Consider the following 72,089-nt stretch of genomic DNA (forward strand, 5'->3'; position numbering starts at 1 on the left):
ATTAAGGCTTTTAATAGCTCCATGCTCCTCTGGAAGGCAGCACCAGGCTTGGATCCACTTAGTAGAGGCAGAGAGAAATGCAAGAGACTTTCCTTTGCATCTGAACTCAAGAACATCTCAGATCCTCTAAAGGATCTATCTTAGACCTACAAGTAGCTAACTCTGTTGCTGCCTAGAGACGAGATGTTTTCCCCTTTGCTCCGTGGAGCCTGTTTCAATATGCTGTTCAGTGGAAAGTTCTGGAAACATCAGGAGCCCAGTCCCCATATCTTTCCAAAATATACATCATGTGCTGCCAGGAGCATCAGTCAGATGTCTGTTTGTGTCTTTATGGCCATCACCCTCATCTAATCCAGCTCCCTCCATAAAGATCATGTAGAGTGACCATGGAACTTCCTTGTCAAACCCCATTGCTTGCTCCCCATGCATGCTGGCTAGGTTCTATTTCTTTCAAGTTGACACAAAAACAGGAGTCTTCTGGGAAGATGACTCCAGAGAGATTGTCTCCACCAGATTCCCTGAAAGCAAGTTTGTGAGGTATTTTCTTGATTAGTGATTGATGTAGAAGGCCCAGCCCAGGTAGTGGTACCGCTGAGATGATGGTCTTGATTTATACAAGAAAGTAGACTGAGTTAGCCATGGGGAGCATGCCAGTAAGCAGCACTCCACCATAGCCTCTGCTTTCAGGTTCATACCTTGAGTTTCTTCCCTAGGTTTCTTTCACAAGAGACTGTAAAGCTGTAAAGTGAAATAAATCCTTCCTTTCATAAGTTGCTTTGGCTATCATATTCAACTCAGCAACAGAATGCAAAATAGAACACCATTGCTCTTTGGGCTGCCTTATAAGACCAGCACCATTAGGTCCTTGTCTGTCATTAGGTACAAGGTAATCTTTTGCCTGATATCGTGTGCTCACTCATCATTCCAAGATCATTTTTCCATTTACCAAACAAGATGGGTGTGACATTCTCTTAGCATGGACAGCTCTTGTCCAAGCCCATTTAGAGGCTGGTGACTTTCCATTGTTTATGTCTTGACTGAGTCTGTCTAAGTATGGTGTCCTTTTGATGTTCTCATAGTTCACCACAGTTTTCTGTATCTAGCCAGTAGAGCATCAGTGATTGTGGTAAAGTTGAGATGTTACAGATCTCCTTTGATGGATCTTTATAGATCAGTGGACAGAGCTTCAACTTGGTTGTATAGAGGACTTTGTATGAATCATTCTGGGTTTTCTCTTCCTTTTCTTTTCTCTCAGCTCCTGGGTCCTATCTCTATTGGGCATGATATGCAAGAACACACACTTGCACAAGATCCCTGTTCCTCCCTTTATCTACCCTACTGATATCTGGCTCATTTTACATGACATCTCCCTGGAGACCCTTCTCTGTCCTGTATTTCATCTCTGCCCAGGGGCTCCACTGCTATGCTTTTTATGCCCTTTCTCTAAAACCAAGTTTCCCAAGGGGAAATTCATGGCTTCCTCTTGGAAGTTGGGGCAATATTAGCATATTGATTTTCTTAATGTTTAGCTTTTATGCTTTATAAGATATGTGGAACATTAGCATATTATGGTACATTTATCACTTTTATTAGAGGAATTATAAATGTAGCTAAGGATTATGGACTGAAAATTACTAACAATACATATTTAGGGGCCATAATAACCTAAAAGACTCCTGGTTCTTCACTGCATGTGACTGGGTTTTGCCTGCCTTTTTGAAGACTTGCCTAAAAGGGAATCACAAGGGAAGAAGTTCCACACACACTGAGTCAGCCAAAGGTGGAGGGTGAGGGTGGCATTGGAGACTGCACCAAAGGAAGGGCCCTGGTTCCTGTGGCGAGTCTACTATCTCTCCAGTTCTCTTTCATTATTATTTCTGTAGAATGACTTCTCATCAAGCATCAATATTTCCAAAACTGGTGGGCAGTAATTACTTGTTTCCTCTTTAACCACAAGCCCCAGGAAGAGGCCTCTTAGTGAGCTCTAATCCAACAAACAGTTTTTGTATTTATGGCCCATTCCCAAATTTGTGCCAAGGAATAGAAATTTCTCTCTTTCTAATAATGTCTTAAAATTTTGTGAAAATGTAAATAACATTTTAAAAATTTAGGTAGACTCCAATGCATATGAAGCTTTAGTAAGGGGAATCTTGTGTACATATCGAAAGGCTAGAATGGCATGCTTAGTTAGGTCTTTAAAATATGGAAACCTATAGGATCGGGTGGCCAAATGATTAAGGCAATAGAGTGCTAAGCCATGAAGACCTACTTGGGTGTGGCCATGGATGACTGACATCTCAGGAGAGTCAATAGTTCAACGACAGCCTCAGCTACACATCCAATTAAAGGCCAGTTGGAACTAGAGGAGAAGATGTCTCAAAACATACAATAGTAAAATAAAATAAGAAGGTCTTGCTGAGTTTGTTTGTTTGTTTGTTTGTTTCAGTGATATATATCTTCAAATCTGACTGTAGTGGAGCAAACAGACCAAATTTTGCAGGTTTTGTTGAAGATGGGTATTAATGGGTGGATGTGAATGGAGTCAACATGCCAGGGAGCCTGAGTATCTCTGGATATCCCATTCTTCTTAGCTGGAATGAACCGACTGTGGAGGAGCTCATTCTCTCGTGCACAAGGGTCCCATTTCACACCCCGCTGACATTTACCCAGGAGACCTAGGGGAGTTAACAAGCCCAACTAGTCTCTTAACGCCGCCACGTGATTAGTGTGAGACAGAGTGGAATGTGGGTGAGACCTAGACTAATTTGGTGGCTCTGCAGGAGTCTGCTGAAAGTTTATTGCATAATGTGCATAGTGGCTCAATGTATTATCTGTATCCCAAGAAAATGAGTGCCCCCACCCTATGAAATATTCAAATAGCAAGGGGAGGAACACCTGACTCAGGTCCTGCTTTCCTAGTCTTCTATAAAACAACATGTTTCTCACCCCAACATTCTGAAATGACATTCTGAAAACAGACATTCTGGAAGTTTCTCGAACCTCTTCCTGAGAGGGTGTTCCTGGAATCTGTGCAGAGAACACACAGAAATGGGTCGACGGGCAGTTTCTTCCCCATCTCTTTCCTGAGGGCCACACACACACAGTTGTTCTACTATGACTGTAGAACAAAGGTCTTGCTCTCCTAGGAGATCAACCCATGCAACACAACTTTTCAAATTAAACCGATTCTCTTGTTGACACTTTTTCTCATACTTAGTCTATCCTGAGCCTTCTCCAATGAGAGCTGGATCCTGCAATGGTAAAGATGGGAAAGCTCCCCTGCTTTCCAACAGCTAGTATTACTTCTGCTGCTAAAAGTGAGTTCTAAGGACACTTGGGATTCTAAAGAAATAGGGCTTGGAACACAGCAGGGTGCCTGCTTTGGAAGCATGGGGACCTGAGTAAGAACACCAGAACCCAAGAAAAACAGGTTGATCTCATAAGCTCAGGGATGGGAGGTGGAGATTGGAGGATCACTGCAGTCACTGACTAGCAAGGCTTGCCTCTTCAGCAAGCTCAAGGTCAGTTGTCTCAGGAACAACATCTGATCATGTATTCTGGCCTTCACATGCATGTATATACGTATATAACTTCACCAGCACTTGTACATTTACCCCTATACACAAGCACATACATATGCACACACACACACACACACACACACACACACACACACACACACACATGGGAAGAGCTTCCTCTTGAGGGAGTGGTGCTTATATACATATAGAGGATTGTTGGTGACTCTAAATACTCTAAATAGATGACCTTAGACACACCACACACACACACTCCAATTCAAGGAATAGAGGTCTTACTTCTGATGAACACACTTAATCTGAGCTTTAGTCAGGGCTGAATTTTTTTGCAGTGAGGTCTCCATAAATTCTCCTGGAGCTTCAACAATGAACCCGGGCCTTTCTATTTTGCTTTCATTTCATTTCAACTGGAAGAGAATGGAAGAGAAAATGGCATTGGGTCAGGTGTGTGTTAAAAAAAAAAAGGAGCACTCCCAGGTATTTGTGTCTGCCCCATGGTTGTACAAACAAGATCGTGCATCTGAAGGGGAGGTGGAGGTCATTTTACACTGCATTCAGACACTGAGCTGTTCTGTGATGTCCTGCTTTGGGTTGAAGCTCTTCCTATCCAACCTTTGCCCAGACCATCCCTCATGCATGACTGACCTGCCTTGTGCACAAGACCATGTCTTTGTTCTCCTTTAATTAGCAGATCAAGGTCCAACCACTTCAAACTTTTCCTAATGATCCTTTGGAAGAAAACAAGTCTAGCCTTTCTGACCCCTCTCTCTTCCCAGGGACAGGGGAGACTGGGTAAGAATTTTCTAGATGGTGGGACAGGCCCTCAAGAAGAGGTGACACCCAGTGAGGTTATAGATCTGGGAAAGAGAAAACATATGTGGCTCTCCAGGAGTTTCTTCCCAGGTTTTACTTACAGAGAGGAGGCTTCTGTGAGGTGGCAGTGTGAGAGGAGATGAGTCTTATACCGAGGAAGGGTTGGTGCATACAGAGGGAAAGATGTTGAGAAACCATTATAGGCTAAGGTGACAGCAGAAAGAACACACTTACATTAGAAGGTTTCAATCAGTGGAAAGTTGGTTTTGATAGAAAGGAGGAATGCTAGGAATGCTAAGATGCTTGTAACAGATATTAGTCTTAGCACCAGTTTCTGCTTACCACCTGCTCAAGGATGCCTCTGTCAGATGTGTAGCCAGTTTCATGAACCCAGAAAGCAAAACGGATTTTCTGCCACCATCAACAATGTCTGCTTAATTCCATTCACCCAATAAAGAGCCATGCCTTTAAGACTATTGCAGCTCAGACACTTGTAAACTCCATGTGCCAAATCTAGACTTAATACATGCTATGAGTGACTCCTGACACACAAACCGACACGCTGACTCTAAAAGCCCTATAGAAATACAAGAACTCTAAATAGATAAAATCACGGCAAATAATACCAAAGTTGGAGGATGGAGACTGTGTCTGACACTATGTGGTGCTGATATAAAGATAAATAAGTGGCACATGCCTTTAACCCCAGCACTTGGGAGGCAGAGGCAGGAGGATTTCTGAGTTCGAGGCCAGCCTGCTCTACAGAGGGAGTTTCAGAACATCCAGGGCTAAACAGAGAAACTCTGTCTCGAAAAACCAAACCAACCAACCAAACAAACAAAAACAAAAAAACAAAAACAAAACAAGATAGATAGATAGGTCAATGGAATAGAATTGATAGTTCAGGAATGAAATAGTGCGTCCATGATAAAACAGTTTTCAACAATGCTAATCAGATTAATAAATGGGGAACAGAATTTCAAAAAATGGATACTGAGACAACCAGATATTTAAATAAATAATGGTGGCTGGAAAGGTCACTCAGGAGGTAACTGTCCTTATCACCAAACTAGATATCTGAGTTTAATCCTAGGGAGCCCACGGGGTAGAGGGAAAGATCAGACTCATATAAGTTGTCTTTTGACCTCTACATGCATGTCATAGCACACATATGGACATATACACAATTTTAAAAACGAGATACAACTTTTACTTTTATGTTTTAATGACTATAGAAATCTCATGATATAGGACTTTATTTTTAAAAGATAGCTCTGCAGACACACACACAAATCTATATGATCTTGAGGTAAGAATTGGCATTGTCTGATTATACTATAAAGCTTGAAAATAATGATATTTGAGAACTATATCCCTAGAATCCCCAAGACATATGTCCACTTGCTTGGGACCACATGGAGTGTTCAAAATAGATAAATATATTGACTCTTGTATCAAGCCTTGGAGATGTTTCCTTCAGGGGTGGGTGAGCTTCCATCCTGAGAAGAGACTAGTTTTCCCAAGCTGGGTTGGTGAGTTCCATGGTGTACCAGGAAGAGCCTACTACATCCTGTCCAGATCACTGTTCCACACATCTCAAGGTTCAGGCTTCATTTCTGATATTTTACTGTTAGCCAGATTAATTATGTGTTTACACATCAGGAGAATTCACATAAAGACCAGTAGAAGTATAGAACTTCCTGATCTTATATTGGTGTGCCTCTGTCAAAATGGGAATATGTAGGGTTGTGACCATATTGCACGCCACTTCTCAGATAAATTCCCATTCTTGGAAGCCTAAAGACTGCGAAGAACTCAGGCCAGAACTCAGACTTCCAACATTTAAATGTAGGTCTATTTGAAATTTGGAAAAATTAATAGATCACAAAGGGCCTTTAGACTGAGGCCCTCTTTTACTTGTATGCCTAGTAGGGTAGAGGAACTGATGTTACACACACCATAAACAAGTTTATTATTTTAAGTACTTACACTTGCATTGTCTAAACCTATACACTTCACAAGAGGAGGTGACTGACTTTCCTCCTTCAAAATGACTATGTCTTTGATTCACCAAATGATGTCTGGGATAAACTCAGAACCAACTAAAGCTTTTGAATGTATGACGTCATTGTTTGAACACCTTTAACAAGAAAAGATGATTCAATGGGTCCGATTACCTGAGTTTCATAAGGTGGTCATCTTTGTCTGATTCCTTTTAGCTCACAAGGCAACAGGGTTGTCTTGGTTTGTGTTTTATTTTCCCTTAACTCCCTTAGTCCTAGATATTCCAGCTTAGAGTTACAAACCCTCCTGTTACAGGTTAATAAAACCACGGAAATTGCCTCCCAACAGCCAGAAATACATTGTTGTAAAATGAGACACTTAAGAAATAAGGATTTGAGTTTTCAATCCTTGTGTTCGCTTTCACTCCTAATAAATATTTAAGTTAAATTGAATTTAACTTAACTTGATGACTATTTAACTTTAATAGTCGTCTGTTTATAGCAGTACTTTCAGCAAGTTTTTAGTTAAGAATCTTTGGCTCATAACCAGAAGACATTAGAAGGAAACCACCTTTCTCCTCCTGCTAAAGTGTCCACATTCTCTCTTGGAATTGCTGTACGGGGAGACTTCAGTTGTTTTTGTCTTGTGAGAAAAAAATAATAAGGCAGAGGAGGCGTTCATATTTGCAACTTACTTTGTCTGACTGGTTTCACAGGGTAAAGTAGAAAGTATCTTTCATAGAATAATATTCACCCAAAGTTGCCTGTGCTCTAAGCCCTAAGACCCCGTGATTACATTGCTTCACATGGCAAAGATGTATTAAACTTTCAGGTATAATTAAAGTTGTTAATCAGCTGGGTTTAATACGGAGAGATTATCCTCAATTATCCAGTGAGTTCAACAGAATCACAGAGGTCCTTGATGGTGCGGGGTGGGGCTGGCAGGGTAGCAGATGTCACCAGGATGACCTGAAGGATGAAGCTTATTTCTCTTAGATGTGGAGACAGAGGAGAGGAGCAGTAACCCAGGGATCCAAGTGGCCTCTACAATTTGAAGAGAGAATTTTTCCTCTAGAGCCTTCCATGAGGCTTTGGCCTTAGCCCAATGAGACGTGTGACAAACTTCTGGTCTCCAGGACTCTACTACAAAGCAATTTTGTGGACTTAAGGCTCAAAAGGTCATTTGTGGCAGTATCAGGAGACAGCATTCTCTCTGTAGAAGGTTAGCTATTTTTTCTTTTGTCTCTTCTGCTTCTTCATTATATATAAAATTTCAGCTGTAGTAACCTGTGTAGGGAGCTCTTGGTTCCGTCTTCTAACTTTTCATGACAGCGTTGTTTAATATATATCTAAGAGAGTCCAAGTTCTCCCATTGGGATGAGAAGTGCTCATAAATTAGAGTCAATCTAATCTTTCCATCTCCAGCTCCTTTGCAAGAACCAAGGGAGTGAAAACCCGAAGCGCCTAAGTAATACGTTACATATTGAAAGGACATGGAGTTTGGATCTTGCCTTTTGCATCCAGCAGAGCCATTGAATGTCTCTACTAAAGCCTAAAAAAAAAATCTACACTTAGAATTGGCATGAATTGTGATAAAACCATGGATCCCTCGAGTAGTATACTCTTTTTAAATTGCTTATTTTTTTTCCTGCTTCTTTCTTTCTTGTTTCCATGTATGAACAGAAGTTGTGTTCCTTGACAAGTCCTAGCTAGCAGAGACGCTCAGAGAGAGCCAAATGACTCAGGCCCTGGACCACTACCAATGTTTTCAGGATTGAATCCTGCTCTTATTTTCTAAGGAACAATATTTAACTGGGCTCTGTGGCATTGTGTCAACTGACATCACCCTTTAATTGAAGATATGTCATGTTAGACTATCCCTGATATGAAGGGAAGGCTCCCAAGGTGCGTTAAACAATGTGACAGAGGCTGTTGGAGCATTTTTCCATATCCTCGGCTAAAGAATGGAAGGTCCATATCATGACACTATACAAGCTGTGAGCCCTTTCTTAGACCTCAGGAATGCTACAGAAGGTTAAGTCACATCTATTAACCAGCAGCAGTACAGCAAGCCAGTATGAAGAGTTCTCTAGAGGGTGCATGATTCTGCTTTCATCTCATGTAAGCAACTGTCATGAGTCAGAGCCCAGAGCACACCAAACCTAGTTCCTAGCAAAAGTGTTTTGTTATCTTTCTCTGAGATTACAAATGTATGTGTAATATGTGCAATGCACTATGAGACGATAAACAGGTGCCCCCGAGATGTTTCTTGGGGATTTTGAAAATTAATATCTCCATGGAATATGATGACATCATCAGCCCAGTGGCCTCTGAGTTATCCAGATCCTGTATAACAGTTCCTGCCCAAACTTGTTTTTAGTTTAGCAGGAGACCCAGCTATGGATACAAAGAGGACTGACCTTTGCATTTGTCCCTTATAGAACTTTCCATTCAGGTAGGATCTTCTGAAACAGCATTGATTGGTTCCAAAAAAGACATTCAACTTTTGTCTTCTGTGAAGAACAACACATGCCTTTACCAACTTAAATAAATGAACTCCTTACATGGCTCTCAACTGACTTGCAGGGACCTTGAAAGAAATGAGGAGAGGAACTCTTGGGGAAATGGCCACGTGATTAGAAGTGTCAGATTTCCCTGAGAAGAAGTTAGCTTTCTGACTGTACAGATTTTCTCATTTGATGGGCAAATATTCAGAAGAGCCAAGGATAGTTAAATGTCAGTTCTAAATAGGTAATCAAGAGTAGAAAAGCAATGATTGGCAACTGGAATATACTGTTGCTAGACCCCTTGCCTAGGATGGAGAAGGTCTTGGGTTGGCATCTAGAGCCACGTAACTGGACACAGTAGTGCAGGTCTGGGAACCCAGGACACGGGAGTTAGAGGCAGAGGGTGGGGTCATCAGTTCTAAGTCATCCTCAGCTACATAGTAAGTTTGGGCCTTGTCTAGTACATGACATGAGGTATTACTTAGAAGTGGTGTGGGGATACTGAACCAAGACACCAAGGGAATAGTTTATAAGCAAGTCATGGATTCCGAATCTGCTCTGGGTCCAGCAGCAACAAGACAGAGCAGGAGTTGTCAACCTCCAGAGGCCCTTCAGGCCACGCACAATGTGTGTAGGTCAAATTTCATGCCTGCTCTTGCGGTTTCTTTTTTCGGTCATGGTCAGCTGCTCATGTGATTGCTCCAAGATTTATGGGTCCAGTCTCTATTCCTGGGATCAGACCAGTGAGCTCTGGCTGCTCTCAAGGTCTTTTCCAGCTGGGCGCGGTTCTCAAAGGAAAGAGAAGCATGCCAGCACTCCAGCAAGCAGGAAGAGGAAGGTGGTAATCGTGTCAGTGATTCTCAGAGAAGGAATGGAGGTGGAGTGTGGGCTCTGGGCTCCGCTTGTGACAGTGGCTTTATGAGCAGCCAAGGTTAGTTTTATCAGTGTCATCTTGTTTACTGGCCTTTGCCTCCTGCCTCATCCCTTGGACTAGGTGCTCTCTTCATAGGTAAGCCATCTCTGAAGTATACAGGAGATCACATGGTGGGCTCTTGTTTGTGTCTCCCAGTGATAAGTCCTTATCCTCTTTGGCTCCAAGCAAATTCCTAAGAATTCTCTAGCAATGTATCATTAACAACATCTTCCAAAGAGGCCTTGCTACTCTCTAGTCACTTGGCCAATGTTCTCCTGCATGAGGTACCAGGTAACATAGTGTTAAAAAACAAACAAACAAACAAACAAAAACCCCAAAGGTTGGCTTTAAAAAAGGACCGTGGTCCATGGTGTCCAATCCTTGTGCTCCTTCAAATGACATCAGTTTCATTGGCCAGAATGAACTACCAAAACACTGATAGAATAATCCTGATGAAGTTTAAAGAAAATGACCAAAGAAAAGCCAAATAGCGATACCCGCTATCTGATTTGTCTATGCTCAGTAGTACACGACGCTGTCATTTCCTCCCAGTTTAGGTATGTTCTGGAAGTGTTTTTAAAGGGAGAGTGTAATGTGGCCCAGTCGATCAAGGACATGGTTACAAAGTGCAGCCCTATTGATCATCTTAGGTCAGGGCTTTTGGATGAAAAACGCCACAAAGATCAGCTTTCCACCAACACTCCCAGGAACATCTGCACATAGGACAGTTCAAAACGGTGTTCCGGAAGATAACCACAAAGTCCTGTAAGCATTTCTCCCGTTCTTCTCTCTCTTTCCTTCTTCTCGCTCCTGCCATGTGCTTTCCCTTTATGCTTTTGTTTATTCCTTTCTCCCATTTTTTTTCTAATCAAAGACTATCATGCCCACCAAGGTAAGTACAATTAAATCAAAAGTAATTAGGTTTAATTCCATGACACATAAGAGAATCCACCAGACTGTCTCTCAGGAATGCCCTCATAGAATTCTCAGATGCAGACTGCGGTCCCAAAGGGCATGACAGGAACATTACATCTTGTAGGAAGCAGAATGAGGAATGTGTTTATTGTCCCAGAGGGAAAGGGGAGGGGGATAAGGAGGATGGAGGAAGGGTGGGAGCAAGGAATGGCATAAGCAAGATGGAGCAGAGCTTACAGATCAATGTAGTCATTCCCAGGACACACCCAGAATAAAAGTATACCAAAATGATTATAAGGTTCTGTGTGATGGAGACTTCCTGTTAACCAGTAAAATGCTCTATTCTGTATCTTGGCTGATAGCAGACAAAAAAAAAAAAAAACAAAAAAAAAACAAAAAAAAACATGGAATCCAGAAAGCTGCAGAGAAGCATAAGAAGAACCCAAGAGCATGTGGATTTTTGAGAAATCCAGGAAGGGGGAATTAAAATTGCCTGTCACAAGCCATTAAGTTGTTGCTTAAGCCCAGCTGAAAGGTTTCTTAAGAACACAGATATTGTATGACTTATTAGAAAACCAGGAGATTTTCTAGATTTTAAGGGGGCATTTGATATGATTAGGCAAGGATAGCAATCATCCAATAAAGTGAACAGTCATTCTCCTAAAAAGGCCTTTGCTCTTAGGGGTTCTCAGGAAAGACAGGCAGTATGATGGAGATGGTCCAGAGTCTCCCCACAGGAGGCTCTAGCCACTAGGGATGGAAAGGAAGGTAGGATTCTGACAGCAGATGAAGATAGTGCTTAGAAAGAACCTCTGGAGCCTTATTCTGGGTGAGGATCAATATTTGTGAGCCCAGGTGAGCAAAGATGGTGCATTCAATTTACTACAGAGATTCCCAGATGAATTCAAGACACGGACAAGGGGTGGGGAGAGAGAGAGAGAAGAAAGAAAGGAGGTAGGGAAGGAAGGAAGAAAGGAAAAGAGGAAGAGAGGAGAGAAAGAAGGAAGAAAAGAGGAGTAGAAAGAAAGGAAAGAAGGGATGGAGGGAGGAAGTGAGGAAAAAGTAAAAGGAAAGAGAGAACAAAAGAGGAAGGAGGAAGAGGAAAATGAGGGAGACAGTAAAAAAGGAGGAAAAGGAGGGGATAAGGAGATAAAGTAGAGAAGGGAGGGAAATAAGGAAGGGAGAAACGGAGGCTAGAAATGGAGGAAAGAGAAAGAAAGAAAGAGAGAGAGAGAGAAAGAAAGAAAGAAAGAAAGAGAGAGAGAGAGAGAGAAAGGGAGAAAGAAAGAAGGGGAGAGCCTGGCAGTGGTGGCACATGCCTTTAATCCCAGCACTCGGGAGGCTGAGGCAGGTGGATTTCTGAGTTCGAGGCCAGCCTGGTCTACAGAGTGAGTTCCAGGACCATCAGGGCTACACAGAGAAACTGTGACTTGAAAAACCAAAACCAAAACAACAACAAAAAGAAAAAAGAAAAGGAAAGGAAAGGAAAAGAAAAAGAAAAAAAAAGAAAAAGAAAAAGGAAAAGGAAAAGAAAAAGAAAAAGAAAAAGAAAAAGAAAGGGGTGGGGGGAGAAAGAAAGGAAGAAAGGGAAGGAGGCTCATTTGAGGCTATTTTGGCTGCCTGTCTAGACACAATGATGTGAGCATTCAGAGCTGCCTGGAGCCATACATGACAGAACCAGGGGCTAGATGTCTGGCATCTGCTCAGCTGAGGAGTAAGTAGAACAATGCCACAGAAAGAACTGAGGCCTAAAGACCTTCCCAGCAACCCCAGGGAAGGAAAGAAGTCATACAATAGCGCGTACAGCCTGGAAGAGCTACTCAGAGGGTCAACGTTTCTGTCAGCGGTCTCTCTCCACTTGTGGTCAACCAGAAATCTATTTTTCAAAATTCCTATCTATCTCTCTTCTATTACATGGTGTAAAGAACACCAAACATCACCACAAAGTGTGGTTATTTTTTTTTTTAATCTTTAATGCTAAGCTTCACAATGCACATGACATTAACTGTTGGGGGCAGCAGCAGTTTCCAAGAAGTTGATGGTCACCCCCAAAGTAGCAGAAGCTGGAGTTCAAGGGAAGGTCCTCGTGACCTCTTATTGGGAGAGATGCCATAGATACTGACGATGTTGTAAACAGACAAGACAAACTACAACATTAAAATACTCAGCAGATCTGGACGGGAAAGGCAGATCAAGTGTCCCATGAGAGAACGTTACAGGCTTGCGAGGTGGATTTGCCATTCGACTACCTCTCTCATGGGTCCAACTGAGCTAGCACAGTGCGCTCAGGCCCATGTTTATCTGGAGCAGCAGAAGAAAGGCAGCTGGTCTGAATTAAGTTCTGCCTTCTGAGGCCCTTGTGCATAGAGTGGGAGTCAGGGGTGGGGACAGCATGGGCGGCAAGCCCAGGACTTGTGGAGATGGGGCATATGGCCACAGTGCGTCATTATAGAGCGGGGTCACAATGTGTTGGCAAAGCCACTGAACTTAAACAATAATAGTGTGAGACACATCAAGAATAAAGCTCAGGCTTAGGGATTGCTGGTAGATCTTGAAGAATATAGAAAAATCAAATCTTGGAATAATTTTCATGGCTTTGGAGCACAGAATGCTATCATCCTGTCTGAGGAAAACATTGAGCATGGCCCTTTATATGCATCTATAGACCAAGATGGGTCCTAGGCAAATGAGCTGAGAGAATCTATGAAGTGGAATATGAGTACTAGAAATTTGTGAACTTCAACAGTGGTTTTGTCTGAGCCCCAGCCATTTCTGTAGTTAATCATCCAGGAAAGCAGGGACTGGCACTCTCGCTTCTATCCAGCGACACTGAGATGCTGAGCCTGTGAACCGCTTTTATCCTTGTTAATAGGAACAAGTGCCTATTTAAAGGTCTGAACCAGAGGTAGGTGATCAGACCAGTGATGATCTGACCTTGGGGAGACAGTATCAAAGAAACCGAATTCTACTCTAAACCCATAAGTTGATCATCTTCAAAAAGAACACGCAGTGGCTCAGACGCTGACGATCATCCGGTGGCAGATAACAGCGTTCTGACAACCTTCTTAGGAGTGATGTGTAAAAAAAAAAGTTAAAGATGGGGGAGGACAGTAGTCTATCATCCTGGGATAGTGTTCATGACAGAGAGGGGAAGTTGACCTTAGACTTGGATGCAAAGAATATAGCTTAATCCAATGGTAACCATAGACAAGGACTATGGAACTCAGGCACTCACTGAGACCATATCCTGAAAAGAGAGGCTTTTCAACCCACAGGAAAGAGTGCACATCAAGAGTGCTCTGTGATGATCTCACCAGAAAGAGGATCAGATTTAGCTGTCAATGTTAGATTCTGGATTTATTTTATTGGGACCCCAAATACAGATGCATCTTTCTAAAACCCAAATTAAACTGGACAACCAACTTCAGTAACACATATCAAGTACATGAAGAATTGTGAGAATTGTGTTCATGTGTGGATATTCATGTGCTCTCTCTCTCTCTCTCTCTCTCTCTCTCTGTGTGTGTGTGTGTGTGTGTGTGTGTGTGTCTTTGTCTGTGTCTGTGTCTGTGTCTGTGTCTGTGTCTGTGTCTGTGTAACTACATGTACATGTATGTGTATGGTGCTCTGAGGCCAACCTTGTGTATTCAACTTCTAGAGCTGTCCCTCTTGATTTTTTTTCTGAGATAATGTTTCTCCTTAGAATTAAGGAACCATCTTGGGGAGAAGACGTTGAAGGGCAGGGGGCCATCTTTCAAAACTGACCCCAACCTCTAGCATTGTCATCTTAATATCAACCTAAAGAGGGTAGACTGAGTTCCCGAGAAAGCCTAGGAGAATGGAACTGATAGCATAGCCAGGGAGGATGCTGCAGAAATTATCATATGCTAATACGAAAGGGTGGGCTGAGGCTGCCAAGACAGAGGAGAGCATCCTCCTACTCAGTCTCTAGCTTGGGGTCTCAGATAGACTTACAGTTAGTGTAACAATGATGGTGGTATAAATAACAATATATAGCAGCAGTATCCTCTCTATAACAACAACAATTCAGAGAGGGGGTCCGAGAAAGAGACAGAGACAGAGACAGAGACAGAGACAGAGACAGAGACAGAGAGAAGCCTGCAGGTCACAATCTTCTTAACAATTCACACTGCCTCTCCCTCAAATTCCCTCTTGGGCTTCTGCAGTGACTCCTGAACCAATGAGTCATTTCAATCGGAATGTTAATGTGTTTGACATGTGTCAACATCACCCTAAAAAAAATATTGGGTTGCTTGACTGGCACACATAGCACAGAGGAACCTGACAATGTGCGTGTTTGTCTGGGCCTTACATTTACAAGCCTTGTACAAATCCAGGGGCTCACGCAATCCTTACATCAGCCCAGTGAGGTAGCCATACAACACCCACATACCTGCTGCCCTCTCTTTAGTTTGAAACAGGCTCTTAGTAGACAAGGCCTTCTCTTCTTGAATCAGAAAACACTTATGGAAACTTTGGTACAGGGTGAATGCCACTAAACTGAAACCCTTGAGACCAGAAGTACTCTGGATTCTCCTCAGATTTCAAAGTGCTCACTTATGGATAAGAAACCATCTCAGGGAAGAGGAACCAAGATGAGACTCACTGATATTTCATAAACAACTTTGACACATCCCTCTTGGATGCAACCTTGGGCAGTGTTTCTCATATGCCTGTCTTTTGATTGTAAGCCATCCTATTCTCCACTTGTAGCATCATGTCAATGTTCAGAAAGCTTTAAGTATTAAAATGTTTCAGATTTAGGTGATTAATGCTAATTTCTCATAGGCTCAGAATATTGGCAGGATGGTAGGGCAAACACAACACACAGAGCTGTTGCTTATGACAATGAACATGAGGTATGAGCATTAGTGTTAAAATGACACACTAGCCCCCAATGACTGTTTCTTGGACCAATTTCCTAAGATAGCTGACTTTGAAAACTCTATATCTTGTATTGCCCTCAACATATACATATAAACAAAAATATATGAACCTGTACATACACATAAGAACACAAAAAAGAAAAGAGAAAAGGAGAGAGGAGGAGGAAGAAGAGGAGAGGCAAAGGGGTGGGAAAAAAGATTAGAGAGGAGAGAAACTGGCTGTTGGGTAGATATAGCAAGTGGGTCATTGACTCTTCTTTGTCTGAGGTGTGACTGTTCAAGAACATTTTACACAGTAACACAAATATGGAAGAGGAGTTTCAGGTGTGATTACCTCACAAGCTTGTGCCTCTCAGCTCGTTACTGTTGGTCTAACATTTCTGAAATTTGCTCTGGTCCCTAAGTATGGCCCCAGCACCAGGTTTCTTGCTTCAAAGTTTCTAACGGCGTTGTTGGGCTACGGAGCTAATCATCCTTGATTTGATATGGCAAGCACATTTGTACATTTTCAGTCTAGAGGTTTGAAGTCGCCAAGGGAATGTCTCCAGAGTGACATGAACATGGGTGTGGGAGGGTCTTTTTCAACTTCCTGAAAGATGACGAGCCATCTGCTTCCCATTCACGTTGCCCAGTGGGGGTACATTTTTTATTTCCAGTGCTGGGGATTGATTCTAGGGCCTCAGCCATGCTAGGCTAGCTTTAACATTTTCCCCTGCTCTCTTCTTTCCCAAGACAAGTCTGTTTCATTTCCAGTTCACACGGAAGGTTGGCACGATGCTTGCGCTAGGTGTTGCCTTGTACATCAGGGTTATTATGTTTGAGAGACTTTGGCCCCAGCCTTGAGGACTTGGCTAAGGTAACTGAGAGTCCCGGGATTTCTGGAAGTGATGGGTTTGCACAGCAGGAACACCATGGATCCTGTGCTGATAGGATAGGAGGCAGTAGGGCTGTGTGTCTCCACATTGTCTGCTCTGGACGCTCCCAATGGCTAACATCTGGCAGAGGGATACAGTCAGGTCACACTGCAGCAACACAGGGGAAACTTGGCTCTCTCAGGCACGCGTAGCAAGGCACAGGAGGAAAATTTGGCCAAAGAAATTAGCAATGGGCGTACCTCATAAAACATTTAAGCTCAGGCTCATTTCAATTAAGCCTCCTATCAGCCTCAGGTGTTTGTCCAAAGCTTATCTGGCCTGAACTCTTGAAATGAGGGGAGTTGGCTGAGGCTTGCAAGAACAGGCTCCCCACTCCCCCAGAGAAGCTTGACAGTGAGAACCCCTCCCCTACCCCCAATCTAGGATGATCCACCCAAAAAGAAACTGGAAAGCAGGTTTCAAACACTTGTAAACTTCGGTAAAGGTAGATTTGATTTGAACCAGCTGTGTTTGCATCTCCGGGGAGAACTCACAAATTCACTGTCAGGCTAACCAGCAATGAAGAGTGCTATGTAAAATACCCTCTCTCATCTTCAGCTGAAATCTGTGGCGTGGTGTGAGTTAGATTTGAGGGTCAGTTGAGTCCAAATGGAGTTGGCTTCCTTTCACTTCCTGTAGTCATTAAAAGCCTTTATCTCATATATTTAATAACAGTGATAATGACAGGAGTAATTGACATTAATGGAACCCTTACTCGCTGTTGGGCCATACTAAGCATTTTATGTGTGATTATATCCTTTTATCCTCACATCTGCATTATGGGTGGATGCTGTGATTATCTAGTTCACTGCACAGAAAAGAGAAACAATATCTGGGTACCTACTGGGCATGTACATCACTTGACTGAGTTCAGAACTTGCATCTGTATTGAACTCGAATGATGTTATTTCCAGAGACCATCCATTTATCTAGTTACCCATTCATGCCTGGACTCATGGATTCATTCATTCATCCTTCGAGTCGAACTGAAGTCCTCTCACATATGATATTTCAAACCCTCTATCAACTGAACTTACATCCCCAAGATGCCTTTTAACTTTTTAAATTTGGGGGATGGAGTCTCATTCAGTGGCCTTGGCTGGCCCTGAACTCACTGTCATCCAAACAGCCCATGAGTTTGTGATCCTCCTGCTTCAGTCTCCTGATCAGCCGCAATAGCAGGCCTGTGCCTGGATGAGTTTTCAGTTTTTCACAAGAAAGAACAGGGTTATCACATATCCCTTCTGCTCATAAGGGACTATGTAGGAAAATGCCTCACAGAATGGTTGAGAACTAATAATTCTAAAGAAATTCTGTAATACGAGAAGAAGAGCAGAAATAGAAATGAGGGAAGAAAATTGATCACAGAATGAACTCTCGGCAGCATATCAGTGTGATGAGTATGAATTTGTAAAACTTAAGGTTTCTGAGGACCAGAAGGGAGAAATACGGTGAAATGGGGAGAGGGAATTAGTTGGAGAGAAGGTTTGAGAATGGGGTCAGATCTTTCTTTCTCTGATTACCATCTCCATTACATCATGTCCACATTTTTAAAAATGACAACCAAGGCTGGGCATGGTGGCGCACGCCTTTAATCTCAGAACTCCAGGGGCAGAGGCAGGCGGATTTCTGAGTTCGAGGCCAGCTTGGTCTACAGAGTGAGTTCCAGGACAGCCAGGGCTATACAGAGAAAACCCTGTTTCGAAAACAAAACAAAACAAAACCAAAAAATGACAACCAAGAATTCCTTAAATCTGTGCTGAATTCAGAGCACTCACAAGGTTTGTAAGGTTCACTGTAGTCTTCTAAGGTCAAATCTGGCACATCAGGTCCACTACCAAGGATTTGGAGGAGGGCAAACAGCACACAACAGATGCTTGTGATAGCTGCATACTTCCCACAATGCCACAGTATTAGGCACGTAAACACCTTTCCTCCTGAAAGAGAAAATCGTAGGCTGTAAAAGAAAGACAGGTCACATTTTGTGCTATGACCTAAAAAAAATATGGAATTGAAAAATATTTTTGGAAGATTAATATTATTTTGCAAGTGATGGAATTGAAAATTAGGAGTATTTAGTTGCCCTGGTGATGGAGCAGGGCTAAAGTGAACTAGAACAAAGATTCCAAATCATTGCATGTATTTGGCCATCACTGTCACTCCTACAGAAGTGTCCTCTGAAGTCCCTGAGTTGAAGGTCTGCCCATTATCTTGGGCACTACTTGGAGGTGTTGGGAACTCTCCCAGGTAGGGTCTTGTGGGATGAACTGAGTCAGTCTGTCCTTGAAGTCAGTATTGAGCCCTTGACTTCTTCCTGTTCTTTGTTTCCTTTCCCAGAGACCAAGAGGTGACAGACTTTATTTCTAGTGCATGTCTACTTGGATGCCCTTTCCTCCCTACGGGCTACAACCCGCTGGAGCTGGATGGCGTTTACTGTTCCCTCTGCAACCGTAAGCTAACCGAAACCTTTCCTCTGTTTGAAACTGACTTTGCCCCACCAATAGAAACATGCCCAAGAGCAGCCTAGTGAGTACACTCTGCTGCTTCTAAACCTCCTTCAGATGCAGCGTGCAGTGGCTCAAAGGCAATCGAGAGAATTCTTATTCACAGCAAAACCTGGACGTTATGAAGGAATTGTCTAGATTTTTGTTGTCAAAGCCAGTCTTAAGTATAACTGGTCATCTTAGCCATAAGGACTTCACTTGGCGGAATCCCAGAGCACAGAGCTTCTACTCTCAGATGGGTAGCAGAGTCTTCCCACGGATGAGGGAACCTCTCTGCCCTTCTCATCTGTGAGACCTAGTGATGAGAAGTTGGCAAGGCAACGTGTAATCCAGAGGCCTCCTGTGACCTGGGCTTGGTCTCCTTAAGTCTCTGGAAATGCAGGAAAGCTTGACTTTCTATACAATTAGGACCTTTCTCTCTCTCTTATATATACATATGTGTGTATATATGTGTGTGTATATATAGCACTGTGTGTGTGTTTGTTTGTGCGTGTATAATTTTTAAAGCAAAAAGAGTAAACAGTGATAGAGTAAAAGTTTAATAAAGTAAATGGTTGAATCCACATGTTTATATATTTATATGTGTATAGCACATATCCATTTATACATAGCCAGTAAATGGTTAAATACATTAGATGTCACATGATTGACATTAATAAAGCAAGGCACAAAAAAGGAGGAAAGAAGAACACATTCGCAACACATCTATTTGTACATATGTAAATGTATATTAATAAATAGATGCTTCGGAAAACCTGAACACTATTTAGGAGAATATAAAATGTCACTCATACTATGACTGGACTATTTCCTTTTGAGCTTTTTACTCTATATTCAATTGAAATTCTATCCTATCTGTTTTCATAACGTAACCTGCATTTTTTACTTAGCATGCTGTAATCATTCCCCCATGTCATTAACTTTGTTTAGAAAACATGATTTTATATTTAAAGGTTGACTAAGTACCATGGTAGGAATACACAATTGATTTTGCCATTTCCTCTATTAGGAAATGTTTAAAGAACCCTCCTAATTTTTTTTTTTACCAGCATACACACACACACACACACACACACACACACACACACCCCACACAGAGAGACTTTCTCTCATACATATTTGAGTACACATATATTTTCTCAGAATATAAATTTGGTTATTGTGTGGGATTCCTGTGTGTGTGTGTGCATGTGTGTGTGTGCCCATGAAGAGGCCAGAATAGAATGCAAAATGTCTTTCTTTATTGCTTTCCACCTTACTACCGTGAGACAGGGTCTCACTGAATCAGAAACTCTACTTTTTGGCTAAGCAGGCAGGCCAGTGAGCTTTGAGTCTGTCTGCCTCTGCTTCCAAGGGCTGGAGTTTAGCGCTCAGCTTTTGTGTGAGTGCTTGGGATTCCAACCCAAGGGTCTTCTTGCTTGGAAATCAAGATCTCTCACCCACTGAGACATCTCCCCAGGCCCGTGTTTGCATGCTTCGAAGGGATTTTCTGAGGTTCTTGATAGATGTTGCTAAATTGTACCCCAGGATTAAAACACTCCGCTATCTCACCATACTAGAGAACAGCAAATTCTTGTCGAGTATTCTAAACATTTCTGTTCTGGGCTTTCATTTAATTGATCTCAAGCAGTACAATTCTCTCATTTCTAAGTGTGTATAAGTATTGCTATTTTTTAGGGTAACATTCAAAATTGCCACTTCTTGTCAACGGATTGAGTAAAATATTCTTCTCATGTGGGTGTCTTTCCAAAGTCTCATCCCTTGCCCCTCACCCCCACTCAGCTTTGCTTGAGTGAGTTTTAATCTATCCCTGGCCTCTTAGGGACCCCCTCCAGGATGCTGTAATCACAGCACTAACCTGTGTTCACATTTCCCATTATCGAGCAGAAATCCCCCTGTGCCTCAATGCAGCCCTGACCATTTCATAATGGCCCCAGCTCCTAACTTTTAATGGCCCCATCCTCCCTTCTCCCAAGAGCCAGCTCCTTTTGCTAGTGTTTTAAGAATCCTGGTCCAGACGAAATTTCCTCCATGATGTCCATCTGGCCAAATTGAAGGTGATGTAAACAATGAGACAGAGAGATGAGTTTGTCTGCATCGATAGGACAGAGGAACCTCCCAGGGCTATCCATCTTCTGTCTCCTCCAGTGACATCCAACTGCCCCCACCTTGTCTACGATTTGGGGATGAGAGATGACATCCTTAATTGCTAGGGCCATCGAACAGAGATGCTGTGGGGGTGGGGTTCTGGTATGCTGAATGCAGCCCTCTCTTCTGACCCTGACAACAACTTCTTGAGGATGTTGCTTTTCTGTTGGTGGGGGAAAAAAAACCCATCCAGAATACAAATGTTCCCTTCTGCACTGGGGAGTAAGTGTACAGCAAAGCTTCTTTGCATGTCCACCCACTCCAGGGCTCAGCCTTGTCTCAAGCAGGAGGTCCTCAGCTACTCTTGACCTCAACTGTAGCTTCCTCAGAAGGGATAAAAGGCTATGCTGATATATGGGATGATGGTAAGAAGTGATTACAAAGCATGCCGTGAGCACAAAAATAATGATTGTTTTATAAAAGGAAAATGTTATCAGCACTGGACAATGTCAGCAGCTCCATTTATTTATTTTTTTCAGTTCCCATGAAGCCACCTGGGGATTAAGTTTTCCATTTTACTCTTCCTTGATCAAGGTGAGAGATTATTCATGTACTTTTATAGCCAAGTACTAAGCACATGGGTTTTATGCTAGACACCTATTTCTGGGAAAAGAGATGATGGGTAGGCATTGGGGGGGGGGGGTGTTGCAAAATCATCAAGTTAGCCCTGGACTTAGATTTAATTGTTAACCAGTGATTAAATTATTAAAATGAATTAGACTTCTCTCCCAAACCTAAGGATTAGCTAGGTAATAGACGGGCACTTAGAATGATTACAACACAAAACAATAGCAATATCCTCTGGGTGGGCACATTTATAAAAACTGAGCTCAGAGTGAGTCTAGTGTTCCTGCCTTCATAATGTTTGACAGGAGGGGCCGGGCGGGGTGGTTGGAGGTAGCCATTCTTTGGCTCAGCAAATATGGTGGTACTCCACTCCACACTGGAGGAGTAGTGGTTCTAGGGACTCTGTTTGGTATTAGGAGCATGGGGTGAACAAGCTAGACACAGATCAGCTTTTCCCAGAGCTTTCAACCTCATGGAATAAGGGAAGACCATCAACTGAACAAGGAAACAAACGGTCATCTCAGGGCATGTTAGACGCTTGAGGGAAATTACTAGGGAGATGATTACAGGTTTGCCAAACCAAACTAGCTGACAGCAATGTCTACCTCCCTGTCTCCCATCCCGTTCTCTATCGGGAGGTTGAGGAAATATTTTGAAGGGAAACGATGAGTGTATAAGATTATTTGAATGTGGCGCTTCATAGCTGGGGAGTTATGTTGTCTTTTCCCTTCCACTAACCCAAAGTTTGCAAAATTAGAGGTGTGCTTACCTCGTGCACTCCTTCCCTCCAGTGTAGCAGCACATTGTGGGAGCTCAATAAATATACATTGAATAGATGGATGGATGAGTGGGTGGGTGATGGACAGATGAGCAGAAGGATGGATGGATGGATGGATGGGTGGATGGATGGGTGGATATATTGGTAGTAGAGGAGGTGGATGAGTGGGTAAAGGGACTAATAGGTGGGTGAATGTATGTATGAAGAGAAGCTCCATTGGGTAGTGATAGGCTGCTGGAATATATGTTGAAGATGCGTGCATGCTAGTGGGTGTGCATTAAGAAAGTAGCCATTGGAAGAAACAACACGAAGTCAAACAACTTATCTGTGGAGAAGGGAGGCTGACTCCTGATGTTCATCACTGTTTCTCATACGTCAAGCCTACCATTTTCATAATGAGTCCATGCACAGAATTCTGAAGGTGACCTGCAAGTCACAGAGGGTTGCCACTGAAAGACCATTGAGAAGAATGGTTGCCTCAACCTCTCAAGGTCATAGTTCTGAAGACTGGAGGTGAGCTTGTGGGTAATGGAAAAGGTGAGTGTAGCTCTCTGGAGTTCTGAGACATTTAGATGGGTTTTCTGAAGGTACCTGAGAGTTCCTCCTTTGTTTTCATGGTTGATACCTTCACTAAGTAACAAGTTTGGCCATGTGCTCATATGACTTTGTTTTTGCCCATTGATTTTGTTTAAACATTTGACCCAGAGCATCCCTTTTTTAAAAATGGTGTTTCGTTTTTAGGCCAATTACAAGTCTTGAGACTGAAAGCTTTCTTGTATACTCAAAGATTCAAAAGCTAAACTAGTGAATTCCCTGGTAGTGGAGTGAGTCAGGCTGAGGCCGGACATGTCAAAGATGTTATAGACCAAATAGCAGCAAAATTTAGAAAAGAAAAATAAAATACTCAGAAATGCTGTTAAAACTTGATGCTCCATGAGCCTGTGACATACATTATGTCTGCTCTGTGATATGTCAAAGAATGTTTTATCCTATTATACATCCATGACACGTACTAGGATTCAGGACTCAAGGGGTTGGGAATCCCTGGTTTTCTCATCTCCAAAGAAGGGTTGAAAAAAAAAATCCCATCTTCCACTATTGTTATCAGGATCCCTGAGGGCTGATACTGCAGAGGAAATACCAGGTTCCTCTTCAGTATTTCATAAATCTTGGTTGCTCTTGATTATGAAGCCTTTCAATGTAGGGCCACTGAAAGTTTAACATTTGTTAATAACATAAGTTACACTAGGCCAAGGCAAGACTCAGTAGGATTTCAATGTTCCCACACCCTGATTATGGAAGCAATGAAAAATGTGTTGATTTTATGCCTTTGGTGAGCTGTACACCCACCTAAACAGAACCAGGCCTGAGCATATGGTCTCAATTTCTCACCTCTGGGGGGAAAGACCAATATTCTCCGAGTAGCTAATTTTTACCAGTTTTAATAAAATATCACTTCCCATCCAGAGAAAGTAGATTGAAGTACACAGACGCTGGTTCCTGGTCTCACGGTGCACGTGGAGGCCAGCTCCTGCATAGGACTCTATTCCTGCTGGTCTCTGCCTGTCTGCCTGCCCTCATTCCAAACTTCTGCAGTGAGTCCCTCTGTGACCTCTTCCTCCAGGAGCCTTGTTTTTATTCTTCCAGATAAAGACCCATTTTTACATTCTGTCTCCAGGTCATAAACTTGAGCACATATCTCTCGCAGTGTGGCCCGTGGCATAAGGCTGACTTTGTTGTACTTGGGGTCGAAATCCTTCTCCTACTTGACTGAGAGAGGCTTTGTTTACATCTGTGCCACAAACTGTCTAGCATAGAAGCAAAACCTGCTCAAGGGATTAAATAAATGCAGAAGGAAAAAGGACATTTGCCCAAACTGATCTAAAACCCCCCAAAATATAGAAAGAAGGAAAGACGAGGCACTATACAGGCAGGCTACTTACTGGAAAAATCTTAGGAGGAAGCTGTTACAACAGGGCAGATGAATCGTCAGAGAGAAAGCTGCTTTGCACACAGGCTTCCACTACACTCAGGGAGTCCAAGTGAATTCCTAGAGAAAATAGCCAGCAATGGTATCAGCCCCCACAAACACGATAATCTGCTTTGCTGCAACCCCAATTCTATATTTTGCATACATTTTGAAGAAAAGCCCTGTTGAAGATAAGAATGCTGGCAGGGTTGTGTAAGATGGGGCTTTAAGGAGGGGAGACAATACTATCTTTCTGGGACACAGCAAGGCTCTAGAGATGGGTAGAGAGAGGTGTAAAGGCTCTGACCTGCTGGGAGATTCTGTCTTGCAAGGAATTGTGGCTCGTCTCCTTTGAGCCATGGAAACAGCAATTTCCATGTCTTAGTCCATGTCAGACCAGAGGCAGGCATGCTCAGGCTACTGTTGGGCAGTGAACGCTAACTGGGACCTTTGTTCTGAACCCACTAGGCAACCATAGAGAGAGTACTGAATGCTTCCCTCTTGCCAGACTCAAAACTCCGGCTAGTGGGTAAGTACGTGGTTGCCAGTAGGAACAAAGCAGGCCAGCCCATCTTCTCCACTGGTCAAGCCTGCTTCTGGCTGAGGGCCACCTCTCAGGCGACTTCTAAACAAAAAGGAGAATAGATTTCATTTCTCACTCACATGCTTGTGTGTGTGTGTGTGTGTGTGTGTGTGTGAATTTCCAGCTCTGCATTTTAAAAACATGATATTTAACATTGAAAACTTAAAAGCCATTTATGAATAGCAGAGAGTAAAGACACCAACTAAGTAGTAAGGAGGATGCAGGACACACAAATACACACACACACACACACACACACACACACACACACACAAAATGTGACCTTACAACAGAGACACACATCTCTGCTCTGCAGTGTCCTCTTAGGAAGTAAGTTGGCAAAATTTTGCATCTCATATTAAACGCCACAATAGTTAAGCTATAACCCAATGAATTAGAAGAAAAATTCCTTGAGGAACAGAGAAAAGAAAGCTTTATAATCCAAGGGATTTTCTTGGGTATGCTCATCTGGACAACTCACACACTTAGGGCTCCCAGTACCCATTCCAGTTTTCGGGAATTTGGAAGTCCTGTGTTAGAGAGTTGTATTTACAATCATGTGTGAAGAACTGGATTCTAGGTGTTATACACACAAGTCATGAAGTCTTGCTTAAGTCACAACTAAAGCGGTTCTGTGGTAGCTGCCTCTGGTGACTGAGTATTGTAAGGCAGAAATAAGGCTTTCCCTAGAAGAAACTCAAGTTCCCCATCTGTTCCCAGACTCTCAGGGAAGATACATTTAACATGGATTTTTAGTCGGCCCCCCAACCCAAGAATGGTAGGCTAGGTGAAGGGTGAAATCTTGTATATACTGACAACCGCTATCTGTGCCTGGGACAGCACAGACTCTATTTGCGTCCCTCCCCAGGGAGGGGACTTAGAACTCCCCATGGCACACACTCATGGCAGAACTGAGGAAAGTGAGAGTCCAGGTTCTCAAGCTAGCACCAGATTCAAGTCCTGCTTCATTCAGCCATCTGGTGCAGCTATCTCTCTGCTGTGCCTCAGTTTTCTTATCTAAATAATAATCTTTAAGTAAGATGGAGCATGGCAATCACTTAACACAATGTCTGCCATATTGAATGTCTTCCAACAATGATAACTGTCATCAATATTAACCAAAATACCCAATGCTGTCTGTATTTATCATACCCCTCACGGGTCTCTTTCTTACTCTGGGAAATTTTCATGTTATAAGCCAAAGCTTTGCTTAGAAAAAGGAAATGACCCTTTTGATGCCCAATACTGTATTCTCTCCTGATAGGTTTCTCAGCTGACAAAATGACACGATTGAAGCCAAATCAGACGTAACAAGGTAGGTTTATGGAGAGATAGGTCCTGACTTGACAGGTGAAGGTCAGGAAAGTCATGGCACTGAGCAAGAGGGTTTAGTGGCTTTTGGAGGCCCAGGGTGATGACATAGGAGCAAAGAGCTGGGATTATACCCATATAAGGCACAGTAGCAGATCCCTTGTGTGGGGACTTGTGGGTGGATCGCCAGAAACGTGAAAACAGGGAGAGATGACATTATTCGCCCAGAGTTTTCTTCTTCTGGCTGGGGTTGGGAGAAGAAGAGAAAACTGTTTTTTGTTTGTTCGTTTTTTGTTTTGTTTTTTTTTAACTTGTGCAGTGGATAAACATGGGTTCGAGCCAGACATTTTCCTCTCCCAATCCATGCTTGCCTCCACCTCAGTGTGTTTCCGTCTCTGGTTATAGTGTAAAGATTCAAGTTTTAAGAGTTAAGACAGAAGGGTAGGAGATGTCTCGTGAGTTCCCTCGTGAAAGTTCATACAGTAAATAAATTTATTAAAGCACACAACACACACTTGCACCACAACATTAGGGACAAACCAACCAACCAACCAACCAACCAACCAACCAACCAATCAAACAAACAAACAAACTAAACTAAAAAGAGCCCTCCAGGTCCTGCAAATTTAACAGAGCTAAAGGCTCCTAAAGGAAGAGAGAGTACCAGTCTGACAGGTGAGGCCTCCTGGCCGGACCTCCTTCAGGCCAGCAGCAGGAAGGCTGCACTGAAGGGCTCCCTGCAGACTTTTGAACCTAAGTCAGCCAGAGTCCTGCAGGCCCAGAGGGGAGGAACCTCAACGTCCTCTCACGTCATTGGTCCATCAACTTAGCCATAGATGGGGCCAGGGGACACCACCAAGAAGTGCACTGGAGTCTCCTGTTGTGTTCCAAGACTCTGGGGTCAAAAAGTTGGCTCTGTCAGCCAGAAAAGCAGCCAGGGGACTCTTGAAACACAAATTAAGACTTTTCTTCCTCTCCTCCCCTCTCCCCTCTCCCCTCTCCCCTCTCCCCTCTGCCCTCTTCCTTTCTCTTTGCCTCCTGCCTTTACTTCCAGCTGTTGCATCCAAACCCTGGCACCAAGGGAATTTCTAACAAGTGCCCTTTCCCACGTAAGGAAGGAACCCCCCTGCAGCTTAAAGAACAGAACGGGTAACAGCTGACAGCCTCGAAGCCTCATATGCACACAATCGCCACAAAAGATTCTTGCTTAAGATGTAGTGACTTTTAGTTTGGACACAGTCTTGTAGAACCTTCTAGCCAAGCACATACATATGACTCCCCCCCCCCCCAGTAACGATCCAAGCCTCTGCCCTGGGTATGTTCATGTCCAGAGTTAGTAAATGAGAGTTCAAATTCGAAATGGTACAGCGGTGATATTCTAGTTGGCTCCTGCTCCTGCAGATGTAAGCCTGTCATGGCTCTCTAACACCAAAGACTCCTGGATGCCTTGATTCTGGGAGCTTCTATCAGCACGTCTCAGGACATTGAGTCCACCAATACATGGCCCAAACTCCAAACACAGCCTGTTCTCGTGGCTCGTGCCATGGGTATTGTACACAGGTCTCACAGGCCTGTGAATGCTCTGGCCCTTGCAGTTCTAAAATGCCTACATTCGCGGGAAGGAGGCCGTTGCTTTCATATGCCACTGACTGGGTCTGCAAAAACATGTATCCAGCATATAAGGACTGTTTAACTGTCTCAGAATCATTCATTTCTTCCCATTTTTAGGATTTAGGACCTTAAGGAGAGCATCTAATTTCTTTTTCTAAAACACACACACACACACACACACACACACACAGAGAGAGAGAGAGAGAGAGTTTTACCACGCTATAACTATAATTTGATCCTTTAGTGTATTAGACAGCAGTGTATATATTCATGACTGTGTTTATGTGAACTCGGGTGTGCGTGCACACGTGCATATCTGAGCTGGGAAGGGAACGGAGGACTTGGGAATTAACAGTATTCAGGCACAGCCCTGATTATTGACTCTGTACTTTCCCTTTGGAGACATTACAGGGGATTTGGACAGTCCCTGCTTTTGTAAAAATACATGCTTGGGTGGGTTTGGAGAGGCTGTAAACACTGGACCATGTGAGCGTCGGCTTGGGAGCATGCCAGGTGCTCTTGAAAGAGTGAGGCCTTAAATCCTCTCCTCGCTGGAAGGGGAAAAAACAAAGCTTGTATATTCTCCTGTCTGTTTTGCCTTCAAATCTGGACCTTTCTACCTGGCAAATGTAGGACAGCACTTCTATTCTCTGGAGTTTACTCATTCTACGCCCTAAGCGAAGAGATTTTGGTGAGGCCCTAAAATAAATGAGAAGAAAATCTGAAGGTTTCCTGGCACTCATGTTGCTAACTGCAATATAACTATGCACGTGCACTTAAGGAGACCCGGAGATGTTGAAAACCTGTAGCAGGTTTTGTTTGCTGCTTAAAGAGATTGACTCTTAGAGAAGTAAGCTGTGTTACTGCAGGTCACATGACTCCGTGGTAAGCTATCCTCTTGTCCAGAGGTCTATGCAAGGACTCGCTGTCCCTGTTATTTTCATAGGAATAGGAAAATGACCCAAAGCACTGTTGTCCTTCCATGTGGGAAAGGGTTGCTGGTTTAGTGACCAGCAAGATGATGTCACAGGGGAGGTGGTTCAGTGGGTAAAGCACATAGTAATATGTGACTATTATCTTAGCAGTTGGCTAGGCTGAGACAGAATACTGGATCCACCTGACCGTGAGTTTAGTCTAATCATGTGAGTTCCAGATTCATTGGCAGACTCTGTCTTTGAAAGTAAGATGTAAACTAACTGAAAAAGATGCCTGATGTTGATCTCTGGTCTCCACGTGCTTGTTTATGCATGGGAGTGTTCACATGCATAGGCACACACACGCACATGCCTGCACACACATGCACATGCCTACAAACATACTCACACTCACACATACACAGTGGCATCACAGGGGAAGGTTACTGTCATTTACCAAAGCATATTTTCCATGCTTGCCCAGGTTTTCACACTTAATTGAGTCTTCAAGACAACACTCACAAACTGTAAGTCGAGTTTTTTTTTTTTCTATATGGCTGATGGAGAGGGTGAGGCAGAGGAATAAATGCTTTTGCCCAAATCCTAACAGCAAATGGACTGACTGAGAAATGAACACAGCTTTTAATTCATTGAATATCAAAATTAAGCTATATGCATCATCATGGCACCACAGTGGCTCATCAGATAACAGCAGACAAAAGAACAAAAACAAAAAAAAAAACAACCAAACAAAAGTCTGTGCCCGTGTGGGGGACTTTTGGGATAGCATTGGAAATGTAAATGAAATAAATACCTAATTAAAATAAAAAGTCTGTGCCCACCCCTCAGAAATGGATGTTTGTACTCATTGCAGGGTGACTCTGGATCATTAAATTACTCTTGCCTTGTTTTGCCTCTGTTTTCTGTAGGCTTTATGGCAGTGATCTTGCCACTTTACTTTGAGACCACAGAGAAATCTCAAGTTTGTTTAAGGAAGGTTGGAAAGATCTCAGGCCAGTCCGTGGCTAGTCAGCACAAGTATTAGAGAATGACTTCATTGATTAAGCCACACTGTTTCAGGAGAGACCTGCAAAACTGGCAGGCACCCATCACCCATCAAGAGGACCAACAGCTTCCCTGGGCCTTAGCTCCTGAGTCAGGGGGATTCAACATAGATACTCATATTAAAAGGGGTGTTTCATGTGACCTGTTAAACAAGGATTGGTGGTATTATGGGCTGCAAGCAAAATAAAAGCACACATTTTACACACACACACACACACACACACACACACACACACACACAGAGGCACGCAAATCCATAAAGCATAATATAGTCTGAGTTCTCAAAGTCCCAAGCCTCAGACACCACAAAGGTAACTTTATTTAAAAACAAAAACAAAAACAAAAAACTGTGGCAGATAATATTGACACTCTCAAGGAGAGAGGGTCTTGGATTTAGGGTAGGCTCTACCAGTACTAAAAGTGCTTTTGTAAGACAAGAAGAAGATACAGAGACAGAGAAGAAGATAATTAGGACTAGAGATGGAGGCTGGAGCCTGGAGTGTTAGTGTCACAAGCCAAGTTCACCAAAGGCCGTGGCAGTCACTAGCTGAAAGGTGGAGTTTCTCCCCTGGGAGCCTCTGAACTCTGCCCACATCTTTTATTATTATTATTATTAGATATTTTGTTCATTTACATTTCAAATGCTATCCCAAAAGTCCCCTATACCCTCCCCCCGCCCTGCTCCCCAACCCACCCACTCCTGCTTCCTGGCCCTGGCATTCCCCTGTACTGGAGCATATGATCTTCGCAAGACCAAGGGACTCTCCTCTCTGCCCACATCTTAACAGTGGGCTGCTTGCTCCCTAGAACTCATTTTAGACCACCCGGATCATGTGATCTCTTACAGAAATCTGTAGAAGCTAAAGCAAATGCCATGTCATTGTTCTGTGCTTTAGGAAGCTAAGAAACAGAAGCATTAAAAACACAATAGAATAGTTCTAAGCGGAGGTTGTCTGCCTCAAAATAGAATGTATCGTCACAAATGGCATTTGTGTGTTGGTACACATGTCTACAAATAGTTCGCATGGTTCAGTCAGTCAATCGATATCCATGTGAAGAGATGAGCTTATTGTGTTTCCTTATTTGAATGACTGGCTGAATATCCTAGTAAGCTCTTGATCTGAACTATGTCCCATAGGCATCTGAAGGAAAAAGAGGTATTTTCTAGAAGCTTGGAGCCTTGGTGTCCAGAAGATGTTTAGCATTTGTCATGATATAGGGGACCACTCTACACTAACAGTCAAGGTAATGAACTAAAAGTCCTAACTGTCTTTGATCCCATATGACGGTTGAGAGTCCAGACAAATTGAGTGACCCTATTTTAGAGTAAAGAGAGCTTTTTTTTTTTTACTAGGAGATAGAGAGTGAGATCCTAGCATCCTCGGGAAAGGATGAACCATCTTCAAGTCTGTAACAAGTTGCTAAAGACTGGACATTGGCTCTTGTGAGAGTGTGAAGCCACCGGCGGGCAAAGACACACAACAGCAGGAAGTCTCTTTGCTGCAGGGTTTTCAGCCAGAGACTCCTCCACATGTTCACAGATAAGACTGTGTTCAAGAATGCCAGAGAGAGCCCCCTCCATATCTAGAATTGGAGCCACCGACTCATGGGGACTGAAGAAGCTCTCTGGACCTTTTTCCTTGCCAAATTGCAAAGCAGCTTGACGGGGCAGTGGTTGGGGGGGGTGGTTCGGGGGTTTATGCTCATTAATACTCAGGCAAAGATGAGAACACACTATGGTTGAGGCGAGATAAGAATCCCACTGTAGAGGAAGAGGCCACAAGAAAGGAGTGCGAGGGTTCATAGTTTACACATGCTCCAATAGAGATTTTCCATTTCTTAGGGAGAGGCACAGAGCTGCCTCTTCACAACCCACTGCGAACTCAGAGCAGAATATGGCTGTCCTTGGTAGGCAGGGCAGGAGTTTCCAAAGAGCTCTGGGAACCCAGGAAGTGAGGGCTCATCTTGGAGCAGGGGCTGGAAATTTACATCTTCCCGGGGCTTTCCTTCTTAACCATGATGGGTTAAAGTGTTATTTGCAGGTTGACTGTAAAAAACTTTCTAAAGTATGCTTCAAGCCCCTGGGGCAGCAGCTAAAAATAACTAAAGAAATAGGACTATACATTATGAGTCAGTGGTGGAAATAATATTTGCCACAAATGATGCTGCGATAATTGGGCATTCCTGTGCAAAAATAAGTGAAGATTAGTACACATCTTCTACCACATGCAAGAACAAACTGAAACTGGATCATAGGCCACTGTGCGTAAAGTAAACAGACCAAACTGCTCAAGAATACTAGAAAGCTTTGGCATGAACAGATTTTATTTTATTTTTTTTCAAATTCAACACAACAAGCACAGTGCATTTTGCAGAAAAATTGACAAATTGGACCTCATGAAAATTATAAATTCCTTCCCTTCAGAGGGCAATGTTAAGATGAATAAGCCAGCCACAAGCTATGAGAAGATATTTGCAAAATTCATATCTGATGAAGGATTAGTATAGATAATCTATAAAGAATGCCCAAAACTCAATAATAAGAAAACAACATAATACAAATGGGCAAAGCATTTGAATAGATTCTTCATCAAGGAAGACACAGGGGTGATGGATGTGGACATGGGAAGATATAGTCTCATTAGTCATAGGCAAACGCTGGTTAAAAACCACAGCAAGACGCCACTGCACATGCATTAGAACACTGAAGATAACTTTCAGAAACTTAATTGGCAACTGGAAAGGCAAAGAAAGGAAGTGTTTGCAGCCCTCCTCCTTGCGTGGTAATGGGTACAAAGCAGTATAGCTACTGTGGAAAGCAGTCTGTCATTTGAGTAAAATAAACCATCTTCTCGAATATAATCCAGCAATCTTATCCCCCAGCCTGTATATGAGAGTACTGAAAATTGTGCTTTTACACACACACACACACACACACACACACACACACACACACACACAGGATCATACTTCTACACACACATCCACATGCATGCACACACACAAATACATACAAATATATACATATACACTTACATGTACACACACACATGCAAACACATCCATAGGCATGCCTACATACACACAAATATACATAAACACGTATATACACACACGGGTTCACACTGCCATACACATATCCATAGGCATGCGCACACACACAAATACACACACACACACACTCATGTGCACGTGCACACACACATATACATATACAGTCACATAATCACACATGTACACACATCCATAGGCATGCCCATATACATACATACATACATACATACATACCACACACACACACACTCCACATACAAATGTTTAAAGTATATTTATTGTTGCTAGAGAATAGAATCCACCCATATGCCACCCAACTAATAGGTTGGATATCTAAATTATATTCTCCACATTTAGTGAAATACAACTTAGAAATAAGGCAGAACACACATCATGTATGTGAACATTGTGTATGTGTCTCTAATGTGTCACAGGAAGCAGAGGAAGCCAGACTCAAGCAAATGTTACTGCATGATTCAGTTACTTGAAGGTCTAGAAATGACTCTCGGAGCCTGAAAATATAGGAACAAAAACCATGAGTAGCTGCCAGTGACTGAGGAGAAAAGAGATGACAGAGTGTGCCCGGAGTTCCTTAGGGTGACAGGAAATATTCTTTCTTGTCTAAAGTCACTGTTCTCTCCACATGACTGTCTACATTCATCAAGAGTCACATTACTGGACACAAAATGCTTCTCTTCATTGGTTATCGATTTTAATGCAGTAAGCCTGACTTTTAAAACAGGTAAACTTTTGAGATGAGAAGACATGGATTGTGGGCCATACATGGAAGGTTACTACTGTGCACCAGGTTCTAAGAAGAACAGTGGGCCTATGCCATCTCCCAAGACTTCACAAGCTCTGAAGAAGGTCCATTCTTTTTCTTAAATATGTGTTTTTTTTCTCATTTCATTCACTTTACATTATTTTTAGTGATGTGTGTGTGTGTGTGTGTGTGTGTGTGTGTGTGTGTGTATCTGTATACATGCATGTGTGTTCCCAAGAACAGAGGAGTGTGTCTGATCCCCTGAGGCTGGAGTTACAGTCAGTTATGAGCTGCCAAATGTCGATGCTGGGAAACAAACTCAGCTCCCTGACAACCAGCAAGCGTTCTTAACTGCTGAGCAGTGTGAGCAGCGTCTCCAGACCTCATTCCCTTCACTAAGTCCCAAAACCTTACATGGTTCCTCATTCCAGATGGACAGATGACCTACTTGCAGTGTAATCTCACAATTTTATGGAAGTTGACCATCACCATTTCCCCCCTAGATGAATACCAGTTAGAAAGTCACATCTTAGAGATAAAAAAAGAAAGTCACATCTTCAAGGTGGCAACCCCATATTCTTTAGGGTACTAGGGCCACAGACCAGAATAAGCTTCTACAACATTGACCAGTCCACCACAACTCTTTCTAATTACATTTCTAAATTAAAAACTTAAGACACACACCTGTAGTTTAGAACTCGGAAAAGGGCTTCAGGAGAGAAACGTATTTTGAGGTCCTCCTGGTTTATTTGAGTTCCCTGTTATGAAACCTGTGTAGACGCAGGCTCGTCTCTAGGAAACAGTGTTAATGCCTTGCCTTATAGAAGGGACCAGAGCAGCACCCAGTCTATGAAGATTGGAATTGGGAGTGAGTGAAAAGAAGACCTTGGGAAATTCAAAGATCTCTTTCTTCTTATTTTCTCTCTATCCATGTTTTCCTGTGACCTCTTTTTCCCTCCTCTGTGCACATCCTTCATAGTTCCTTTTTCTTCTTTCCCAACTTCACTATGCAAGGTGATAAACATGACCACCTCAATCTTTATGTGTTCTCAGGAGGGACACCACCTACAACCACATTTCAGTCATTCAGTTTCCCCAGGTGACAACACAGGGTTGGAGGAACTTGATTGGGTGCCCAACCCACCCAGTCATTCTCAGTACAGTGAGATTTGATTGGCCAGTCTTGAAAGACATTTTTACCTACCTTTCAGAGACAGTGTCAGTCTGACCCCAGGAGTGATGCTCCTTAGTTTGAACATCCTCAATCTACAACTTCAAATTCACAATCCTCTGATATTTATGACTTTTTGTGTGCCAGCCTCATGCCAAATGTGGGCAATTCCACACAGTGGAGTTGAACCTAATGCACACAATTATTTTAAAATGTTGTCAGAAATCACCTTCATACCATGTTTGTTTATGAAATAAAAACAGATGTCCTCCTCAGACTTGGGTCTCCTCTCCCAAACACCTCATTATGTATTGATAAAATTCCAGATCTGGAAAAAAAAAAAAAGATTCCCCAAATCAAATAAATAGACGTCTGTTTCTAATGATTTTGGCTACGGAATACTCAACCTGTATTTCTGAGACTGCTCCATGAGTGTAGGAATTTCCTGGAGAGCTTGTGGCTCATGTCCCCTCAGAGGTCCTTAAAAGGACTGCTGAATCATAGCCTTCACAATAGAACTCAAACTTGGCTGCACGCACGAGCCACCTGGGGAGTGTTAGAGCTACTGATGCCTGGAGCTCATGCCCCGAGTTTCCGATGGAACTGGTCTGGAAACAGCTTGGTCATCAGAAGTTCTAAAAGCTCCCCAGTTGAGCCTAATGCTCACTTGAAGTAGAGATCCACTGGAAGGTGTGCTTGCTAAGCATCGCAGGTGATGGTCAGGACTAGCCAAGTTTAGGAACGCTTCTGCCACCTACATCCTCTGAATAAGAGTAAGGCATAACCCTGACAAGGTAATTTAGGAAGGAGATGTGAGACAGAGACCAGAGATAGCCCGAAGGTCTCCGAGACCCAAGATCCCTAGGTTTCAATTGCCCAGTATCTAGGTAATGGCATTTTGTATGCTGGGTTGGAGAAACAGATGGCTGGAGAGAATGAAGAGAGGGTCAGTCAGTGGAGTGCTTGGCTTTGCAAGCCTGATGACCTGACTTGGATTTCCAAAGCCCATGTAAGAAGGCAAGATGTGGTGGGGGTGGCATGCTTTCATAATCTTAACATGGGAGAGGTGGAGACAGGAGGATCTCTGGGGCTTCCTGCTTAGCCAGTCCAGACCAATGAGAGACTGTATCTCAAAGAAAGTGGGTTCTATAGCCTCCCACAGACACATGTATATATAGTACACACACACACACACACACACACACACACACACACACACACACACACACATATATTATATATAGAGGGGGGATTCTCCTATCATTTGACACGTATTCATCCTGTCTATATTTCTTTGCAATCTCTTAAGCATTTTGGAAGCTTCTGTAAGGTGTTAGGTACTCAGTATGAATTATAAAGACGTACTTGGATTTTGCAACTTAGAAATGCCTTTGGTTCGCTGGAAGGTCTGGGGACAGAATTCAAACCAAACAAACAGAATAGTATGTTTCCACCCTGGCCCTCTTCACCCCACTTTCACCCTCCCATAGAAAGCTCACATTTAACGGCAGCAAATCCACTGAAACCCTGATTTAGAAACACTTAGCCATCCTGGTCAACAATAAACCCCACGTTATTTTTAGTATCTCATCAGAAGTTTCTTTAAAAACAAACAAACAAACAAATAAAGCAAAAATCTCTACACAATGAGGCAATCTTCAAGAGGGAAAATTATAGCCTGCTGACCACGTTTTTATGGACGGGTTTCTAACCATTAACCATTGGCTGCAAAAAAAATGCATGAATTCCAGTCACTTCTGGGCAAAGCAAATTGGACTGGTCTTGGAAGGCAGCGTTCCATCCCAAATCCAGGAAGCCAGCGCTTCCTTTCTCCCTTCAGCTTGCTCTCCTGTCTTTCTCTGGAAGATTTAGGTTCATACTCTCATTACGTTGAACACCAACATACACAAAGCTCAATTTAGTCCTGGTCCTGCTTTTATAATGGGGGCACAAAAACTGTGTTTGGGGGAAGCACTTCCCAAATCAGTTTCTCTCCACCAGACAACTCCCAAGCACTTGATTTTACTTTAGATTTTTCTAGTTGTCTCCCTCACCATCATCTAGACCTCAACATTAACCATTTCACAAGCTGCTAAACTATCATAAAGACTGTGTGGCAAGATCGGAGCTGTGCAGCCTAAGAAAAGGAAAGGGAAGGAAAACTCAGTGCCGGGAGGCATCTTGCCGACTTCTCTCTGCCCAAAGAACTGTTACTTTATAGATGAAGAAATTGGCTCACTGAAGGCTTTAATCTCAGGGCTTAGAAGACACACTGGAGGCAGAAGGCACATAAACAAACTCACACATTTTGTGTATATTTATAAGGGGATTTCTGGCCTTTACTTCCATGTTTGTGCAATGTGTGCAGAAGCTAGAACACAAGAAAAAAAATGATCAAGCTCCAATCAGACACCCATACCTCTGCAGATCAGAAGGGTTTGGAATAGTTCAGCTATGAGAGATGTGTTTTGTCACGAAGTCTGCTTCCCTTTGACAGAAGTGTCTTGTAGGAACAGATCTGTCTGCTGGGCCTGATGAGATACTGCAGCTGGGTACAAGTCTGGTGGTTTCAGGATATTGCTGAGTGTACACGGCTCTATCACAAGGAAGGACTGCAGAAAATGTCAAAGCGTTCTGTTACCTGCTTTCCTGTTGATATGATTAAACAAAAACAAAACAAAACACCGTAGCCAGAGAGGAAGAAAGTTTAGTTTGGTCTGTGGTTCTGGAGGGAAAATCATTAAGGATAGGGGTGGGGCAGGAGGCAGGAGAGCAAGTAGTGGAAGCAGAAGGCTGGGAGATGGAGTCCCAAAGCACATGAGCAAAGCAGAGAGAGGAAACTGGGAATGGCGTGAGGCTGAGAACTCTCATAGCCCAATCTAGGTCCCCTAATTATGCATATAGTGTCACCAGTTGGGGATCCAGTATTCAAATACAAGCGCCTATGGGAGACACTTCTCATCCAAAGCCTTTGCTGTATTTGGAGTGTTTTATCCAGCAACCATTGCCCAGTGTCCGAAAGGATGCTCTGTTTCCAGGGAGAGGCTGAAAAATGCCCTGGAGATCTAGTGGGATTTCCACTGGCATCTCTAACCCATACTCTCCTTTCTCCTAGCATCTTGGTGCTGCTGCTCAAATGCAGCCAGAGTTACATACAGGAAACGACTGGGAGCTGTCACTCACCAATTCAGCTACACTATCCAGCCAATGGGCCTCAAGGATCCTCTGCTATACTGGTGCTGGGATAATAAGTTTGTGCCACCCTGCCTGGCTTTTTATGTGGACGCTGGGGATTTGAACTCAAGTCCTTACCCTTGGACAGGAAGTACTTAGCTGTCCGAGCTGCCTCTCACTGTAATTCCTTTATAAGGAAACCATTTCATCTTTAATGGAACTAGAGCGTGGAGAATATATTCTCTAATTACCACTGAAGTTCCGGTTTTCATCTTTTTGTATGCTAGTGTCCATTTCCATACATACACATATGCATATATATGAGAATGAATCCATATGTTTAATATTCATAAACATAAGAATAAATTCACTCTCTGTTTTTTTTTCCATACCTGAAATGAGTGAATCAAAATTTGCAAAAGATAATACTAATCACAATAAACTGAATTTTAGCACTTGGCAAACTCCTTGCCTGCTCTCACTTCTTCCTGGCCCTCTCTCTTATGCCTTTTACTGAAGTCGGCTCCAGGTCTTCTCACTCACCCTTTCCTGCCTAGCTCTGCCCACAGGCACTTGAAGAACCAGTTTCTCTCCTTCCCTTCCCTCTTAACACCATAAACTTGAAACACATGGCTCAGGACAGGGCACTGTCTTCAGTGTCCTGTTTCCCTTTTCTGACACTTTCTTGTTGGTTTTAGATTCAGCCTGCCAAACCCCAAGAGCACACTTTCTAGGTATGGAGGTAAGGAAGGCACCCCCCCCACCCCCACCCCCTACCCCACCCCACCAATCAGCAGAATCCTGCTGAGTGTGTAGGATGCACCAACTCAGGGGTGCAAGATTGGATTGGAAGCAGCTGACAGCCCAGCCATCTGGTAAGTGTGCTCACCCAACAGCCTGTCCCTTGCGGTCCCTTAAGAGAGGCATTTATAGTCTTTGGTCACAACTGCTTGTCTTTTGTTCTCCTGAATGCTGAATTGGGTTTTGCTTTTCCTCTAGCAGGCCTGGGATAGGAGAACTAAGGGTATTGTTGCAGGTTTGTGAGAGGGACCCTGGTGCCTTCTATTGCTGTGGCTCCATAAATGAACCCTAGTCTTCTGGGTTGTTTTCTTTGTTTCTCCTGGGGGAGTGATGATCCTTCTACTACAAAGACCATGCTCTTGGTGAATTGTGGCATCCCTTTGTAGCAGAATTACCTCTCTGATAACCAAGAGACTGTAATTATCCTGAAGGCAGGCACCTGCTCTGAACCTGGGAACCCATACTACACAGCCCCTAAGCAAACAATCCTGGATGTTTCTCAGCCTCTTCAACTCAGTTATTAGCGGGAGGTGTGGTCAAAGGACAAGGACTTAGCAAAATGATCCACTCTAGAATCCATGGACTCACTGAGTCTCTGACAGGGCCACAGGAGGGACATGCTCTTCGGATGCCACTAGGGCTACCCAGTATCACAAGAACTCTCAGGTAATAGATATTCCTACTGGTCAGGTGGGGCTCCAACAGTAGACTATAAACATCCCCAAGGAGAAAATGATCCCCCAAATGCTAATCACAATGCATTTACCCTGTTTGAGACCTCCTTAACCTGAGCATGGCACAGAGAACTTGGCATGCAGTCAATGAGCAAATAGTAGGAAGTTTCCATATTATTCTCCCCCTAGCTCTGCACGAATCCCTCTTATTTGCCTCTTACTGAGTACAGTGTGCTTGTGAAAATCAATGAACTAATGTCAACGCATCCTTATTAACTAAAGCCCATGATTTATTCAAATTCCCTTAGTTCTTTTTTTAACCTCATGTCCTTTCTCTGTCCCAGGATCTCTCCCAGGATATGGCATTGCTTATGGTGTCTCTGGGGGCTCCAACTGGCCATGACAGGTTCTCAGACTCCCCTTGAATCTGAGGACATCAACACTTTTCATAACATCTTTCCAGGTGCCATTCTCTGAGTAGCTTTGAAAGACAGAGGGGTGAGAGAAAAATAGGATTATGAACCCAGAAATTCGGGCCTTATGACCTCTTATTATTAGATTTTTGGATAAGGTTAGGTCTGGAACCATAAAGCACTTTCAACATTTTTGTTTGTTTGTTGTTTTGTTTGTTCCCCCTGACCCATGAATTCAATGTTATCACTGCTCTAGGAAGGTCTCCCAGAAGCCAACTTGAAGCTTACTTTCTTTTGATCCCACCCAACAACAGATCTTTCTAGAGCACACACCTCTTCCTTCTCTTGCTCCATGAATTGTTGCTCAACGAAGAACCCATCATCCTTGAAGGGATAATTGGCAGGGCAGCAAACACTAACTGTGGACCCGGAGAAATACATTTTGATATTGGAAGAATTAAAAACCACCTCAGAGGTTTCCTTAGGAACTGGCACTATTCCAGTCTGGTGTGTGGAATCATCACACTGACTTATTTCATGCCTACCAAACTCCCTATAGGAGGAGGGACAAAGGCTCTCTTTATGTTTGCTTGATGGAACTATAACAAAGGAAATGTTTCTTGAGACATTTAGTATAGACAGAAAAGGAAATATCTCTAGCTATATCCATATCCATGGCTTGTCCTTTTTTTGTTTGGTCTCAAGAAGGCTTGGGTTTCAAATAACTAATTTTAACTGGTCTGAGCCAACACTAGAACTGGCCAAAGACTTTTATTTCTTCCAACCAAGAGAAAGAAAATGAAGATACGGTCAGGAGTGCTTAATCAGCAGGCGAAGTCAAGCCTTTTATTCTTTGTATACTGCAGTCAACAGAAAGTTATTGCTTAATTAACCCCTCTGAATGAATACCTGATAATTAATAAACCCATGAAGTATACCCTAAGGCTTTAAGTTGAAGAAGGCTCCTCTCTTCAAGTGGAAAGGAGAGGGAGAGGAAAAAAACATGCTGAACTAATGGGAAAAAATACCAGTAGAAAGCAAAGCAATTAGGATTAGTGAATTCTATTTCATTTAAACTTTTAAGATACAGAAGCCATTTATCTAACAAATTAATAATAGGAGTGACTTGCCTGCTATAGTAACAAGTCTTTATACTTTATTAGTAGAAATCCAAAATGAATAATTTAATGATAGGCATATATATATGTATATATATATATATTTCTGTTCGGTCTTTTAAAAAAAGGGGACTACACTCGGTTTTAGATTTATGAAATTTCCCCCTAAATTAGCCTCTACTTCAATTTGGAATGAGACATTTAGTATTATGGCTATGTAGAAAAATCAATATTTTTTTAGTGTTTTCTTTCATGTTAAAGAGCTCCATCATCTGGCTAAATGAAAATGGTTGATGAGGTGGTTCGTGTTTCATGGGCGCTATCAAGTTTACTGTAGATTTTAAATGGGGACAACTGGGAGCCAGGTGAACGGAACACAGGGGAGGCAGCTGGTGGGACAGAATAGGAAGTATTCACTTAGGCCCACAAACTGATTGCTCTCTCTAAAGCGAGAGGAGATGGTAAGTAGCGTGACTTCAAAGGGTCTCTGATGTGGGGATTGGGACCAAGACCATCTGTAGACCCGGTTCTCCGGAATGCCTAGACTTTGTCTTGGCGTCAAGGCTGATGAAGAAGCCCCTGAGAACATCATACCTGTGATGATTTTCTCTCGTTTGATCTTTTCATACTTCATGGGTGCTAACTTAGTCCCTGCTACCAGCCATTGCTTTCTCCTCAACCCACTGGGAACCAACGAGAAGGGTCCTAGTGTTCAGGAATTGCTCTCACAGTCATCCTTCAGGAATGCTGTAGCCCCAAGAGGGAGGAGCAATAGACCCTTGCTGAGTCATGCTAACTCTTAAAAAATGCACACAACTCTAGAGAAAAGGAGACTGGTACCAAGTCCCAACAACCATGATTATGTGTCGTCCTATGTCTCAGTTTTTATAACAAGCCCCAGAGAAACATCATGGTTATTGACTTTATAAGGTAGTTGTATGTACAAAACCGTACACATGTTGACATCCCAAAGTTCTCTTTCATTTTTTGAGGTATTTGATTATTATCTTTAAAATGATGATAATGATGATGGTGGTGGTGGTGGTGGTGGTTTGTGGTGATGATGATAATGATGATATTTACACATAGTAATGTCCAAAGTAAATACCATGTCAGGCATCTCACATGGATTTCCATAAAATTACTTCAACAACTTTAAGAGAGAAATATTATTTATCATATTTTAAGTATAAGATTCAAGGCTACATTTTCTGATATAATCATTTTGTTAATATTGTTATTAAATATAAGTACATTTGTTATATAAAAGCCCATGCTAGGCACTGGCCATTCTTATATTGTTTAGTCTTTTAGTTATTCATTCAACAAGTATTCACTCAATGTTATTCACCAGGGTGGTACAGTTAGTATATACTACTAAAGAGGTAAGACTACAACCCCAGGAAGAAGGTAACATAGAGCTACCTGATCCCAGGGGTTAGGCACAGCCATTCTCTTAAGTCTATGTCTATGAGAAACAAGGATCCCTGCTAAAACTGATGGATAACCAAGACTCCATTTAAATCCAGGTATCACCCTCTTGAGCATGGATTCAGGAGACTCCAGATACTGAAAGGTGGAGTAACTGATGGAACCTGCTGGTTACTTTGTTGTCAGCTTTGTTAAACTAGAGTCATTTTGGAAGAGGGATTATTAATTGAGAAAATTTCCCTACTGGGTCCACCTGTGAGCAAATCAGGAGGGCTTTTGTTTTATTTGGATTAGTGATTGATGAGGAGAACCTAGCCCATAGGAGTTGGTCCTATCTCTGGGCAGGTGGTCCTGGGTGGTATAAGAAAACAGACTGAGCCAGCCATGAGGAGAAGACAATACGGAACATTCCTTTAGGGCTTCTGCATCAGCCCCTGCCTCCAGGTACCTGCCTTGTGTTCCTTCCCTGACTTCCTTTGATGACAACTGTGTTGTAGAACTATAAACTGAATAAACCCACTGTCCCTCAAGTTGCTTTTGGTCTTAGTGTTCTGTCACAGCAATAGAAACCATAACTGAGATAGCCATCTTCTTTCAAGGCTGAGAGATACCCCAGGGAATCCCAGGTCATTGTTTTTTTTCACCTGGATGTAGCTTCCTCACCAGAGAACCCAAATTCTCAACCAGCCACTCCAATCCTACTGTTGGCCACTAGTCCCTTAATGTCCTTGGCAAGCTCTCAAATGTTCGGCTGACCACCCTATTTAGGAATCCTAGTGAAGGAAGTGGGACCTCAGTGACACTCTGCGTTGAAAGTCAAAGTGAAATGTCATCATATTCATTTGAGAGGCCATTGGTTTAACTAATTGTTGGAAGAGACTGTGGCATTGGAAAGAAGTTTGGATCCATTCGTCTATTTGTTAATTACTTTGCTAATGTTTTCCTTTTGTGATTTTGCCAAATGATAATTGGCAATAAATACGGAGAGAAAGGGGTCCCTTGCAAAGGACAATAGGTCACCCCATCTCAGAAATAAATAAATAAAAGTTAAATTTTCCCTCACATGTAGATCTTGGCATGATGTTATACACACAAATGTACATGTAGGTATAGAATAACATAAAAAAAGAAGCAGAAAGGGCGATATTGGGTGATGAACAGGACAGTGTGCATGTAGAGGACACTGGAGTCTGAGAGAAGTATGGAGCCCATTGCTTTTCTAGTGTTAACTCCATCTTGATTTTTTTCTCTTTTTTGTATGGTGGATAAGTGCGTAAAAATGTAATTGATTGTGAAAGTATAAAGCCCTAAGGGGGGCTCAACTAGGAGCTTCAGAGCAGCCATGCTAACTCTGTAGAAGGTCATGAGTTGTACATAGTTTGGGCCTGAGCAAGTATTTGTTACAGTGACCATGTTAATGTAGCCATATGATGCTTTTATTTGTGAGTTCAATTTAGAAGAGCGATTAAAAAAAAAAAAACTAACCCAAAACAAAACAAAACTTGAAGAAGGAGCTTGATCCAGACTCCATGTGTTAGCTCAGGTGGGTTTCAAGGTTTACCTGTTTTCATTAGCAGTAGCTAGTTCTTTCCCATCCCAACCTCCCTCTAGACTAGTAGCTGTAGTCATCTGAGCGACTCTCTTCTATGGCTTCTTAACCCACAGACTCTCTGTATGGAGATCCTGATAACCAGCATATGAATGCACGCCACTTACCATGCCCAGGCACTCACAGATCAACTGAATTCAGTAACACAATGAGTGTGTATTTCAACTTCTAAATTCCTACATGAATAGTTATCATGCCAGAGTGGAATTTCTAGAGTGGGAGGAAATGAAGTCAACTATCAGTGGTTCAGATGAGATGCAGGAACGTGTTATAGACAGATCACATCCTTGGGTACTGCTAACATGGAAAGATAAATCTCTCCACACAAACCGCATCTTAGTAGCCATCTGCAGCACTACATTTCATTTCTCACATCCTTATAAATCTTCAGAGCCCCAATAAAGTACTGACTTCCTATTACCCCACTAACCTCAGAAGGTTCAGGATCATTCCAAAACAAAAATACAAAAACAAAAAAGTCCTCTTTATTTTCCAAGTGTGCTTTGTTTCATTCTAGAAAACTGGACTGTCAACATCCAACAGAACTAGTTAAGGGGAGTTTTAAGAAAATTAAAGGTGCTACCAAGTCTAGACATCCTTAAAAAGAAAGTGCATGTGGTACATGCATTTGGTCCAGTCGCTTTGGCCACCTTCTTAATGGACAATTTGGATGGCTGCACAGTCAATCTCCTTAATTGCATCTGTGTTGGCCATTAAAACAAATTGAATGCGCTATGGCCAATTTGATCATGTCATAAAGAAATGGCCTATTGGGCCCATCGAGAAGCACAATTCCAGCCATTATTCGATTATATCTGATCAATGGAGACAGCCTGTATGGGAAACCCAGGAGCCAAAGTAGATCATCTAGGAGCCCCCGGCTGACTTTGCTGACCACATTATTAGGATCAGCTGTCAGCAGCAACTAAATTGGCCAGGTGGTTGACAGAGCATCACCTTACTCTGTCCTGGGGAGAGAAAAGTCTATGCCTCATGACTTTGCCCAAAATAGCCAGTCAGCAAACCAACAGGTCATCTATGCTACTTGGAGTCCTGAGTAATTTGAGAAGGAGAAGGAAGGGGAAAAAAAAACACTCAAAATCTCCATTGGCTTTGACCTCTACTGTTGTTATAAAAATAGATCTTATGCCGCATCATGATTAATGCTGGGTAAAGGTAATTTAAGCGGGGCCTAATTTTCTTATTTTTCCAGATCTTCTTGCCATGTACTGTACCTTTCCTTGTTCCTCCTCCTTTCTGACAGGTCTCAGGATCTCCCTAGGTGGCCTTGACTCTCACCAGAGTCACTTTGTTCTAAAGTCACCCGTCTGATGTCACTTTGTCCTAAAGTCACCTGTCCAGAGACACCTTGTCCTCTAGCTTCTAATAAGGTCAGATAAGGACCTTTTGAAAGGGTGATACTGGATTATACCTTAGCTATATACGCCAAACAGAAACAACTATGGGTGATGTTTACCAAGCAGCTGATATACAGCATGTGGTAGCCATGGCTTTTAGGTGTATGGTCTCATTTCATCAGCATGTGACCTTCACTGTGTGAATGGGCAACTAACTAAAGAGTGACAAATGTGTACTAGTATCAGGTCATGGCAGAGGGCAAGACCCAAAGCCAAAGAAAATGGAAAATTTGGAAGGCAACTGTGCAGTACTGAAGGAAGTAGAGTTCAACTCTTTGTTCAAAAGGAGGAAGCATGAGGCCAAAAAAAAAATTTTTCATGAAACATTGCTACCTGCTGTGGTCTTAGTTCAGTGGGTTGAGGCAGTCTACACGGCAGGTGGAGCTGGAGAGGAGAGCTTTCTGGGACATGCATAAGACCTTTAAACTGGGCACGTTTAAATAGGAGAAGATGTTTGAGTGTGTTAGGGTAGATTCCAGGGAAGCATCACACAGGGAATAGTTTACATAGGCTCGTAAGAATAAGGGATGATCATCTATGGTAAGGCCAGCAGAGGACAGTGAGCGTAAAGGAAGCTGGTAGAATGCACAGCTCTGAACGAGAATCAGAACAGAAACGTGGTGGTTGTTGGCAGAGATATACCACTCCAAATGAAGTGTTTGAATTCAGTGGAGCGGGTGGGATGGGACTGGTTAGAACTAGTTTAGGAAAGAGGATAGGAGAGAAAGGGGACTATATCTTGTTAAGATAGATACAAGGGAGACAGAGTTTTGTACCATGCAGATACAGAGTATGATGGAAGAGTAGAAGCTGGTCCCATGCAACACATGAGGGGTTATCTTAGTTTCAAGGATGACATCACAGTGTTTGCTCCTCCATCATTACTGTTATCATTAAAGTCACTGCCAGTGGTATTCTCCCTACAACTGTATAATTATAACATCATCATCCCTGTTATGGCTACCATCAATACTACTATCACTGCCATTGCTACCACAGTCTTCATTAACACCACTATCACCATCACCATCAGTGTGACCTCACTGTCACTAACACTACCGTCACCATCATTACTGCTACCACCCACCTTTATCATCACTATTACCATCACTATCTTTGTCACCATTACCACTAGCACCACCACCACCACCACCACCATCATCATCATCACTGCCACCACCATCATCACTATTACCGTTGCTGCCACCACCATCATCACTGCTAATATCACTATTAAATCACTACCATCTTTGTCCCTATCAGCAGAGCCACCACCTGTTAACACATTTTAACAACAGAAATGGCAAAGACATCCAAACTATTGTGTGCTCTCTAGGGGCCAGGCATATGACTTAATGTATCATGTCTGTATTTAATTCTCATAACAACCTTATCCTTTCTTTAAAGAAAATGGAAAGCTTAGAAAAATCCCATATGTTTCCTGAAGGAAACATGAGAGTGTAGAACTGTTAACACCAATTTTAACCACTTCAGAGAACTTAAAGACAAAAATACAAAACAACAACAACAACAAAACCACGAAGACCTAAAACCTAAACAAAACCCAAGATGTCACAATTTTAGGCTTTTTTTTTTTTTTTTTTTTTTTTTTGTATGCTGAAGATCCATCCACCCTGGGCAGGGACTGCTGTGCCTCTATGTAGACTATCCCTTCTTGTTCCCAGATAGAAGCTAGCTCCACCAGCATGTAGCATCCTGTATCTGCAATCAAGAGCAGGCCTGCTGTAGAGGGCATGAGCTTTGTTTTGCCTTGCTGCTCCAGCTTTATTGACGTATAATTGACAAATAAAAATCACCTACTTATGACTGACCTTGTGATATTTTAACACATGCTTCCATTCTGAGATGATTACTACAATCAGTCTGATTAACATACCTTACATGGTGTGTGTGTGCATGTGTGTGTGTGTGTGTGTGTGTGTGTGTGTGTGTGTGTATGTGTGTGTGTGTGTGTGTGTGTGTGTGTGTGTGTGTATGTGTGAATGTGTGTGTGTGCATGTATGCGTGTATGTGTGTATGTGTGTGTGTATGTGTGTGTGTATGTGTGTATGTGTGTGTGTATGTGTGTGTATGTGTGTGTGTGTGTGTGTGTGTGTGTGTGTGTAACAGGCCAACACTGACTGTTGGGTGTTGATCCTCAATTCACCTTGGTTGAGATACTACCCATCAGTTCTGCATACACAAGGCTAGCTAGATCATGATTTTCCTAGATTCTCCTGTCTCTACTGCCTATCTCACCACAGGAACACTGGGATTATAGACAAATAGTACCATGTTCAGCTTTTTTCTGGCTTCTGGGAATGTGAATTCAGGGTCTCACTCTCAAATGTTTAACACTTTACAACTGAGCTACATACCTGGCCCTAAAGGTAATAATTTCTATTTAAAAATTATTTATAAATAGGGTTGCAAGCCACCACTCTTACCTGAGCTACTGACAATTAAGAGCTTTAGGGTAGAGAGAGGCAATTTTCTTTAAGGTTTTGACCCCTGTTAAGTTGACAGTGCTCAAGTGGATGACACCACACCCACAAGTACATGACAGGCACAAATTGGACTCAGTGGGTTATAAAAAAGAAACGAGGGGGGGGGGGAGAAACAGACAGAGACAGAGAGACAGATACAGGGACAGAGAGATAGAGAGACATACACAGAGAGAACATGAAGTTGGAAATGGGTTGGGAGGTGTGAGGTGATCTGAGAGGGGCTAAGAAAAAGAGTCAGTGGTGGATGTGATAAAAATCCACACTGTGTGCATGTATAAGAAATTAATAGGAAATGTGGTTTTAAAAGGAATTTATGTTAAACATTGAATAGAGACCTAGGTCTCTTTTTTTGTTTTGTTTTGTTTGTTTTTATCGAGACAGGGTTTCTTTGTGTAGCCCTGGCTCTCCTGGAACTCACTCTATAGACAAGGCTGGCCTAGAACTCAGAAATCTGCCTGCCTCTGTCTCCCGAGTGCTGAGATTTCCCCCTACAACCGCAGCTATAGTTTTTGAAAATCTGAATTTACAAGAGACGATCCACACAGTTGCTGCAGATATACTCTCAATGGAGGTTCTACTGAGGTTCCATTTGGTTCCATTGGAAACCAAATCCCGTTCACCAGTAATCAATAGGCATGCAACTTCAGGCCAACCACTTTCCCCATAGGGCATGAATGCAGAAAATGCATCACCAGGATCTTTGTCCACCACAGGTCCAAGGTCAAGGGGTTAAAAGGTTGACCACCTTTATTTCACACTGTTTCTGCAGCCTGTGGCTGACACCTCTCTGGCATCACACCACCTGTTAGAATGGGCAGTGTGGAGAAGACCTACGGTACCTAAGTGATGCATGGAGTTACGAAGGATGCTCTCAATAGCCTGTTTCCCTCATGCACATTCTCCATGTAGAACTCCTAGAGTTGTACGTTGGGTATTCCAAGCTTCTGGGCTAATATCCACTTATCAGTGAGTGCATACCTTGTGTGTTCTTTTGTGACTGGGTTACCTCGCTCAATATATTTTCCAATTACATCCATTTGCCTAAGAATTTCATGAAGTCATTGATTTTAATAGCTGAGTAGTACTCCATTGTGTAAATGTACCACATTTTCTGTATCCATTCCTCTGTTGAAGGACATCTGGGTTCTTTCCAGCTTCTGACTATTATAAATGAGGCTGCTATGAACATAGTGGAGCATGTGTCCTGGGGAGTATAGGCCCTTGGTCCTGGGAAGACTTAATGCCCCAGTGTAGGGGAAATGCCAGGGTGGGGAGGTGGGAGTGGGGAGGTGGGTGGGGGAGCATGCTCATAGAAGCAGGGGAATGGAGGATGGGATAGGGGGTTTTTGGAGGGGAAACCTGGAAAGGGCAAAACATTTGAAATGTAAATAAATAAAATATCCAATAAAAAACAACAAAAACAAAACAACAAAAACAAAAACATAAATAAATAAGAAAGAAAAGAACTCCTAGAGTTGAAATTCCTGCATAGGGTGTGGCTGTTCCTCAAACTGAGTAAATGCCATTCAGTTGGTATAAGTGCCCAAGCTCTATGAACAGTTGGTCTCCTGGGGAGTTGAGGCAAATTTCCATAATGTAGGGGCCAAAACAAAACAGGACTTCACTCAATCACTGTTACAAGGCCTGAACGTAGGATATCTAAAGCCAGGGAAAGGGCGTGCTCTTTCTGAAGGCACTAGAGGAGAACCTATTCATGTCTTCGTCTTGGATTCTGTTGCTTTGTACCACCCCTTGGCTCTCCCAGAGTTGTTACAGTGTTTGCACGTCTTCCTCGGTTGTTACAGGATGCTCACCCTATGTGACTTGACACCATCTTTCTGTGTGTGTGTGTGTTGGCTTCACATGAGATCTGTGTCTCCACAGTGCATTTTTTTTTCTTATATATAAGGCCATTGGTCACATTTGATTAGGGGCTCCCTGTATAAATAAGTATGCTCTTACTTCAGTTTCCATCTTAATTACATCTGCAAAAAACCCCCTATTCCCAAATAAGGCCACGTTCACCGCCACCAGAGAGTGAAGATTTCAGTGTTCATTTTGGAGTGGAGACAATTTAACCCACCAAAGCCCTAGACAAGTTATTTCTCTATTATAAGGCTCAGCGGTTCTCTCCGTGAAATGGGAATTATCAATTGTCTCTCCCCTCCTTGTGGCTGGGAAGGGATTGAGAAAATGAATAGTATCTTTTGCATTGAGAGGACTCTCCTAGGACAAGTGTCTTGCTTTTAATTGACTCCCCTACTAGATGTTCACAGGAGGATATATCACAGCAAAGAAGGCCCAACAGGTAGGACTTGGGCCCATAGAAGTTAAACACAAGTTACAAATGTCCACCACTTGCTTGTATAGAGCTGGAGCCTTCCCTGAGACAGGGGGCTTTTTTTCTGTGGTAATGCCTTCTGCTGAACACGAGCTCTCTGTATGTAGGACACAGGGGCTGGACTTGGTCAACTGACTTTAATAATAAAAGTTAGGGGTGATCCCAGGACACCAGGCCAAGATGTGTGTTTTTGGCTGGTTATCTGTGTCATGAGTAGCTTTTTTTTTTCATGGTCAGAACAAATACATAAAACATTTCTAAAACCTATAGGGAATCAAGTTTCCAAACTGTGTTCTTGTGGCTGACTTCTGAATCATAGCGCAGTAATTAAAAGAAGAAAATGCGAAGTTGCTCTTGGCACTGAAACTCAAATTGTACCTTTGCAAAGGTCAAATACTAGTTGCGATTAACCAGACAAATCACAGTGTGTCCTGGTTAGAACAATACTGAATTTTATACTATTTATAGGATGATACCCCCACCTCCTTGCAACGGTTGGTTCATAGTTGGAATCTGGCTCAAAGTGGGGTTCAATTTATTTACTTATTTTCCCTCCCTCCCTCCCTCCCTCCCTCTCTCCCTCCCTCCCTCCCTCTATTCTACTTCTTCTTTTTTTTTTTTTTTAATCTCCAAGATGATTTCCATACAGTGTGGTTTGGCAGGCTGCAGCCGAACCATACTGTGGCATTATCAGGGTGCCGACAGCTGCTCTAGCATCAACAACCGATGATGCATTGAGCTGGCCCTGTCCATATGGTTTGGGGGAAAAAAGTGAAATAAGAGAAAGACAGTTGTTATCATTTTTGGAGTTTTCGAAGACAACTGGCTTCAGAGCAACTTTATGCCTCGAGTGGCTCTTTTTCTTCTTTTCTTTTCTTTTTTTTTCCTTAAATAAATAAATAAATAATTATAAGCAGGAACATTTTGTTTTGCTAGGAAGAGTGGCTTCCTGTGTGTAGAGGGGAGGGAGCCTCTGACTCCAGCAGCTGGGACTCCTCTGCCTTGGCTCTTCTGACAGACCCAATGCTGGTGAAAGACCGATTGCTGGGTGGTTGGGACCAATGGAATCTTAGCTAATCATCTCAAACACAGTGGAGTGTACATGAAAATCTTTGCTTCCCCATCTTCTCCTCTCCTAGCCTCTACCCATTGACAATTGAGTCTGCATGGGAGGCTGGCAGATGGACACACAACTCCTACGAAGTTGACTTGGGTGTTTTGTCCTTCAGAGCTACATCCAGGGTGATGACTGGCATGTGACGCACCTCTCCAGTTTCTGCAGTAGTAAGGGCAATACCAACAAGTAAGATCGTCACTCAGGATGGTGCTTGGATGGTGCTTACAGAGCACTCTACTAGTTACAAAGCACAGGGATGTGTGTGGCCCCGTTTGAAAGACTCCATTGCCCGTTCTATTCCACTTTCCAAATGTGTAACTTTCAGTCTACTACCCCTCCTCCTTTGGAATTCTCACATATAAAATGGAGATGGGGGTGAAGGGGGTTAACCCCAGCCTCACACCTATGAGTCCTTTGATAATCAGTATTATAAGCAGAAATTAGACAGTCAGACATCTCTGTGTCCTACCTGATGTTGTATAAACTGCCAATTCTTTGGAGATAGGACAAGTTCACATTTATGGTCACCATTATTTTCTTTAAGTGGATTGGAAGTTCTGATTGGTAATCTGCATGTCTGGAAAAATTGCATATAACCATCAATGTGGAGTTGAGGTGGATGGCATGGTATGTGTAGTTCATGGGGGTAAAGATCTTGTCTGTGTTCTCACTTAACTCCCAGGAGCTGGCAGAAGGCTGGTGCATATCAGGGACCATAGTTGATATGGATCAGAGGATTATGATACATTCACAATCACAGGATCAGGAATGGGCAGTTGTGAATTTTCAAACAATGTTCTGGTCTTTGGCTTCCTGTGGGGTTGCCCAGGAGGGGTAGGGGAGAGGAAGGCCTGGTAAATGCTGATTTCCCATTTCTGAGGTGTAGCTACACCCATCATGGCTGACTTCCAGCTACCTGAAAGAAGTCTCTGAATGCTGAATGGAGTGAAGAGTTTCACAGACAGCTCCCTGGATCACCAGCACACTTCCAACTAGAGTGGTGAATGACTTCAACCAGGAACTAGTGCTTCATCTCCCATTTATTTCCAGGAAGCTTCTTCCAATGGAAAAATAAAGTTAGGGGAACTTCCAGAATACTTGAATGAGGGAACTGTCTTTTGCTACTCAGTGTATAGCTATTCTCTGGCACATTGGATGAAGAGAAGGGTACAAATGGCTGGGTGGCATGTGCAGTTGATGAACTGATGAGCAGATATGGTCAACCACTGACTGAACTCCATCCTCTTGGCCATCAAGATGACGGACCACCTGAGGCCCTACCTTTCCCCTCCCTTCAGTTTGCAGGGACTGACCCTGGCAGCTTTAAGTGGGCCATGCCAGTTGGTACCTCTGTAACAACTACAATTTCTTAAGCTTTGCAGAGCCCCCCGGGTTTCCCTTTTCTCCCCAAGATTCATTTCCTACCATTTAGGTATCCTATTTCCCACGCTCTCTTGCAAAATCAGGAGGAGCCAGGATCAGCACATCTTTGCGCAGTCGGCGAATACATTTGGAATGCTCATTTCTGAGAGCTGTTGAAGGTGCCTAACAATTTTACACCGCGCAGAAAGACTCGCAGGAAATTTAGCAGTGGCAAATGGAACTACTGTTCGGGGTGCCTTCTAAATAACAGCAAAGGCTGTGCTCACATAGCAGAGCCTCAGATCCATGGCGCCCAGGTGATTAACACTGGAAATGTCTTTGTGCAGACGATACATGGTTAAGCATCCTGAGGCTCACACCAGAAGCTGACACAGAAGGGTTATTTTAACATTGCATAAATCAGAGTGAGCAATGCGCAGAGTTCAGACCACTCTGGAAGGGCATCGGTTGCTTCTACTCCCAGGGAAATGCCTCAGAAGCATTTTACCAAGTCTCTAAAAGAAAATCCTTGGCCTGCAGCTGCCTGGCCCATCTGAAGACTTCTGGGTCCTCCAGGAGCCCAAGAAAGCTCGGACATTGGCACAGGGTCAGGACCGTGCTTTAGGGTGATTGGCAGTGTATGAGGCAGGTTTTTTGTCAGCCAGTGTGTACCAAGTGCAAGTGATTATTTCAGGAATAAAGAGCAAAAGAAAAAAATCTGACATCACCTCTGTGAACTGGTGGCTCTTCTATCTCAGCAATGATGCCCAATTGGTCCAACAGCAAACTAATGACTTTGCACGGAAAGAGAGAAGGTAAGAATGAGACGATTCATGGATTAGACAGTTTGGGGCCTGTGTGAAGCTCTTTTGGCCCATTCTGTTTCCTTTTATTAGGACACTGGTTAACTCAGATGCATCCTTTGGACTTCATTCAAAGCACTATTTTCTTATAGAAACTCTGACGTTCCTAACACAGAGCTGGACCTTCTTCTTATACTCATCATGAAGTTAGATGAAACCCTCAACTTGGTAGCTCATTTTAGGACTGTCATGAGTATGCCTTCATGTATGTGGCCGTTGTCATATGTGTGTCTGACACATAGATCCAAACTTTGAAAACTAGTCACCTTCCAGAAAGGGGGGAGGGGCATCCTGAACACTGAAGAGGAATGCCAAGGGACCTGTGCAATAGGTGCATGACAAATGGATGGGTATCTGAAATACCTGGGGCTTAGAATCTGATCTTTGCTTTCACAGAAGAGTCACATCTGGAAGTGTGGGCTTGTGGCCCAGCTTTTGAGATACACAGGAGATATGTTGACTACCTTTAGGTTTGTATCTATTTCTCAGATCCCAGGGGATAGAGTCACTCCAAGAATGGCCAGAGGCAGACTGTGAACAGCACATCATTTCCCAATACTGGAGTCCCTTTTACAGTCCCCACTATGTAGTGGACCAGCCCCTCTACAAGGGAGAGGGGAGGACAAAGAGTCAGGTCTAAGTACAATGGAAAGCCAGGGAGAGTGAGCATGACAGTTCCACCCACTGCCACCTCCTTTCTTTTTGCATTAAGGACGAGCATCATCTGAACATGCAGCACAAATGGGGATGTGATGAGCCATCACTTTTTCCAGGGCTATGACCAGGTCCGCAGGGCCTCAGGAGACGCTGTCCCTCTGTGTTAGCCCTTGAAGTTTCCCTCATGTCTCTTGCTGCAGGGGAGTTCCGCCAATCATCATGGCTTCCACTGGGACTCTAGTCACCCTTCCTCTGAACATTTTAGGAGTACCTCCCTCACAGCAGGGACCTAAGTTACTGTTTGTTGAGTGAGCAGCTGAACCAACTGCCCGGGGGTGAGGTACTTTCTGTGTATAAACAGAGACAGATGATCTGACAGATGAACAGGAGCTGAAGATGTAGTGTCTGTCATATAACCAACCATACAGAGTATAAAGCTCAAGAACTGCTTACGTCAGCTCACCTGCAAGAACTTGCTAATATTCAGTCCCAAGCCCTAACCTTCATCAGCGGCTCCAGTTCTCCTGGGCTGGACCTAGCATCCTATGTTTAACCAACCCCAAGTTATTATTATGCCGAGTGAAGTTGGCAAACACTAACCTAGTCCTTAAATGTATGAGTTCAAATGCCTGCCACTCCGAGACACATATTTTCATGAATTGTGTGATGTGGCTTCCATTCTTTTTCTGTAAAACAGGTCTGGTAGTGCTGCCTTCAAAATATTCTTGCGTAGACAAAGGAAATGAGAAGTCTTGGTCTATTGTTGGGCACAAAAATTGTTGTGTGTGAAGTGATCGTTATTTGCAGTATTGAGATGGTAACCCTGAGGGCAACAGTCAAGTCCATCTTTGCTTCCTACCTCTTCCAGGTCTGGATCATGACTATACAGGAGGCAGAAAGATGACCTATTTTTTAAAATTTAATTAATTTTTTAATTAGGTGTTTTCTTCATTTACATTTAAAATGCTATCCGAAGACCTATTTTTTAATATCATAATATTGAAATTCAGTTCCTACCTACTACACATGCAGAGAACATCATGTGGTAGAGCCTCTAGTATGTAATTGGTTTGGAGAGGACTATTCACGTAGACTCTTCCATGATGAGATTGGTAGCTTTATAAGAAGAGGAAGAAAGATCTAAGCTGACAAAAAAACTTGTTATGTGCTACCACTTGATATCCCCCCCCCTTATTAGAATACAATGAGAAGGCCTCTGCCATATACCTTGGTGTTGCTCCATACTATCCCATTGTAGCATCATGCACATGGGCTTTCTGGGCTGGCTCCTGATCAGTTTTATAAATGTCCTGAACAGTGAGTTGTAGCATCTGAGATTGGCTTAAGGCAATTGGCCAGGAAGATAAAATATGACACTTTCCTGCACCCTCTGAAGTATAGAGCACACCACCATCCCATCACTCAGTGGTCAGGAGTTCCTTTAAACATGAGGGTTTCCATGAGAAGAGAAAATCAACAAGGGTGGAAACCCCTTGGAGGACCAGTCTGCATCCAGCAGACAGAATCTGACGCCAGTGTTCATTTCCAGGAAGTCAGGTTGCTTCCTGGTGGAGTGCTCATGGCAGTAGGAACATTCCAAATGTGCTTTCCTAAGACCTGTTTCTACCTGAAACCACAGAGATGGAAAAGACAATGAGATGGAAAAGAACTCACAGTATACATTAGAGAAGGTCTCAGACCCAGATGGTCTACCCCTTACAATGCACATTCGCTTGTGTCTGTAAAGTATATAAACATTGTATTTGTGTATGAGTGCAGGAATGCATGTGCCAAGATGAACATTTGGAAGCTAGGGACATCCTTGGGTGTTGCTCCTCACCATCAATGGTTGAAGCAGGGTCTCCTGTTCACTGCTGTGTTACAATAGACAAGCTGGCCAGTGAGCTCCCATGCTTTCCACTGTCTCTACTTTCTATCTCCCCTTAATGTCTGCGAGATCCCAGAACCTCACTTCTGTGCCTGTTTTTGTTTGTGTAAGTTAAGGGGACCCTAACTCAGGACCTTCCAGTTGCATGGCCAAAGCTTTCCCTACTGAACCGTCTACCTAGCCCTTTTATAGACTAAATAATGTTCCAGAAAATCTATTTTTTCCTAGGGATCTAAAGAAGGTAGGAGCTGGTAGAAGGATAGAGGAAACACTCATTTCAGCCATGGAGAAGTGTTTTGTAGGATGGGTAAGATAATTGTACCTGTCTGAGTTAATCCCAAGTTTAATAAATAACAGAGTTGTTCTTCTATATTAGCTGGAATAGTGCTCACAACATTGTAAGAAACAGTTACTGTCTAGGCTCATGGGCCCACCTTCAAGATTGGGTTCCACCACTCGATAGTTCGGTGGATAAACACATGCTGCCTGGTCCTCAGCATGTGCTTCTGCAAAGTGAAGACAAGAGCTGTAACCTCACCGGGTGCTGTGGAGTATCAATGGAGACAGGCAGCAAAAGGTGGTTCATGGTTTTTCCTCTTATTACTTCAGTATTTCTTTTCCTAGTTGATAGGTCTCTCTCTACTCATCCCTCTCTTTTAGACTTCTTAGTGAACCTTATCTCATGATGTCAAGATGTAGTCGGTTGAAGAGTATGTCTCAATCCCATTCGTGTTAACTGGGAAACCTACAAATGTTCCCTTATTTGCAAACAAGGTCTTTGTACATAGCAATCCAATTGGGAACTCAAAATAACCTCCCAAGATGAGAATAGAATCCATGTTCAATGCGATGGTTCTTACTAGAAAGGGACAGGACACACATGTACAGAGGAGGGTAGAAGGTCATAGGAGGGTGGCAGTGGGGATTATCTTCATGTTGTCACAAGGCCCACTGGAAGCTGGACAAGATGGGAGCAGAGCTTCCTCTGGAGATACGAGAGGCTAATGCTTTGATCTCCTTCCCTGGTTTAAGGTGCCAAGTTTGTGGTCATTTGTTATGACAGCCAACTATAAAACCAGCACCTGAGTGAAGCCGGACTTGGCACTTGACACCTCTGCAAACAGGGTTCTGAACAGGTGGCAGGTATCGGTGCTTTCAGGCTTGTGTGCCAAGGCCCAGATGCTGTGCCAACAATGCAGAGACTGCCCAGCCTTGAAAACTTGTAGGTCCAGATGGCTGCTGTATCTTTTAGAAGGGGGGAGGGGGAAAGAGCGTGAACTAGACATAGCAGAGACAGGCAGCCTAATAGCAGTGTCCTTTGTACTTCTCCTCCTCGAAGGTATGCCCAGCATTTCCTGGGTAGTTCTGTGGCATTTCCTGGCCATGTTTTACAAGTTTGTTTTGGCACTAAACATGTCCTTTTCTCTTTCCAGTGGCTTTGAAGCCCTGGGGCTCTTCTCTCTGCTTCACCACATGGCCCAGCCCCTGGCCTACTTTTTACCATCTCGGCTGCTACCATCAACACCATATCTTAGACTCTCTCTGTCTTTCATGTGGATGCAGGCTTCTCCACTGTCCTGTCTAAAGGTTGTCAGTACAGGTCACTTTGGGAAACCTGGGGAAGAATAAAAATGACAAATAACCTAAAATCCAATACTGATTGCATCCTCCTAAAAGGTCCAGAACTTTTCATTTATGGCTTATTTCTACCCCAGGGGTGTCAAGTGAGTAGGAAGTATTGTTGTAACTGGAGTGTCCTTATTTCCTTAAGATGATGAGGTATTAGAAGTTAAGAAGCAATCTCCTGAGGGCACATGGTTGTTAAGAAAAGGAAAATTTAAAAAAATAATCCTCCCAACTTGGGATGAGTCCAAGTGTACAACCGAGACCCACTAAGGGCATTGCTAAGGCTACAGTAGCTCATCTAAGTGGAGTTTGGACATGAATTAATTCCTGTGTCAGCTCCCTGACACGTTGCTGTAACGAACCGCCAGACAAATGCAGCTTAAGGAGGGAAAGGTTTAATTAGGTTCACAGTGGGAAGATACAGTTGATCATGAGGTCACACTGTGTCCACAGTCAGGAATCTCCTAAAGTGGGGGCTTTCTAACCTGGGATTCTACAGTGCATCAGTTGTTTGGTATGAAAAACCCCGTTCTCACAGAAGGTTGTAGATGTGGGGAAAGCTTCCAAGAGACACTGTCTGCTCGGTGCCTTGCTTCTCAAGAAGCAAAAGGCATGTCCACTCTGCAGTCCTTGGGAGTTCATTATTTTCAAAGCCGGATCTGTGTAAACCTCAAGTCACTTACGAGACATGGCAGGCTTTCCCAGTGATGAAATCTGTCGTGACTTCTTCATTCCCATAATCACCCAGATTGGTCCTGAAGTGTGGGTCTCTCGCTGCCGGACACTAGGGAACAGAGTCATGTTCTGCCCTATCTCCAATCATCTATGACAGCTCCTGCTCAATCTAAGTGACAAGAAATGTGTCGAGCTAAAAATATTCTAAGCAGATGCAAATCTGAGAGATGGAAGTGCAAAACACCCAGACCAGCTGTTTGTTCCATTTGAGGGTCTCTCGGTTATCCCAGTAATCTATGCAACCACAATACCCTCAGCCCATGATTTGTTCCTTAATCTTATGTCTGACTCCCCCAGAGATGGATGGTTTTGTTAAAAACAACCCAGTGTCAACCAAGCATCAAGGCTTCTGTCAGAGCAGGTAAGAAGACATTAAATGATGTGTTAAGATAGGATTCTTTCATATCATCCAGATACGTGCATATTTATCTCTTTCCTTTAGTACCCCTAGCTATTGTCAAGAACATGACTCTGCCTGGTGTTTGAATCCTTGTTTGCCCCAAAGAATTGGCAGGACAAGTGAGCTTCCATTTGATCAAAGAAAACTTACAGGACACAGGTGATGTTGGAATCTCTCATCTCCTCGAAATGAAACAGAGGGTGTGGAGACCATGTAGAACCCTTACCCTTACCTCTTGGCTTAGGTATGGAGATAGAAATGAATTCCTATCTTTCACACAGTAACAGCTAAAGCTGCTGCCATATTTCACTAGATGCATCTGATGCTTTGGGCACAACAGCCAATTATAGCTACTTGAATTTAATATGGTTCATCATCAAAGTTTCAGGAAGCTGTCTTTCTATCAAGCCAGTGGGGCCCCATAGTGCAATGAAATGTGGAAGTTTCTCTTTGCATGGGTGAACACGAGATTTTCTATATCTTCTTTTTTAACTTGGAAGCTTCTAGAAATGGAGTGAAATTTCACTTGGGGAAGCAAAACCACCCTGGACCCACATTTCTTGAGCATTTGTGTAATCAAGTTGTCTAGAAAAAGCAAGGAATGATCAAGAACTCAAAAGTTTTACCAAATGGATCTAGCATTTCAGTTGAGAGCAGGCATTTGAATTGAGATAACAAGACTTACCTTAGACTCACCTCTAAAGAGGTCTATCTGAGGAGGTTCATAATGGGGAGGCCACTTGCAGCCAATTGAAGTTAAAACCATTAATGAATCTATAAATTTCTATTGGGGGAAGCCTGGACTCTTTAGCCAGGCATGACAGAATTTAACTTCTAGGTTTGCGATTTATAAGCCTGACTATGGTTCTATAACTCTCCAATTCTTCATCTTTAAAATGGGTATGAGTTGTGCCTAGAAGGCAGCAGAGATGTAAGGCCATTGTGACACACTCCACATAGGTGCATATTGTTCAGTGACTGGTGAATGCCTGGAGACTTCCATTACTGTTGCCAATGGCAACACTAGTTGAGGAAGTGATCATCCTATCCTCTCTGTCCCAGGTTGTAGACCTCTTGTCTTTGAGTGTGAAAGACTATTCCAGTAAGACGGGTAACATCTTGGGCTGCATTAGTGCGAGTCAACGCTCAGCCACACTGCATTCCCTGAACTGGGTCCTGCCTATGAGTCACACACATTCTCTCTGCAGACGCCACAGGGAATCACTTTTCCCGTCTTGAAGAACCAGACATGCTCCAGTGTGGTGATGGAAAGAAATGATGAATGTAAATGATCTAACCAGACTTGTCTCCACCAAGGTTTAACCCCTGGCTTGCTTTCTTTCATAGTGACTGCCACTGTCCTATAGCAACTACTGAGGAAGGACATTGTAGGGGGCTCTGGAACCCATTTGTCTAGGATACAGACAGGGACACAGAACATTCATCTTTATTTGGGGTACTAGATGATCTGTCCTAAATACAGGGTAACCAGATTTGAGAGTGAGGTCAAATGAGTTGTAGTCTATTCTCCTCCTAACCCAGTCACAGGAGTCTCCTCTATAACATGAACTGGTGATCCCAACCCTCATGTCCCTCTGGGTGTAATATCTAGCATTCAAGGCTGTGGTTTGGACAGGCAAGTATGCTTCCCACCTTCCTCCAACAGGCTTGGCATTACACTTGATTTCCACCATCACTGTGACCAGTGAGATAAGCCCTGAGCTATTAGCTCTTCCCTCATGTTCTTAGCTCATTCCTATGGAGATGCAGTGATGTCACTCTGATATGCTATGCCATAGACTATGAGTTCCAAGAGGTTAGGATGATGTAGCAGAGGTCACACAGTGTCTTAGGTTTCCACTACTCTGATAAAACACCATGGCCAAAAACAACTTGGGGAGGAATGGGTTTATTTCATCTTAAAAGTTTGTAGCCTGCGATACAGAGGAGGGCTGGGCAGGAACTTCAGGTAGAAACCTGGAGGCAGGAACTGAAACAGAGGACACGCGGGGAATGCTTCTCACTGTCTTGCTTATTATGGCTCTCTTAGCCTCTTCTATACAGCTCAGGACTACTTGCCTGGGACTAGCTCCACCCACAAAGGTCTGGGCCCTCCCCTCTCAATCATAAATCAAGAACCCCCCCCCCCCACACACACACACACCGGCTTATTCACAAGCCAAAGTTCTGAAGGCATTTTCTCAATTAAGATTCCATCTTCCCAGATATATCTAGATTTGTTTCAAGTTGGTAAGAGCCAACCAGCAAACATAGCTAATGCATCATAAGACCTGCATATGAATGCATCACACAAGACAAGTTGATGCTCTATCATTATTGTGCTGTGTGTGCACAGGTTCACATTGCAACCATCAGAGTAGAGGGGTAATGATGTCAACTTTATTAATAGAAATTCAGGAAAGTTATCCCAGGCCATTCATTAATGTTTTAAAAGTGGTAATTAAAACATTAAATAAATGAAGAAAGAGGTCAATCTTAGTAAGAGAATACTAGTATTTGGTGCCATTCATTTTTAATATTTACTTACTATTAATTAATAAATCAATTAATTTTGTGTTTCTGGGCTTGAACCCAGGACTTTGTACTTGCTAGGCAACTCTTTTACCACTGAACCACATTGCCAGCCTGCCATTAACATTTTAAAATTATTGATTTATCAATTCATTTACTATGTCTATGTTTGTTTGCCTGTGTGAGTTTCTGTGCCTCACCCGAATGCAGGTGCCTACAGATGTCAGGCTGTATCAGATCCCTGGAACTAAAGTTAAAGAAGGGCATAGACCACTTGATACAGGTCCTGTGAACTGAACACAGGTCCTCTCCAAGAATAGTAAGTACTCTTAACTGCTGAACCGTCTTTCCTGCCTTCCCCGTTAACTTTTGAAACTGAGGCATAATATACCAGGTATGATGTAAATGGAGCTCATTAATCTTAGGTGCCCAGCAGAAAGTTCAGGTTTCCAGCATCCCTGCCAATGAAAGCAAGAGGGAAAATATCTATATTCTTCAAGGGTTTCAGCTCTGTGCCTTCTCAACACAGCTGTCTTCTTCCCTCATTACCCAAAACTGCACCATCACTGACTATGTTAGCCTGTCTGGATTTTATGTACATTAAATATTTTGTGATTGTTTTCTACCCTCAACACAATAATTTGTGGTATCCTTGTAAATAAATGAATGAGCCTGTTGTGCCAATACAAAGTTCCTTTTTAACTGCTGCATAATAATTCACTGTATGGACATACCACATCCGGTTTTTGACTAAGATGAATGGACACTTGATAGTTTTTAATATGTCTCTCTGGATGCATGAGGTCGCTCCATGGATATATGTTCTTTGAACTAGAGTTGCTGGGATATAGTATGGGTGAATGGTATGTTGACACAGCTTTCCAATGTCCTTTTATGGTATCATGTATCACTAACAACATTCTCCTTGCTTCCTTGACAGCCCTTACTTTCCGCCTATTGATTTTTTATTTATCCTTCATATTTTCTCCACTTCGTCAAACAAAACCTGAAATGCAATTGTGAACTGAATCACACCAGTTAGGACTCCAACTTGAGGTTTTCTGAGTATCTCTCTCTAAAAGTAAGAGAGACTTAAAGGCTTGTTCCTAAAGAGAGATGGTGAATAAAGATGATTTATTAAAGAAAGGGGCCTTCAAGTCAAGATGGAACAGTGCACAGAATCATTATGGAATGCCCACAACCAAAACTGTATTCCATACCCAAGTAATCCTGGCTGTATGACCAACCCCCAAATAGTATTTTATAAAGAGACAAGTTCCATGATTTGCTTCCTGTCACAGACAAAATGCCCAGCTTACCCAAGTCACCAGATGTTGCATGTTTTATTTAGCCCGAGATATTAAATATTTATGGAGACTCCCCATGGTTTGCGCATTCACTATTTCTTTCATTCATTCACAACGCAAACATTTATTAAACATCCACTGTGAGCCAGAGCCTGAGCTCTCCATTGTATCAAAGCAGCACAGAGGTGTGCCCAAATAGGCTAAATTAAACCATCCCTTGTTCTCTAGTCCATCCATTCATTCGCTGATCACCTAGGGATGGAATCCCCCTGCATAAACATTGCTCATTCTCTATATACTGGTGCTAGGAAGGACATTGGCTTTGTTGTTCCTAAAACTTTATTTCCAAGAAAGTAACCATAAATCCCCTGGTCAAAGCTTGCTGCAGTCCAGTATGAGGAGCTGTGAGGGGCCAACATTGTAAGAAAGGGGGAAAAGAATAATAAGGATCAAAGTAGCAGGCAAGTAGTTAACTCCAGTCCAAGAAACCCTTATTGAAAACAGCTGGGTGATGACCCTCAGTTCTGAAGTCCCCTTCCATAGTCTCAGGGTCTTCTCAAACCACTAGGATTTGGAGCGAATTCACAGCCAAATTAATGCTGCAATCTAGGTTGGGATTGGACTCACCATTTATAAGAGAGCAGCTGGCTTTTCACTCCCATCCAATTGCTGACCCATAATTACAATGTCACTGATGTGGAAATGGAGGCTTGAGTCTTTGTCAGAAAATAGGCAGGTGAACTCAAACATGAGGGACCCAGGTTAGTGATGCACACTTTCATTCCAGTGTGTGGACTTTTGAGGTTATGGGCAGTATGGGTAGAACTGGGTGCACTGTTGAAAAACTTAGGGAATGTGCTTTAACTAGTGATGTTGATAATGAGTGTCATGCTGCTTACTCTGTAATGCCAGGAATGGCCCAGGGTCCAATAGTCGTTTATTCTTCAACTTAGGATGAGTAGAAGGAAGGTCAGAAATATCCTTTCCTACAAAACCATTTTATAGGTGACACAGAGGAGGAGTGAAACCCACATTCTGGGATTCTGACATCAGAGCACCTACGTCCCGAAGCCATGAGGTTAATGCTGCATGCCTGCCAGTCATAGTGTCTATCTGAAAGAGTCATACCTACAGTTCACACGAAGTCCTCACGAACTGTAGAACAGTGGGGTTACTCACCATATATTTGATGACACTCAACAATGCAGGTAAATTCAGATTTAGATAAATCACAGGGCTCCTTTCAATTTCTTCCTCCCCAGAATCACTCACAGTTGAGAGGAGAGTCATGTTGTCCCCAGTTTGTGAGATGTCAGGCTTTCTCTGCTATCTGCCTCACTCGATGGGGCCCCTTTGTACTGTAAATCTTCTTAGAAAAGTTGGGCATAGATCGTTGGCTCTCACATGACTGGTGGATGTGTAGGGTCAGAGTTGGTGGATTCCAGTCTCCATTCACTGCAGCAGTGCATTCTAGATGGCACAGATTTTTGTGGAATTTTGTGCTAAGAAGCACCTAAAAGCTTAGTCTTAAAAGGATCTGTCTATCTATCTATCTATCTATCTGTCTGTCTGTCTGTCTGTCTATCTATCCATCTACCTACATACCTATCACCTATTTATCAACTATCTGTCATCATATGTGAATGTGTATGTGTGAACACACATGTATGTGAACATGTATGTGGAGGCCAGAAGACATCCTTCCTAAGGTAGCATTCAGCTTGGCTCATTTTAAGTCAGGCTCTCTCACCAGTCTGGCACTAAGCAAAGTTAGTGTAAGTGTGGCTGGCTAGGGAGTAAGCCTTGGGTATTTTCCTGTCTCTGCTTTCCCAACACTGAGATTCCATGGGTTCGGAGGCTCTATCTCAGATCCTAGAACCTGCAAGAATAAATGTCTCCTAAACCCAAAATGCTGGCTTCTTTTCAAATCAGTCAGGCTTTGATTTTCCCCATCGACAATATGGAATACATCCCACACTGTGAGAGAGTCTGCAGTCCCAGTGTGGTGTCTTTGGCAGTAACTGGTACTACTTCTTAAGCATGGACATTTCTCCATAATTTTCTTGGAAGTAACAGAAAATTATTGAAACTAAGCATCTGCTTAGACATGCTGTGAACGTGAACATTAGAAAACACAGTTTTTTACTATTAGCATTACTGAGCCCCTGAGTCCAATTAGTGATGAAGACATGAAACTGGGAGAGAGAAGACTTGAAGCACATAGAGGGTGGTAGTGGTGAATAGATGCGATCAATACGCAGTGGATAAATGTTTGATACTTTCACAGATTAGAAAATAGTATTGATATCTAATGAAAGCAACATATAACTTTTGTCTCTTGCTGTACATCTTTTCCCTCATGTTGGTCATTTGAAGACCCGTCCCTTAACATGAGAATCCAGCTTATTCCAAGGCTTCCTGAGCACCTCTCGATTCAGATTCTAATAAGAAACACACCACTCAGGGCAGGCAAGACTCCACGCAAAAGACAGGCAGCCTTTTCTAATTCCTCACGTTTGCAGCACACACGTCTCTGAGAAATGGTTTCTGGGAGCTGCGAGGCTGGGAGACAAAATGCAAAGCAAACAGATAATCCATTTCCAAGGTCTGCTTGCAGAGAGAGGGATCTATTTATGAAACACATAGTGCTCAGATTCAGGGGAAAATCATGTAATCATTGCAGAGGGAAAAGCATGGAAAGTGCTTGATTTTGCATAAAAATCCCCTTGCTCTATGATTTATGTGGCGGGGAGTTTTAGGCTGGGGTAATGTAGATCTTAGCATTCCTCCAAAGGAAAGTAGACTCTAAGATGCAGAGAGAATTGCTAGTCACAAGGAAACATTCGCATTTAGTAACCTGCCCTGGGGGTGGGTTGAGGGAAATCATGAAAATCATAGGAAGATGGAAATGCCCTTGGTTGGTGGAAGATCTTTTGAGAAGATTGACCCACAGCCGTGCATTACTATCCAGAGTGGGCGAATCATTTCCTGCCATTAATATTTGAGGATTCAGCTCAGTCCTTCTGAACTTGTGTAGGGCATATGGGATGCCATCATTGATTGAATTTACTAGTTACCTAGGCTTCTGAGAGGCTGTCTCTTCCTTACTCTGACTGAGCATTCTGCAAAACTCAACAGCCTCTGTTGGTGAGGTGCCCTCGGGGTGGATCTACAACTTAAGAGGCATAATCTATGCAGGGCATCAACATCTACTTCCAAGGCATCTGCTTGGAGGAGAACTAACATAGCTTTAAGGTCCAAGGTCTTGAATTCTCACCAGCACATATTAGAGGAGTAGTTAGTCAGCCATAACACATGCAGAGATGGGCACACAAGCACTTCCCAAGCTTTGTGTTTTCCAATGTCAGAGTAATAGTAGCTGAAGTGGAACAAAACTCCGGCATCTTGCACTTATTAGGCAACCTTCAGTTGCATCCATTTTTCTGTAAATTTCATCATTTTACAGCAATCATAGCAAAAAAGTAAAATTCATTCCGAGGAAATACTGTGTCCCTCCATCTAGTAGACTCCCGACACAACTGATCCTCGGAAATAAGGGCGTCCCTCCCACTGCCAGGACTCTCATACAGGGAAAAGGAAAATACTAATGTCTGACATTAGCCTGAGGGGGGACCTTGTCTCCAGAAAGATTTCACACAGTTGTAATACCTTATCAGATCACTCTTCAGGATGAGACTGAAACCCAGACAAGGAAGGGTCAGCCATTGGGAAAATGTATCTCAACCAGGATTGTGTAGAAGTACATATCCCTGGACCTCTGTTTAAACTTCGATCGCATGTAAGAGAGCAGATGAACTTGAGAAGGAGCCAATGGATCTCTGTCCCTCTTCCCAATGTAGCCACACTGAATAAATATCCTTTGTGTGCTTTTCCTATTTATTTAGCTGTTTTAATCGACTTCTTGAGAACTACTTTGCCGAACCTGCCTTCTCGGGGGCACGGGCTATGACCTCAGATCTGGTAACAGTTTCATTCTTCTTTATGGTGGAAAAATAACTCCACTGTTGAACCTCAGACAGAAAGGAGTCAGATTTTAACTCATAGGTGGGCTCTACCATATAATACATGTGTATATATGCACAAATTTAATCATATATGCATATGTAAACATTATGTGAATGTGGAAGGTGGATAAGGAAGGAGACTTATAGGAATGTACAATGGGAGAAGGGAGAGCATTTGGAAGGCTAACAAGGTCAAATCTTGGACACACTTGAGTAGAAGCAGCTTTGTTAAAGTCCAGTCTGCAACGCACATACACCTATAGCTTTGCCTCTCTGAGCTGATGCTGACACAAGCCACTGAAATGCTCTGTGTAGAACCATCAGCCATAAATATCTATATGTTGGGAAGGGCCTCATCAGAATTTTTCTCAAAGCCATATGCTTGGTTGTATGGAGTATTTAATTCAGCGGACTGGCTTGTTGGCAGCATAAAGAGATAAATCATTTCCTGTATCCTCCAGGATAAGGCTTGCTTTGTTGCAGTAACAGGAAAGAACCAAAGCTCGGTGGCTTCAAATGACTGTGGGGGTTCCACTTTGAGTGTAACAAGCCATGTCTTCTTTAGTGTGATGAGAAGGAGCCCTGGACTGTCTTATCTTCACTGGGTCACCTAATTGATGGACACTCAATGTGAATCCATGCTTTGCAGTAGTTTAATGACTGAAATGTGAAGTGTCCCCCCAAAGACTCATGTTCTGAAACCTTTATTCCCAGGTGATGCAATTTTGGAGAACTGTTCTAGAATCATTCTGATGTGGGAGCCTAGCTTGGCTAAGAAAGTTACCTAGAGCAGGTCTTTGGGGTTCTCTTATCCTTAGTAAATCCCTGCCTGTCTCTTTCATTTGTGATTGACTTATCCCTAGTACCCCCCCTCTTTCTCCCTCCCTCCATTCCTCTCTCTCCCCTATAAGTTAAGAGCCTCTACTTTTAACAGCCCTTCATACCCTCATACCTTCAAGACCATGGGGCCAAGTGACAATGTACTAGACTCCTTCAAATTGTGAGCTAAAATAAACCTTTCTGGTCACAGCGAGTGGCCAGATGACAAATGTAATTCATCAGTACATCCACTCAGAAATCATATGCTTCCACATTCATTTGCCATTGCCTGAAGAAGTGAATCCTGCCATGTCTTGGAAAGGGAAGAGAATATTTACCAGATGCTCAGAGCCTGTGCCATTGCTCTGGAATTAAAAGTCACAGAGGACATTCTCAACCATCTCACTACTTTCTGCTACCTTGGAGTGACATTAGCTAGTCCTTACCATCCTGGACTGCCTCCTTTACAAGTCCTACCCACACATCCCTAATAGTGCCAGACACAGTTGGGATACTCAAACTGGAGACATGCCTCAGGAATGCAAAGTAATCTCCATTCTTTTCCCAGATAATTCATCCTCAAATCTTTTTTTCCCAACCAGTTTGCATATCTGTCCTTGCTGTCAACATAGAGGAGACCCACTATGTCCTCCATATATTCTCCTGTGATAGCATTTTGTCCTCATCCCTTGGCACTCTCATTGACCTATGAGTCACATAGCAGGTTTTATTTGTTTCGTTTTGTTTTGTTTTGTTTTGTTTGCATTGTTCCTCCATTAAAGAGCATTTGTTTGAGTTTGGTCATCCCCTTCCCACAATGGTTTCAGGTTTAGTTTTCTCTTACTCAGCACTCTAACAGAGTAGAATGGGACACATACAAACATATTAATCCTGGGCATAAATTCTGATCAATGGCCAAGCCTTGGATGCAATCGAGGACTCTTTCAGAGGACATAATTTTGTTTTTTAATTTTTCAACAGCTTTATTGGGATATGACCAATATATAATCAACTTCAAGTATTTAAATGGAGCAGAGGGTACAAGAAGTACAATGAGGGAGGGGAATTACTGAGAACAGAGTATAATAACACATATGTATAAAGATGCCATAATGAAGCCCATTACTTTACATGCTAACCTAAAAATATAATTAATTAAAAATTCTTCCCCCCCCCGCTCTCTCCCTCCCCCCCCTCTCTGTGTGTGTGTGTGTGTAAGTGCAGTCCTTAGAATACAGAAAAGAGTATCAGATGTCCTGGACCTCAAGTTATAGGTGGTTGTGAGATGTCTAACCAGCATGAACCAGCATGAGTACTGGGAACTGAAGAAATGGATTCAGTCTTTTGGAAGAAAAGGGTTGGGGTGGGGGGTAGTTCATAATTTCTAAGCCATCCCTCCTGCCTCATAAAAAAGTAATTTAAAAAGCAAAATTAAAATATCTACTTAAAAAAGGATACAGCCTTGCTATGCTTTTATATTTGCCCTTACCCAAGAAACATGGACCACAATCAAAACTGTGAACATACCCATCATTCCCCAAACTGTCCTCACATCCCTTAGTAGACTCTTATTCTTGCCTAGGAGACATCTTCCAATCATTCACGCTGCCCATTGGGCATCAGCACTGACCACAGTGCTCAGCACAAGAAGGATAATGCCTATGTATCCATAGGTGAACCAAAGGCACCTGGATGCTTGTGAGGCTCAGGGAATATCACCCACAGCTGGTGGTTAGGCCGAAGTTCCTGTCTGAGGTTATGTGTCACTCTAAATGATAGTTGGGTTTCTTGCCCAAAGGAAACCAAGTTGAAGGTACCCCGGTGGCTTGTGGGTCTCCTGGGAAGGAGTTTAGGCCAGCAAAGACATCATTGCCTATTTTATCCCATGCAATCATGTTTCCAGGAAACTGATATGCAGAAATGGAGGCAGTCATATTGGCACTGTGATGCTTCTGTCTGATCCCAATTATGCTCAGTCATTTACCAATACTTCCTAAAGGCTCGGGCTGTACCAGGCATTTTGTTAGGCACTCAGCGTTTAGTGTTTGGAAGATATGCAGAGACTCTGGAGAGATGTTTATTTGTATAGCTGGAGAGTAAGAAGGTACAAAGGTGCCCAGGGATGGGAAGAAAGGAGGGAAAGGCCAAGGGAAGAAAGGAAAGGAGCTATAGAAGTGACCTACAAGTAACACTCTAGCCTTACTACTCTGTCACATTTTATTTTGGATTTGCTTCTGTTTGGGCAGAGATTGCATTACCCAATGGCTTCTTTTCCTCTTCATTTTTTTTCTACCCATGCAGCCTTCAGAGCCCATGTTTTACCACTGCGCTAGGAAAGCCAACTTCATCAATTAATTAAGAACTGCTGTCTGGAGCTTGAGGAGGTATCATGGACACGGGACCATCATTCTGAGATGAAGAGGCATCGCTGTGCCTTTTAATCACAAAGTAACAGAGGGGATCACTGCCTCACTGGGACCCTGGGAACCAGTCTCACAGAAGGACCAACTGCTTGGTAAAAGAGCAAAAGGAAAATGATTTGGAGAAATCCAGATGCTATCGACCCATACTACACAAGCCCTGCATTATTCAGTGTTGAGCACTAATGCATGATGCATGCTATTACCATCAAACTCTTGTTGCAAATAATTCATGCTTGGAACTTTAGAAGATATATTATTAAAATTATCCCAGCAGAATCAGACTGGATGATTTCTTGAATTTTGATGGAAATGATCATTCCAGCCTTTGGTATTTTCTTTAAGTAATTATTTGTGTGGGGTACAGTAGTGGTGGTGGTGGTGGGGCACTATTTGTATGTGGCTATAATCCAACAGGTTGGAGAGCATCTCTTCCAAGTGACTCTGGTCTAAACCTCTTTCAGGCAAGTGAGCTGGTCTCTTAGTCTTCTTTGCAGGTTGGCTTGTCTGGGGATCTTCTTTGTAGGTTGGTGTCTGAGAGTGAATCTTAGTAGTGTGACTTGTTAACTCTTGTGAGGAGGAGCCTATGAGCTGGTCAGTTTTAGGGACTTCTTAATGGTATTTTGAGTTGTGTATTTTCCTGCTTAAGGAGTTTCCTCACCAAATGTAATGTTTCAGTATCAAGGAACTTGTTATAAGACTGATGTCATCTTCAGCCACTCCTCACTTTGAGGTAGGGTTCCCTCACTTTAGGGGAAGTTCATTGCTTTGTCTAGACTGGTTGGCTACAGAGCTCTGGGGAACCTCTTGTACCTTAGTACTGGGATTGCAGATAGTGCTGTGCCTGGCTATTGGCATGGATTTGAACATGCTTGGGCTTTTAGTTTGCATCTTCAAGTGTGGCAAACACTTTACCAACTGGACTGTCTCCCAGTTAAAGCTTTATCTTTAAACATTTATGTTTTAGTAGAGAGAGACTTATTGTAAGCAAAATTTTGGCTTTAAATTGGAAAAGTAACAGTTTTGAATCTAATGCAATGCTGATTGTTTAAATTTTCAACAGAATCTGAACTCAATACTCTAAGAAAAATGTGCTCTAATCTTTTTCTTTTTATTAAAAAATGGTTTGGGATCTAATGCTATGATTTCAACAGAATTCAAATTCAATCCTCTATCAAGTGGAAATGTACTGTTTGATTGATAGATTTTTAAATTTTGCTTGGTTGCTTTAACAAGAAGTTTGTTTTATATGAAATTACAGTAAAACTGACAACTAGCAGCAGCTTGTTCATCACAGTTGGATATGGACCTTTGATTGGCCCAAACTTCTGCAGCGTCTCCTCTAGTGAACAACCCAGCCCACATCCCCAAGAATTAACATTAAACACAGGTGGTCCTGAAGCTGAAAAATCTTTGTTCAAAACAAGACTTTTCTCCTTATCTGTAGATCTGGTCAACTTTTGTCTTTGCTCTAGGATTGCTAGAAAATTCTTATGCTCTCAGAATGGTGTGGTGTCTGTGTTGGCAAAGTAAACTCCATCTGAAAATGGTAAAGTTGTCATGAAAGGCTAGCCTTAGGATTAAGTGGCACTTACAATGAAGACATGTTATTTGGACCTCACAATGCGCTGGACCAAGGTCCATTTTCTCTTCTTTATTTTGCTGCCATCCTTCCCAAGTATAAAGAGAACTCTCTTCCCCGTTCTACCTACAGCTGGAAGAAGTATCTGCAAGGAAAGTCAGTCTCTTACATAAAGTTGAAGTAAAATCCAAGTGATCACTGGGGAAATCCAAGTGATGCCCTAGACTCAAAGCCATTGGCCAGAGCTGGGGAGATGGCTCAGTCTGTAAAATGCTTGCTGTATAAGCATGGGAGCCTGCATTCTATCCCCAGCACCCATGA

The 72,089-nt window shown here is 42.8% G+C and overlaps 3 long non-coding RNA genes across 3 annotated transcripts; 2 read left to right on the forward strand and 1 right to left on the reverse strand.

The window, feature by feature from the left end:
- The first annotated feature begins 9,675 nt into the window (after positions 1–9,675).
- Positions 9,676–22,916, forward strand: Gm31037. The gene is made up of 4 exons (XR_388069.2): positions 9,676–9,793; positions 18,849–18,961; positions 21,643–21,697; positions 22,889–22,916. It is a non-coding gene; the product is annotated as a predicted gene, 31037 (long non-coding RNA).
- Positions 22,917–26,322: 3,406 nt separating this feature from the next.
- On the forward strand, positions 26,323–31,559 carry Gm31106. The gene is made up of 3 exons (XR_001778761.1): positions 26,323–26,375; positions 31,100–31,206; positions 31,316–31,559. It is a non-coding gene; the product is annotated as a predicted gene, 31106 (long non-coding RNA).
- Positions 31,560–57,564: 26,005 nt separating this feature from the next.
- On the reverse strand, positions 57,565–59,960 carry Gm31164. Its single transcript, XR_388071.1, has 3 exons — positions 59,780–59,960; positions 58,632–58,732; positions 57,565–57,937 (listed from the first exon to the last, which is right to left on the reverse strand). It is a non-coding gene; the product is annotated as a predicted gene, 31164 (long non-coding RNA).
- Between the last annotated feature and the right edge of the window lie 12,129 nt (positions 59,961–72,089).

Source organism: Mus musculus, chromosome 8 (assembly GCF_000001635.26).
Source record: "Mus musculus strain C57BL/6J chromosome 8, GRCm38.p6 C57BL/6J".
NCBI lineage: Eukaryota > Metazoa > Chordata > Mammalia > Rodentia > Muridae > Mus > Mus musculus.